Source organism: Sus scrofa, chromosome 3 (genome assembly GCF_000003025.6).
Source record: "Sus scrofa isolate TJ Tabasco breed Duroc chromosome 3, Sscrofa11.1, whole genome shotgun sequence".
Lineage (NCBI taxonomy): Eukaryota > Metazoa > Chordata > Mammalia > Artiodactyla > Suidae > Sus > Sus scrofa.
Genome location: NC_010445.4, coordinates 76,369,320 through 76,441,408, shown reverse-complemented (window position 1 = coordinate 76,441,408; position 72,089 = coordinate 76,369,320). Strand labels below are relative to the sequence as shown.

General features: G+C 43.9%; 1 long non-coding RNA gene across 1 annotated transcript; it reads right to left on the bottom strand.

The window, feature by feature from the left end:
- LOC110260139 lies at positions 20,991–24,616 on the bottom strand. Its single transcript, XR_002342990.1, has 3 exons — positions 24,530–24,616; positions 24,037–24,215; positions 20,991–21,718 (listed from the first exon to the last, which is right to left on the bottom strand). It is a non-coding gene; the product is annotated as an uncharacterized LOC110260139 (long non-coding RNA).

Genomic DNA, 72,089 nt, shown 5'->3' with positions numbered 1-72,089 from the left:
CTCCCCCAACAAAGAATTATCCAACCCCAAATGGCATTTCTGCTGAGATTGAGAAACCCTGCTTTATGTGAAGAGTGTTTTCAACTTTTCTGTAGTTTGAAAACTTTCAAAAGCAAATGAATGAAACAAAATAGACTAATGAAGGAGTTCCCTTTATGGCACATTGGAAATGAACCCAACTAGTATCCATGAGGCTGCAGGTTCGATCCCTGGCCCTGCACTCAGTGGGTTAAGGATCCAGCGTTGCTGAGAGCTGTGGCATAGGTTGTGGACACAGCTCAGATCCCATATTGCTGTGGCTGTGCTGTAGGCTGGCAGCTGCAGCTTTGATTTGACCCCTAGCCTGGGAACTTGCATATGCCGTGGGTGCGGCCATAAAAAGAAAAAAAAAAAGCGCAAAAAACAAAACAAAACAAAACCCAAACCCAAAATAGACTAATGAAGAACTGAAATTCTCAGAGCACATACCATGCTGTAAAGAGTAAAGGTAATTATTGTTTTTTAAAATGTGTTTCATTTTAGTCATGTATCCATTTGTGTTCTGAGTTGCAACAGATGAGTATTTCTTGTGGGGACTGTGCTCAAATGTTTGAAAAACATGCTTAATCCATACCCTTTTGGTGAACTTGAGGCTGGGGAGATGGAGAAGCTTGTCAAACTGCTCACTTTCAACTCATCTCCATTGATAGGGTAATCTTATTACACACTGTTTTATGTTTATAATGCATTAGGCACTGTGCTGAGACATCTCCTTGCGTGACTTTACTTAATCTTCACAAGAAGCTTGTGCAGGAGTATTTTTCCTGTCCTCATTTTACAGACAAATGGAGGCTCAGAGATTAAACTGATGGCCCAAGGGCACACAGGTGTTAAATGATAGGAAAGAGGCTTAGGTCTCTTAGACTCCAAAATCCAAACTCCACTGAACTCTGTTGTTCTGGCGCTAACCCTCCTGAACCTTCTAAGCTCACCACTGCTTGGTTTGGAAGTGAGAGGAGCCTTCTTGTGCAGGATGGAATGAGCGTGCCAGTGAGCAGCCTCACACTTTACTCTCTTGTGATCCATCTTCTGGAGACAGCATATGTGAGCCTGAGAGCTGCTTTCGGTCCTAAAGAAATGTAGTGCTCATCTTGACGTGGTGGAAATTTGACCTGAAAAGAATCTTCGGGGCTGAATGGCAAAAAGGCCACGAGTCATCATGAAAGTATTTGACTTAAATCCCAACGTAACGGAGTCAACCCAAAATACAGATTTCTAAGTCGAGGGTGCCGTATTTGAAAAATGAGGAGCTCGCACCCCTCCTTCCAGCAGGACAATTTCAGGAGCATAAATGACGCTTCAGAGAGCTGACTGTGGTCTTTAATTGTGGCCCCAACGCTGTGTGATTAGCACACAGATGCCGGCATGCCCCGCCAAAGTGTGGACACTCAAGTCATAGGGCAAGAGAGGACCAAGTCCAGGAGTTCCTGTCGTGGCGCAGTGGTTAACGAATCCGACTAGGAACCATGAGGTTGCAGGTTCGATCCCTGGCCTTGTTCAGTGGGTTAAGGATCTGGCGTTGCCATGAGCTGTGGTGTAGGTTGCAGATGCAGCTCGGATCCCAAGTTGCTGTGGCTCAGGCGTAGGCCGGCAGCTATAGCTCCAATTACACCCCTAGCCTGGGAACCTCCATGTGCCGAGGGAGCGAGCCAAGAAATGGCAAAAAGACAAAAAAAAAAAAAAAAAAAAAGAGAGAGAGAGAGAGAGAGGACCAAGTCCAGTCTCTGGAGGGAGAACACTGATTTCTGATTTCCGGTCAGGATGTGTTTTGGCTAAAGACCACACCCAGTTTCCAACCTTTGGCTGGAAACCTGCGGTCATCTAGAACTGCCTGGCTCTCACTTCCTACTTTTAACGGGCCACCTATTCCTGGCAATTGTAACAAGTGGCTCTCTTTGCATTGCGATTATCACTGCCTTGGCTTGGATCCCTATCACATTTCACCTGGAGTCTGGGTCCTGGACCATTGCAATAGTCTGCATGCAGCTTTGAGCATTGCCTGCATAGATCTTTTGAAAAATCTGTCTTAACTCATTACTGTCCTACCCCCAAATTTCTAATTCCCTTTTCATTACTGAATAAAGTCCTTATTTCATGGTATGGGATCTATTGCCTTTTAAAAAAAATTAATTGAATATTTAATTTAATTTATTGTTTTATTTTTTAAAATTTTTTGGGGGCACAGCTGATTTACAATATTGTATTAGCATCATGTTTACAGCAAAGTGGACCAGTTATATATATATATATCCATTCTTCCTTCTCCATAGGCTATTACAGGACATTGAGTAGATCTCCCTGCAATATGCAGTAGGTCTTTGTTAGTTATCTATTTTATATATAGTAGTATGTGTATGTTAATCTCGTCCTCTCAATTTATCCCTCCCTACCTCCACTGTCTTTTTTTTTTTTTTTTTTTGTCTTTTTAGGGCTACACCTGCGGCATATGGAAGTTCCCAGGCTAGGGGTCAAATCAGAGCTACAGCAACCAGCCTACACCATAGCCATAGCAATACCAGATCCAAGCCGCATCTGCGGCCTACACCACAGCTCACGGCAACCCAGATACTTAACCCACTGAATAAGGCCAGGGATCAAACCCACATCCTCATGGATCCTTGTTGGGTTCACTACTGCTGAGCCACAAGGGGAACTCCTCCACTGCCTTTTAAAATCTGGTTCTTTCTTATATTTCCATTCTAACCCTAGCCTTAAAACTTATTTACATTCAGTCTGCCTCTTCCTTATAACTTTTTCTTTTTTAAGCACTACAGTCAACATTTTTATTAGTGACTTGAAGAGGTGTGTTGATCAATTATCTGGATGACACAAAGATGGGAGGGATGGCTAATATACTAAATATTAAAAAATCAGGATGTGAAACCATCTTAATAAATGAGAACAATAAACCTAAACTGAGATAAAAATTTAATAAGAAAAAATATAAAATTTTAAGCAGTGACTATCCAGGATCTTTGTGTCAAAATCTCATATTTTGGGACATGAACCTCATACCAACTCTCTGAGAAGGGTGTGAAGGTTAGGACAGGCAAATTGACTGACCTGTCTACCTTAGACAAGCATCAAAAAATGAACAAAGTTGAGCCAGATTAGTTGACATGGAAAGTAAAAATTGTAATTGCCATCAACTAACATGTGAAGTGTAAATCTCAATATAAATATTTCATTGCTTCAAAAGAACTCAGGAGGCCCTGAGCTTGGTCCTCTATTCAAGTGATAGGACTTTCTGGAGCAATTTCCCTGAATAGATTTTCTTCCTTTTTTTTCTTTTCTGTCTTTTTAGGGCCATACCTGCAGTATATGGACATTCAGGGGTCAAATCAGAGCTGCAGCTGCCAGCCTACACCATAGCCACAGCAATGCTCCATCCCAGCCACAGCTGCAAAATACTCTGCAGCTTGTGGTACTGCAGATCCTTAACCCACTGAGCAAGGCCAGGGATGGAACCAGCATCCTCATGGACACCATGTCAGGTTCTTAACCTGCTGAGCCACAATGGGAACTCCTCCCTGGAAAGATTTTCTTTAGAGAAGTACTGGCTATTCAACCTGTCATTGATGCCTGGGAGGCTAAGCATTCACAGCCTATGGAGTGGAGAAGAACTGCTGTTTGGAGACCTGATCAGACTCTGGGGCCTGACAACAGTCCTTTCTATTGTTTAGCATGTTTTAAAACACTGAGTTATGTCCTCGGCTCTGACTTGACCCCTAGCCTAGGAACTTCCATATACTGCAGGTGTGGCCCTAAAAAGACAAAAAAAAAAAAAAGGAAAAAAAGAAAGAAAGAAATCAGGCTTAAAAAAATCTCTGGAGAGGATTTACTATGCACAGATCACTTTGAATGGATAGCTCTGATCTAATTATTAAAAAAAGCTTTTATTTGTAAGCATTTTGGGAAGCAAGTGATTTGGTCTCCTTGGTGAGGGTTGAGCTCTTGGTTTGGTAGAGAGTTCACAGTAGGTGAATATGTAAGCTGGACCAAGGGAACTCTGCTGTTTTAATCTGGGAAGGTATGGCCTGTCTCCACTTGGCTGTAAGGATGTTCCAGGGGAGGCCTCTGTGGACCCTTCAAAGAGGGAGTAGTGGGGAGTTGGTCCTCTGCTTCTGGAAGGAAGACCTGGGACCAGTCCTTTGCAAGTCAGCTCTTTGTCCCTGTCACACTCTGCTCAGTCCTCCTGGTCTTTAGGCTCTGGTGTATGGCCCATCGCTGTGGTCAATTCTGCTTGGGATAAGGTAGAAGGAGTCTTCTGAGGGCCAGAAGCTCTCTGCCTTCAGCACTGGCTGGGGGGTGCTCTACCAGGTGGGGGCGCTATTGGTCCATGCAACTGTGGTCAATTCAGAATTTCAGTTTTGCCACAACAGGTAGTGAGCATCCATCTCTACCTCTTCAGTTGCTATTTTTCAGAGGTTGTAATGATTATCTTATATTTTATTAATTTTACAACTTTAAGTCACCTGCAATGCAAAATCACCACCATCCCTCTCCTGAACATTTCCAACCTTCCAAAAACTTTTCTCCTCTTAAAACAATTGAGGTACGTTCCCCTGGTGGCACAGCAGGTTAAGGATCCGGCGTTGTCACTGCCGTGGCTTGGGTCATAGTTCAGTCCCTGGCCCCAGAACTTCTGCATGCCATGGGTGCAGCCAAAAAAAAAACCTTAGCTATAATTCATAGGCCGTAAAATTCACCCCTTTTCAACTGAACAATTCAGTGTTTTTTAGTTTACTCAGAAGGTTGTGCAACTGTCGACACTATCTTACTGCAGAATATTTTTATCTTTGATTACTTTTTTGACCACATCTGTGGCATATGGAAGTTCCCGGCCTAGGGGTTGAATCAGAGCTGCAGCTGCTGGCCAACGCTGCAGCCACAACCCTGGCAATACTGGATTCGAGCCAAATCTGTGACCTATACTACACTTTGTGGCAATGCTGGATCCTTAACACATTGAGCAAGGCCAGGGATTGAACCCACATCCTCACAGAGACAACAATGCGTCCTTAACCCGCGGAGCCACAACGGGAACTCCTCTGATGAGTTCCACATAGCATTATCCTCTGTGCCATCAGGTGCCTCCATGATGTCACACATCTTAAAAGGGCTCCACTATTACCTCTGGATTTTCTCCCAAGCGACTGACACCTCCCTATTCTGCAAGTTTTGATGGCAGCTCTTTCTTCATTGTGCCTGATGGCCTCAGGAAATCACAACTGTGATACCATGACCCACCTGCCTGGCCACGAGTGATAGTACGACACACACTGATTTTGAGATTTTAAAATGTGTGAAAATGCCATCTTAGAATCAATGAAAGCGATACTTATTCCTCCAGCTTCAACCCCAAAGCTACCCATCTCCTCTGACTCACTCCCTGACTCAATTCTCTGAGTGGTCTCATTTGCACAGTTCCGCATGCCAGGCTTTGGACAAAACCCCGCTATTCCTCCTATTGTATCTGCATTATTGACACTTACTTACATATTGTCTCCCTCCCTGGATTAGGAACCCCTGTTTATGAATCGTCACCTTGCTCCTTGGACTAGTAGAATTGCCATCCCAGGGAGCTTGCTAGAGAGACCGTCTTGGACCTCCTGCCAGACCTCTTGCATTTTAATACAAGGCACAAGTGATCCCGGTTCACACAGGACTTTGAGGAACCCCTGTCTAAAGCACTGTGGCACTAACAGTTGCTGCTATAGAATTTGTTAGGTACAGATGCTGAGATGTGCATCTATTGAGTACCTACTATGCACCAGTGCCTTTGTCACTTCCAAGCTACAGTGCTTGAGGGTAGGATCCTTACTTTGCTTAGAGGTCATTCATTTATTCAACTCTAACTTAGTGATCAGGATGTGTTGGGCACTCGAAAGACACATGGGCCCTGATCACAATTCCTATGAGGTTGTAATAGCCACACAGTGCTCTGCTCAGTGAATGCTATCAAGGTGGCTGATGCCAGTGTGTGGTGTGGGTCCCTTATCCAGGTAGCCTGGATGTGAGCCGTGGCTGGGGTGGAACCTCTTATGTGGACCCTGGGTTGAAGGTGGGTAACTCATTCTGTCAAAGGGCATGATAGGAGTTCCTGTTGTGGCTCAGCTGGTTAAGAACCCAACTAGTATCCATGAGGACATGGGTTCAATCCCTGGCCCCTGCTCAGTGGGTTAAGGATCCAGTGTTGCCATGACCTGAGGTGTAGTTCGAAGATGTAGCTTGAATCGCGCATTGCTGTGGCTGTGGTGTAGTCTGGCAGCTATAGCTCTGATTTGACCCCTAGCCTGGGAACTTCCATATGCTGTGGGTGTGCCCCCCTCCCCAAAATAGCATGATAATGCGTGTTATGAAACAGGAGGAAGTACTATACAGCAACCCAGAAACAATGGCATTGGAGCTGATGCTGATAAAGCCAAATAAGCTGTATTTTTTGGCCAGCATGCTCAGGAAGGTGGTATTTGTTGGTTTGTTTATCTGTTCACCTAAGTCCAGCGGTCTAAAGACTATTGCCCACGAGCCAAGTCTGGCCCTCTGCTTCTTTTTTTCTTTTCTTTTTAGGGCTGTACCAACGACATATGGAAGTTCCCAGGCTAGAGGTCTAATTAGAACTATACCTGCTGGCCTATGCCACACACACAGCAACACGGGATCCAAGCCATGTCTGCCACCTACACCATAGCTCATGGCCATACCAGATCCTTAACCCACTGAGCAAGGCCAGGGATTGAACCCACATCCTCATGGGTACCAGTTGGATTCGATTCCACTGCACCACAATGGCAACTCCTACCCAACACTTTACATGGTTGCATGTTATTGTATCCTACAGAGATATGTGATGATGTATTTTACCAATTTAATTCCCTATTGTTGGAAATTTGCGTTACTTCTAGGTTTTTACTCTTATAAACAGAGCTATCATGAGAACATTTTGTAGATCAATCTTTGCAGATATCCATTATGACTTTTATAGGGTAAGTTTGTATAAGTGGAATTGCTGGACTTTAGTGTGGGTTTCCACCCCCCCACATCAAGCAATTCTCCAACACTAGCTGCGTGTCCTACAATTCATCTCAATTCGGACACTATCTACTTGGAGACAGTGTCAGTTCACACAGGTTATAAGCTGTCCCCACGTCAGATGCCAATCACCAGTCCAACTTGCTAGAGTGATTCACAGAACTCAAGAGAAACACCTTACTTAGTAGATTACCAGTTCATTTTTTATTTTTAAAAAAATATTGGAGTTCCTATTGTGGCGCAGTGGTTAATGAATCCGACTAGGAACCATGAGGTTGCAGGTTCGATCCCTGGCCTTGCTCAGTGGGTTAAGGATCCAGTGTTGCCATGAGCTGTGGTGTTCGTCACAGATGTGGCTCAGATTCCACGTTGCTGTGGCTGTGGTGTAGGCCAGCGGCTACAGCTCCGATTGGACCCCTAGCCTGGGAACCTCCATATGCCGCAAGAAGTAGCCCTAGAAAAGGCCAAAAAAAAAAAAAATTTTTTTTTAAATTAAAAAAAAAATAAATAAAAAGATATAATTCAGAAACAGTCAAATGCAAGAGATGCCTGGGGCAAGGTTACAGAGCTTTCATACACTACTAGCACGTGATGACCAACCCAGAAGATCTGAACCCTGTCCTTTTGGGTTTTTATGGAGGACTCATTACATTGTCAAGATCATCGATTGGCCATTGATGACTGAACTCCATCTCCAGCCCCTCTCCCCTCCCTGAAGGTCAGAGGGTGGGACTGAAAGTTCCAACCCTCTAATCCCCAGGTTGGTTCCTCTGGTCACCACCCCTAGTCCTTAGATAACCTAGGGGTTTTCCAAAGGTCACCTCATTAACTAACAAAAGACGTCATTACCAGTCTCAACATTTAGGAAATTCCAAGGGTCAACTCTGTTCTAGGAACTGACCGAATATATATTTTATTATAAATTGCATTATCACACAAGCTTTCAAGTTTGTTGTTGTTGTTGTTGTTGTTACCTGTTCATAAGATTGTACCAATTTGAATGGTCATCAGCAGTGTTTGAGAATGCCTGCTTCGCGGAACTTCCAGCTACGTGTCATTTGGAAATTAACACTAACAATATCCATATCCGTGCCATGCTCACTCTTGGCTTCCTATTTTCTTAGTAGACAGGGCCCTTCTTCCCATTCATGGTTCAAGCTTCACCTCACATTTCAGGCCCACTTCTGTCCTTTCCTGATACTTGTTGATGCTAGCCATGAGCATCAACAGCAGCCCATTGGATACACACCCTGTTCTCCCACCTCCCTCAAATAGGTGTTAAACAGTGAGCCTGGTGTGGTCACGTGCCCTAGCATGTACTCAATCACACACCACAGAAAAGCAAAAGCTATATCTTGAGGGTGGGTGAATGTTCTCCTTCTGTCCTTGGCTGAACATCCTTTAGAGAATTGTATAAATTTTCTATCTCCACTCCCTCTCCCAAGAGGTTCTGCTGAAATGGCAGATTCAGTCAGGAATTTCCAACGGCCTGATCCAGGGATTTCCTTTCGGGTCTTGTCCTTCTCCTCTTTGCAGATTTCAGCACTTGACTTCCTTTCTTGTGTCTTCTTCACGCCCTGCAGTTAGCTGTTCATACTCAAGTCTCCTTTGCTGGCTCTTCTTTGCTGCAACTGCTTTTAAAAGTTAATATTCCTGGAGTTCCTGCTGTGGTGCAATGGGATCAGCGGTGTCTCTAGAGCATTGGGACAGAGGTTCAATCCCTGCTTGACACAGTGGGTTAAGGATCGGCATTGCCATGGCTGTGGCTTGGATTTGATTCCTGAATCAAGAACTCCATGTGTGGCAAGGCAGCCAAAAAAAAAAAAGAGAGGAGTTTCCATTGTGGTGTAGTGAAAACAGATCTGACTAGTATCCATGAGGATGTGGGTTCAATCCCTGGCCTTGCTCAGTGGGTTGGGGATCCAGCGTTGCTTCAGTGTAAGTTGTAGATAAGGCTTGGTTTCCATGTTGCTGGGGCTATGGCTGTGGCATAGGCTGGTTCTGATTTCACCCCTAGCCTGGGAATGTCCAAATGCCACACAAGAGTCCCTTAAAAGAAGAAGAAGAAAGTTAATATTCCTGAGGTTCTAGCTCTCCTTAGTCCTGGTCTCCTTGTTCATGCTTCATGCTTACAACCCTCTAAAGCTATGAGCTGCAGATGGTTTACCCACTCTAACCATTGGCCACTTCTAAACCAGCCTATCTAAAACACAGCTCACCCTCCCCGTCTCTTCACCAGAAACACTTCTTCCTCTCCTGTTTCCTTTCTCTCTGAACGGAACCACCATCTACCAATTCTTCAACTTAGAAACCTCAGAGGCATTTCCTTTTCTGTACGCTGCCTTGCCCATCAACGACGAACATGTCGTCAGACCCTGCTGGTTCCCTGTGTGACGGTTCATCTAGAACTGAAATGGATCCTCCTCATCCTTGACGGCAATGGTTACGGCAATTTTCTATCCCATTTGCAGTGTTCTGAGTCTCCTAGGCAGCTTCTGCCTTCCGTGTTGCTGCCACAGACATCTTCCTACAATGCATATGTGATTGAGTTCTTCCTCCACGGAAAGAATCTCTTGGTGGCTTCTCACAGATGACAAAAGCCTTCACGATCTGGCCCCTGCCTTCCTTCTCTGTCTGGCTTACATCCTGAAGGTCTTCCCACCTAGCAGCCAGCCCTTTGCTCCCTGTGGGTCACCCTCTGGGTCTCAGTTTGTACTGTGCCTCTGCCCATGACTTAGCTCCTTCTGAATCCTGAACACCTTCCCCAGCATCACTCCCTTCCTGCTCTCTGCCCCTTGGCCCTTGCGTCCTTCCACTGGTCAAGCCTTCGCCTCCCCTCCTCCCCTGCCTGCCAGATGAGGTATTCAGGGTGGACCAGACTTTGCCTTATTCATCTGCCTCTCTGGGCTTTGCACAGGGCCAGACAAATGAGAGTCACCCTTTCCTCAAATGATCTCACCAAACTCGCTTGGTAGCTGATATTTTAAAGCGCAGATGTGTGTGGGTGTGGGTGTGTATATATATACCACTTTGCTGTACACCTGAACTAACACAATATTGTAAATCAACTCTACTTCAATTTTAAAAGACCTATAGATATTAGATTCTAATTTTCTCAGTTTGATGTGACTATGGCCGAGGTACTATCCTATCCATGATCAGCTTCCATACTGATCTGAGTTTTTCTTGGTCATCAGACCCACATCTTATTTCTATCAGGAGATGGAGGTATGCTCCCTGAAGTTGGTCCATCATGAATTCAGACTGAGCTTCTGTGGGGGATGGAGGGAACAAAAAGTGCCCACGGAACTGAGAAGGCATTTTGAGATTGAGAAACAAGGCAGGGAGCTCCATGTGGTCAATGGATCACTTTACCATAGGGTGACTTCCTGCCGGGGGTCCGGGGGATAACAATCTGGAATCATTTGCAGCTGCATTTCTCACCGCAGAAGGGCCACGGGAACATTTTTAAAGTTAACCTAAGGTACGGGGTGGGGGTACGTGCTTGGAAGCAGGCTGTGTATTCCTAAGTCAAGATTTATGAATGGGTAACTCGTTTTGTGGGTGCCGGGAATAGGTCAGCAAAGGTTTTCATCATTGTTTGGAGACTAACAGAGCATAGAGGCCACCTGGACCTAATGATCATTAAAAAAAAATCTATTAACTCAAAGCCCTTGATGGCAGAGAAGAGATTTACTACACAGCACAGCCTAGTTAAGGTCAGAAGAGGGATGGGAGGAACCAGCTCACGATGGCATTAGTTAGGCTAATGGCCATAGACCTCCTGAAAGTTCCGTGCTTATTTTCCTTTCCCAACAGGAAGTAAAAAGGCACATGAAAACGGAGCAAAGAAAGGGAACCAACATTTGTAGTCAATCCCTCTCCAAGTGCTTTGGGAGTTTCGTCTGCTCCTACTAGTTTAGAGAAAGACGTGTGTGTCCTCAGGCAGACCGTGCCTGGAGCCATTGACGGGCGCTAAGGGTGTTGGCAGCCCTGCCTGGCAGCAGGTGGATGTTGCTGGAAAGGGTACCTGCCCTCTCTGAGCCTCGGCATCCTCACCTATAAAACGGAAACGATGACCCTGCATTATAGGGTTGTTGGGCAGGTCGAAGAATGAAATGCTTTGGAGCATTCCAGGGGCCTGGCCTGGGTAAACACTCAGCATGCAGCTGCTACAGGAGTAACCCACTGCAAGCACCTAGAAGTAAGGGAGCCAGAGAGGTCTGGCTCCGCACAGGCCTAACCCTTGGCCAACATTGTTTGCTTTATCCCAACTCCAGAGAGGGTTTAATTGAGGCTACCTGCAGGTGGGCAGGTGTGAGGCCTTTAGTTGTGAGCAGGAAAGGTCCCCTTACTTTAAAATTCAGGAACCACGGAGGAGGTTTTTAATGGTTCAGAGATGTGTTCCGGGGTTCTCTGAACCCCTTGAAACTGCATTGGTCAATTTTGTGCAAAAGTGTATTTTTCTGAAGAAAAGAGGCTTTGGGTTTTAGCAACTTCTCAGAGGTGTCTGTGACCTTAAAAAATGTTAAGAACCACTGGCTTGGAGTCCTACCAAGCTGGGACATACAGGAACATATGTGTTATTTGAATCATTCATCAGCCTCAGCCCAGCAATACCCCCACCCCCCATGAGCCGGCAGTGTAGCTCTGGACATCTAGATGGATGTCCTGTGAAGGGATGTGGCCTTGTGGTGGCAGATACCCTGGCTACAGGCCCTGTTCTGTCTGGGACAGTTAGTCCTTATGCTTGGACGGGGGCTGTACTGCCTGTAGGAGGCTGTGGCAGCCTCCAGGATGATGCTTATGGGTGTGTGTGTGTGGACAGATCTGCCTGGATCCTGGGGGGCAGATGTTGGCACCAGCTGCTGGGGGTGGGAGGTGCAGGCTGTAATCCAGGAACTTTATAAAAGAGAGACAGCCAGTGATTCACATGTAAATGGAAGACAAGTCTTATTAAGTCAGGCTCTACCCAGTTCCTGTTAAAGCAAGCTAGTAGCTACAAGAGGCTCATGACCTGTGGCAGCAAAGATGACCTGTCCTGGAGGAACATCTGGGGGGGGCGGTCAGAGGTGGAGGGCTTTCCCCCACATCTCAGGCTGGGAGAAGGTTGGCAGAGGGTTTCCTGGTTCCTGCCTCTGGCCTTGCCAGTGCATGCAGAATGCAGAGATACCCCAGCCCAAGGTTCTCCACAGAGACAGAAGGTGAACATCCACTGACAATTAGGGGTGTTCCGGTGGCTTTAACACCGTGGGTTTAGTGGGATGGGATGATATTTGGGGATGGTCCTTGGATGAACAAGGGTTCCCAAAGGAAATGTGTTTATTCAGAAGCAGATCGATGTTTCCATGGGCAGCTCCTTGTACTCAGAGACAAGTCTACGTCACTCCAGCTTTCCCTTCAGGTGAATGAAGTTCCTCACGGAAGGGGAAGACGGTCTCGCAGCGGGATTTCAGCTCAAGCTTGTCTTTCACGCTCATTACATTCAGGATTTTACAACGAATGTTTGATTTTCCCATGGAGGAATATTTATTTCCAAATCCACCCAATGCTTCTCAAGGCAGCCTCCACACAGATTTTAATTGCTAAACCCACTTATTCTGACTCAGTGTCTGTTTGGTGAAACGTCTAGAGATATGAAAAGTGGGGGAGACAAGTGAGCTGGACCCAGATGCTTCTTTATGACTAAGAGAACGTCCACCCCGAAGTTGGGAGATGAGCAGCCCACTGGCGTGTCGTAGGTGGGTGGGTTTCTCATAACTATTATTTAAAGCCTTGCCCTATTGTACTAAAATTATAGTTTGTGAATAAGCATTGAATTAGAGTCATTGGGCTGAGCTGACTCACAGGTGGTAACTGAGACAGGGTCTGAGGGATGTCTTCATGTCACAGTCAACTCCAGGGAGAGGAGAAACTGCCCTCGGCTTTCCCGGGTGTCATTTCTGCAGACCTGGTCCACCTGTTTTTCTCTCCATGCATTCCTCTGTCCCTTTAGATGAATTATAGGGCTATGCTGAAGAAAGCCTCACGGGATCATCATCCAGTGGATCTCAGGGGAAATGCTTGAAAAATCAGAGTTTGGTGCTTTGAGAGGACATACCCCACAGGTGCTGGCTAGCACAACCCTGGCACCAGGAGGTGAGGCGGGGGATACATGGAAATTTGGAAAGTGGTTGTGGGGCCAGATTTGGATGTAGCCTAAATTCTCTTAAGTCACGGCTTTGAGGTGGTGAGAGGAGTAGGTGACCTCTCCAAGGTAGCTCAGGCCATGGTGCTGGGCTCTGTGCTTCTGGCAGGTGGGAGCAGGCTGGGTGGGGGAGCTGAAGCTCCAGGGCTCAGGGGCTTATTGTAGTAGCTTTTTGACAGGGGCCCCTTGTTGGGGGCCCTTTTGTGCCACCTCAGGTATTTAGGGCATACGATGCTGAATACCTCGTATGACTGACTCCACGTGATCTCCATTAAGATTTTCACTAGCAAATGAAGGGTGGTGGGGGTGAGTGTGGGGCAGGGAGCCACTGATACCTGTCTCCATTAGCAATTTAATTTGACTTCATTCATATGGATAGATCGCATTTTGAAAAACAGAGCACAAATTTCCAAGGTGATAGATTTCAGGAAACTTAATTTTCATGGAAACAGGGTAGAGAAAATCCCAGACCACAGGGCCCTGGCAGGGCAATGGGTAGTGAGGTGATGTAAAGGCTTTAGCCCAGCGAATCCCCATGATTGTGACCTTGGGTAATGGCTGCAGAGACTTTTAGTTGTCACAGCTGAGAGGGGAGATTCTACCGGATCTAAGGACCCTCCAGTGTGTAGGACAGCCATAGTCAAGAGGGATCTGGGAGTTCCCACTGCGGTTCAGTGGGTTCGATCTCTGGCCTCACTCAGTGGGTTAAAGGATCTGGTGTTGTCGTGAGCTGTGGTGTCAGTCGCAGATGTGGCTGGGATCCTGTGTTGCTGTGGCTGTGGCATCGGCTGGCAGCTGCAGCTCGGATTTGACACCTAGCCTGGGAAGTTTCATATGCCATGGGTGCGGCCCTAAAAACGAAAAAGGAAAAAAAGAGTGCTCTGGCCCCACAGGTCAATAGCACCACTGATGGAAACCCTGTTGGAGATGGACCTCAAAGCAGGCAATGGCACACATGCATTTTCTCCCCACTATAGCTGCCTCTTGGATTTTATATGTAATAATGGCTGTATATTTGGGGCACATCATCAGTGTGCCAGACACAATGCTTGGCTAAGCGGGAGGCTGAAGGATGACGAAGAGTTAGGAAGAGACAACAGGGTCATTGAGCTCGTGTCTCTCCTCTTCTAGATGGAAAGCCCTGGCGGAGAGGGTGCCTCTCTTGGACGCTCACAGCACTACCTATGGTGCCTCATAGTCTTTGTTGTCAGTCATACCCACTTTGGGGGTGGGGGTGGGGGTGGCGAGGTCCATGTTCCCTGCGGGGCCCATGCTGTGATTTGTCCTGGTGACTTCTGTTGGCCTGTGGTGCTGTCGCAAAGGCCTCCTGGTTTCTCACTCATGCAGCTTCCCACACGCAGAGGCAGACTTGTGTTAGAAATTGAGATGGACTCAGATGCCACTGCATTTGGAGCTCACCCTCTCGCTCAATCGTGATTATTCACAGCTGACTGCAGGTTTCTGCAGAAAACCCCCCATCTGGCCTCAGGAAGCCCTGCTCAGGGGGCGGTTCTGATGTCAGTGTGTCCTGACACTGCAGCTTTGGAGAAAGAGGAAAGTCATCTAACCCCCCTTGATTGCATGTTGGGCCCTGAGAGCTCAGTGGACTGAGAAAGTCTGTTTCCCAGAAGGAATTTAGGCTGGAGGGAGAAGGACAAGACAGAAGATGGAAATTCCACCCAAGGCATAGGATTCAAAGGCTGCCTGGGCCAAACCCCACCCCACCTAGCTGGGGCTAGGTCCCCATTTCTGCTGCAGTGGAACGGGATTGTTGGGCAATTCCTTTGCTGATGGACTTAGAGCATAAGATGTCTCCTTACCATCACATAAAATATGCTGTGCCAAAGAGTCCAGGATAGGGCAGAGGATGCTGCAGAGTTACTGCAAGGGCTCTGTACCCTGAGCAGCAAGGCTTGCCCGTAGATCAAATACATAACATCTCACATGTGAATGTTCTACTATTTTTCAAAGGTATGTGATGCTGCTGTGATAAACTATGGGGATGCATCTCGGTGCTGGACTCAGAGTGAGTTGTTATTCCCCTGCTACTCTTGTCTCACACCACAGCCAGTTTTGAGTCTGTCTCCAAGCTTGCTCCCATCCCTTCCCATTTCCACCTCCTCAATCAGGAACTGGGTCTTGTCAATTCCCCCTTCATAAATCTCATCTATGTTTCCTTCCTTCCCCACTGTTGTCACCCAAGTCCAGCCATCCTCACGCCTGTCTTCATGGCCCTGTTCCAGGTCATCTATTTTTTTTAATGATTTTTATTTTTTCCATTATAGTTGGTTTACAGTGTTCTGTCAGTTTTCTATTGTACAGCAAAGTGACCCAGTCACGCATGTATACACATTCTTTTTCTCACATTATCCTCTATCATGTTCCATCACAAGTGACTAGATATAGTTCCCTGTGCTATACAGCAGGATCTCATTGCTTATCCACTCCAAATGCAATAGTTTGCATTTATTAACCTAGACTACCAGTCCATCCTACTCTCTCCCCAGATCATCTAAAATGTTGCCACCAAGTAAATCTTCCTACTGGTCCATACAATTCCTTGGAGCCTGAAAATACTTAGGAACTTCTGGTCTCCTTAACCTAGTATTCAAAATGCCTCACAGGGTAGCATTAAGAACCACCTCGTGAACACAAAATGAGTCATTTACATGCCCTACTATTAAAAAAAAATAATTCTGGAGTTCCCACTGTAGTGCGATGGTTAACAAATCCGACTAGGACCCATGAGGTTGCAGGTCCAATCCCTGGCCTTGCTCAGTGGGTTAAGGATCCGGCGTTGCTGTGAGCTGTGGTGTAGGTCGCAGACGCGGCTCAGATCCTATGTTACTGTGGCTGTAGCGTAGGCCAGTGGCTACAGCTCCGATTAGTCCCCTAGCCTGGGAACCTCCATGTGCCGTGGGAGCAGTCCTAGAAAAGGCAAAAAGACAAAACAAACAAACAAACAAACAAAAACAACCCAAACTTAAAAAACGGTCAAAGTGTCCCATTAAAATACCGTAATTTATAATTACCATTGTTTTATTATTTTAACTTTCCTTGAAAAAGACACATGGACCTGCATGCTCACTGCAGCACTATCCACAATAGACAAGACATGGAAACAACCTAAAGATCCATCGATAGATGAATGGATCAGGAAGATGTGGTATGTATGCACAATGGAATACTACTCAGCCATAAAAAAGAACAAAATAATGCCATTTGCAGCAACATGGATGGAACTAGAGACTCTCATACTAAGTGAAGTAAGAAAGAGAAAGAAAAATACCATATGATATCACTTATATCTGGAATCTAATTTATGGCACAGATGAACCTTTCCACAGAAAAGAAACTCATGGACATGGAGAGCAGACTTGTGGTTGCTAAGGGGGAGGCGGGAGGGAGTGGGATGGATTGGGAATTTGGGGTTAATAGATGCAAATTATTGCCTTTGTAATGGATAAGCAATGAGATCCTGCTGTATAGCACTGGAAACTATATCTAGTCACTTATGACAGAGCATGATAATGTGAGAAAAAATAATGTACACATGTACGTGTGATTGGGTCACCTTGCTGTACAGTAGAAAATTGACCAAACACTGTGTACCAGCTATAAAGGAAAAAATAAAAATCATTATAAAAAATATACCCTTCAGAATAAAAGTGTTCAATAGTCATACACGAATGCTGTACACCTGAAACTAACACAACACTGTAAATCAACAATACTTCAATTAAAAATAAATAAATAAAATAAAGTAAAAAAATTACATACATTCGGTAGGAATACGGACCTCAATGAATAAATAGAAAGCTATTTTCATTTTTTTCAAGTCCCGTTTTTCTCAACAACAGGTATTTTCCGGTATTCCCTTACACTAATTTACCCCAAATCCTAGCGTTCTACAGAGCGCTATGCGTGGGCTGGAAAGTTCAGAAACTGCCGCTTGGTTTACAGGCACCGGGTCTGTAATGTTTCACCTTTTTTCTGCTTGGATGCGGTTGTGACCAGAGAAGCTTGTTCAAACAGGACCCGCTGGCTCCCTCTGGTGGAGATCGGGGAGAAACCATGAGAGAAGAAAAGTCGCTCTATGTATTGGCAAATGCTATTGTATTAAAAGGGTCCCAAGAAATGTGATCTGTAAAATATGTTCTGAGACGGAGTCGTATTTTGCTGTGTATTGCAAAACAGATAGGAAAACATTGAGGGGTGGAGAATAACTGGAAAGTGTAGATAATTAAAACACCAACTTTTAGCAGATGGTTTCAGCATTTGTGTTTCCACCAGGGTGATTTATAAGGAGCAGACTGTCTGAGGACCTTTCCCTTCTCGTGGTGGAAGAGGAGCAGGATGATTCAGACTGGGGCGATGGCGAGGCTTCCTGCTTCTAGCAGGGAGTTGGACCTAGGTGGGTTCGGCCAGCCTCACAGTGTCCTCGGGCTAGCTGGGTGATGATACAGGACACCCTGTCTCTGGTGCCCTTCCTGTCAGTAGTTTCTCCTGACTGCCACTGACCAGCCCTGGGTCACCTGCTACTCATGCCTCCTTCTTCTTCCTACTAGAAATGAGGGTGCAGAGGACGGGGAAGGGATTCTTCTGTGGGAAAGGGGTGGGGACAAAATGGACATGATGACCGTGTCTAATACAGTCTGTTGTGCATGAGATGCCTCCAGAATTTGGCATGCCCTGCTTCTACAGTTGTGCCGTGTGGTCCTTGATTTAGATGATGCAGAGACAGCAACCTTTGAACATATCTGCCTGGTAGGTATACTGGGGAAGTCCCTGCTAGTGGCACCCATCTTTGTTTGGCCAAATCCGGCCTGCCTCCCTGGTCTTAGGAGTCATTTACTCCAGGAGGCTGTCTTTAAAGTCCCTGAGGCAGAAGGGGGTGATTCTCCCATATGCCCCCCAGCCCACTGGCCACACCCCAGTTATTGAGCTGATCACTCTGTACTCTGCCAGTTATGTTGCCACCATCAGACTCCCTGACTCTGGCAGCAACTAACTATGTCTTACTCCCCTTTGCATCCCCAGGGCCTAGTGCCCTGCCTGGTACACGGTGAGGGGTGTGACGGAAGGCTTCTCATACTGTATAAGTTCTGGGCTGTGTCATCAAGAATGAAAAGGGATCTTCCAAGGAGACAGAGCATTCTAAAAAGAAGTGGCGACATGAGCACAGAAAGTGCCATCAGATGAGGGAAAGATGGGCCCCTGAGCTATGCATGGCACCTTGGAGTATCCTCTGGCCTTCCCTCAGCCCTAAAGGGTGAGAAGACCTCAGGACAAGGGGATGTGCTTGTGCAAAGCCTGCACCTCCCAGAAGGTGCTTTGGGTTCTGCAAGCCCACAGTTAGGCCACAGTTCTGCTTAATGGCTCCGAGCCCATTTTCTGGGCCTGGGTTCCTCCTCCCAGACTCTGCTGCTGATGCACAAGCTTCAGGCCCAAGAGGCAGCTGTTTAGGGGTGTATGGATAGAGCTCAGATGCTGGTACTGGACTGTCCACACCCAAGCACAAGAGGCCTTTGGGGTGCAGGTCAAATCCAGGGTGGATGGTGAAGGGGAAGTTTGGAGACTGGGGGCCCAAGGCTGTCTTTCCCCACACACCACATTCTAGGGCTAAATCCCAAGATGTTTGATGATTCTAAATGCAAACTTTGTCTTCCTTGTCCTTATGAAGGCATTTGTCAAGGGAAAAAATATTTTGACCCAGTAGAATTGGTGGTAGTAAAAGAGATGGACAATATGAAATACTGGCCAGGATGTAGAGAAATTGGAATCCTTGAGACTGCTGGAAAAATGTAAAAGGGAGCAGCTTCTATGGAGAGTTAAACATGGAGTTACCATGTGACCCAGCAATTCCCCTCTTTGGACTATACCCAGGAGAACTGAAGACATAGGTCCACACGAAAAACTTGTACGTGAATGTTCACAGTAGCATTATTCCTAATAGTTAAAATGGAAATGTCCATCAACTAATGGAGAAGTAAAATGTACTATAGCCATAAATGGAATATTTGGCAGCTGTTTTAGGAAAGAGACGCTGATACATGCTATCATATTGATGAACCTTGAAACCATTCATGGTCAGAAGCTGGTCACAAAAAAGGCAATAGGTGTATGAGTCCATTCATATGAAGTGTCCAGAATGGGCAACTCCATGGAGGCAGTAAGATTAGTGGTTGCCCGGGTCTGTGGGGGAAGGGAGTGAGGAGTGACTGTCAGTGGGTATGGATTTCTTTGGGGGTGAGGAAAATGTTCCAGAAGTAGATAGTGGCCATGCCTGTACAACTCTGAGAATATACTAAAAGCCCACTGAATTGCACTTAAAAATGGTGGATTTTATAGTATGTGAATTATATCTCAATTTAAAAAGGAGGAAATGTTTATTGGCCAGCATGTTAGATTGACTTAGAAATTTCAACATTTAGACACACGGTACACTGACGGGCCTCTGTTGGTACTCTTACTCCAGGGCCGTTCAAATGCTACCTGGGAGCCTGAAGGTGGAGGTGTGAGACAGCCTGCAGATGCTTTGTCAATGTTAAGTTTTCCAGAGCACAACATTCCAGAGTGTAACATTTGTGGTGAGGAGTGGTAGGAAATGGGGCTGGAGCAGAGACAAGGCCAGGTGGTGAAGGGCTTATAAACCATGAGGGAGCTCAGACTTTAACGAGGGCGGTCTTGCTTGTAGGTAGGCATGGAGAATCTTAGGCTAGATTTTGCACTGAAAGTGCAAACCTCTGAAAGATAAACCCCTCGTAGCTGGTGGGAAAGACAGATTTGAGAATGACAGGACTGGCATCAGGGAGGGCAGTCAGCTATTACACTAGTCCAGGAGGGAGGTGAGGCAGGCATGAACTAAGGCAGCGACAGTAGAAATGTGGCAGAGGCAGAGGGTGGGTAAGAGGATTTAGCAGATCAACTCAGTGGGAGGAGGGTAGTAATTGGGTATGGAAATAAGAAGGTGGGAGGGGAGGGGAGTTCCTGTTGTGACGCAGTGAAAACGAATCCGACTAGGAACCATGAGGTTTTGGGTTTGATCCCTGGCCCCACTCAGTGAGTTAAGGATCTGGAGTTGCCATGAGCTGTGGTGTAGGTCACAGGTGAGGTTCGAATCTGGCATTGCTGTGGCTGTGGTGTAGGCAGGTGGCTCTAGTTCTGATTCAACCCCCTAGCCCGGGAACCTCCATATGCTGTGGGTGGGGCCCTAAAAAGCAAAAAAAAGAAGTGCGGGAAAGAGTCAATCAAGGGTGACTTGGTGTCAGGGACAGGTAGATTGGGGCATGCAGAGAAAGATGACCTGCTGAGTGTGAGGTGGGATTGAGGAAGTGACCAGTAGGTAAGGAGAGGTCAAGCCTGGAGGCTGACATGTGAGGGTCCTCAGTGTCTGATAGCTTAAGCCTCAAGGGTGGGTGAAATCTGGGTTTGAGGGGAAGGGTGAGGCTTGGTGCCTTGGAAGACACCAACATCATCTAGACTAAGAAAGGAGAAAGCCAGCAAGCCGCAGAAGCCAAGCAGGGTGAGCAGGGAGGACCAGCTCCTGGCACAGATTTAGCAGAAATGATGACGATAACCTTTGCCAGCAATGCCAGTGGGATGAGGAACAAGTGTGATGCCAGGAAGTGGAGGCAGGGAGCCAATGACAGTGAAGGATATGGGGGATGGATGGGGTCAGGGGAGGGCTTTTACTAAAGAAGAGGAGGTGGTTAAATCATTATCTGTTTATTGACTGATTTGCTAATTTTAATGAAAATATTCCATGTAAGTAGTAAAAAAAAAACCCCCAAAAACACAATACCAAATGTATAAAATGAAAAGAAAATTTCCATATGTCTCATTTCTGACCCCTCAGTCCCTCTCTCTAAAAGTATTTGATCAATTTTGTATATATCTTCTAGGAAAATTGTTGCCCACAAATGGAATTCTCCTCTTTAAAGGTGAGGGAGATTTGGCTGAGTTTAAATACTGACGGCAAAAGACCAGATAGAAAAAAAGGTGAAGACAGACAGAGAATTGATGAGAGGTACCTGGCGATCCCTCCAGGGGTGGGAACGCAATCCAGAGGCAGGGCCAGGCAGGCAGAGGCGCATGTGTTCTGCTGAGAGGGAGGGAGGGACGAGCAGAGAACAGGGCTGGTGGAAGGGAGGAAGAGAGAGAGGTCATGTTTTTGATGTTGGAAGTAGAACCACTGGGGAAGTAGCACAGGTCTGGGTGAGGCCATGAGCATGGGTTGGGGGAGTGGAGGTGATAGTCCAGAAGGCTGAGGAGCTTTGAGTGGGGGGCGTTGGATGGAATGAGGCTGTTAGGTGGATGCTGAGTCTCTTAAGATGATGGCAGGTGCCAGGGTTTCTCCGTGGAGGCAGGTGTGGCCTGGAACCAGGAACTGGCGGTGGTCGATGATATTAGAGGAGACGCTTGGCTGAGGCTGGAAGGCTGATGTCTTGGAAGCAGCACCTGCGAACAGGAAGCAGCTCTGTTCTGCCTTCTAGCCTTGGGCCTTGGGAGTGGGAGGAGGAGGAGGTGGACAGTGCGTTTAGCAGAAAGGCTGGGAAGCAGAGGATGGTGTCTACCTGGGGACAAGGGTTCCGGAGTGTTCCTGGTGGGGGAAGTGAATAGAGAAATGGGGTGGCTGTCAGTGGCCCAAGGAACCAGCTGGTGGGGGTACCGCAAAGAAAAGGGAAGACATATGGGGGCGGGATAGGATGGGAGAGGAATGTGGATAAAGCAACAGGCCTCGGTGTTCCCATCTTTGATGGTTTCAGCAGGGCTTCAATGGAGCAGCTGCTGAATTCTCTACCAGGTGGCCTGCTCACTGGCTTTGGGGCCCATTGGTGGGAGTTCGTTGCATCTGGGTTTGAACACCAACTGAGTTGTATCAGTTTGCCAGGGTTGCCCATAGACTGAGAGGCTTAAGCAACAGAAATGTGCTGTCTCAGTTCCGGGGGCTACAAGTCTGAGGTCAAGGTGCTAGCAATGTTCGTTTCTTCTGAGGACTGTGAGGGAAGGACCTGTTCCAGGCCCTTCTCCTTGGCTTGTCGAGGGTCATCCTCTCCCTATGTCTCTTCATGTGGCCTCGTTAAATGTCTGTTTCCAAACCTTCCCTTTCTATAGGGACAGCAGTCATGTTGGATTAGGGCCACCCCAAAGGACCTCATTTCCTCCTGATCGCCTCTGTAGAGATCCTGTCTCCAAATAAGAGCACATGCTGAGCTATTGGGGATTAGAACATCAACCAAGGAGTTTGGAGGAATTGGGGGGACACAACTCAACCCATGATGGTATCCTCAGGCCCGGCATAGAACCAGTTCTCCACTTCAGCTACTCTATTAATTGGTGGCCACAGCAGTACCGACTTGCCGTGCTGACTTGTTGTGGGGATGAAACGTGAGCTGTTATCTGACCCATTTTAAATGTTTGATACCAAATTTTGTCATCCCTATCTGTACCTCCATCATCACGACTGCTTAGCTCGGTTGGCAGGCTAGAAAACTGTAAAACCAGTGAGTTCTTTCTCATCCCTCCTCCTCCTGAACTTGGCTTCTCAGGCAGGGAGCTTGACAGAGACCCGTAGAGTGGACAAGGAATAGCCACAGGTCAAAGCTCATTTCCTCCATGGTTTGCATACATGCAATCAATTTTAAAATGCACCCTAGGTTCAGCTTTAGAATCACAAAAGGGCAACATCCTGCCTGATGCTGGGGGGGAAAATGGAGAGGGTAATTCTGGCACTTTGATTTGGGGGGGAAGGAAAATGGAGGGCCTGTTGGATTTGAGATGTGTACGTAAGGAGTTCCCATTGTGGTGCAGCGGAAACGAATCCAACTAGGAACCATAAGGTTGTGGGTTCGATCCCTGGCCTTGCTCAGTGGGTTAAGGATGGGGCATTGCCGTGAGCTGTGGTGCAGGTCACAGATAAGGTTTGGATCCTTCATTGCTGTGGCTGTTGAGTAGGCCAGCAGCTGTAACTCCAATTCGACCCCTAGCCTGGGAATCTTTATATGCCTCGGGTGTGGCCCTAAAAAGCAAAACAAACAAACAAAGATGTGTCTGTAAGTCACTGACTTTAGGTGCTACTGCAGGGGAAGGATCTTACTTCTCTCTCCTGTGGCTCTGAGCCCTTGCCCCACCTCTTGGGCCTCGAGGTGGGTGTCATGCATTTACCCCCAAACCTGAAGTCGGGAGAGACTTCACAATTTGTGAGAAAGGCAGGTTCTGTTGGAGGCGCCAGCGGTTGACTTGGGTTATGCTGTGAGAAGGGCTTTCCTAGACACCCAGAAATCCTCCTGCAGGTTGATAGGCATCCTTTCTCCTGGTAGCTCTCAAGTCAGTGGTCCTTGAATCAGCAACACCACGGTGGCCAAACTTTTCTATGAAGAGCCAGAGAGTCAATATCATAGGCTTTGGGGGCCAAGGGGCTACCAACTGTCTCTGCCACAGCTAATCAACTCTGTGGTGCGAATGCAGCCACGAGACAAGTCGTGAACGGAGGCGGCCAAGTTCCCAGGGGAGAGCAACCAGGAGGAGGTCTCATTTGGCCCATGGGCCATAGTTTGTCACCTTTGTCCCAGTGTAGTGACTGAGAGTGCCTGCTTTCTCTCTTAACAGGATCCTGGTTTCGACACTACATCCTGTGGTTTCCCCACCTGGGGGCCTGGGCCTGGCAGCTGTGATACTTGGTATTTGCCACACTCAGCCCACCTGCACATTGTATCACTTTAGAGGAGGAGAAAGATGAAAGTCACTGAGGAAAAGCTTCAAACTCCACTACTCACCTTTTCAAGCACTCTCTCCTCCCCTCCTCCTCCCCATTGTGAGTTCAGGACTTTGAAGAACATCTTCAAAGCAAGGACTGTGGCTTTGAGGCAGCTGACACTTCGATTCTCCAGCAGCTTCTCTTAGTTAGGCCTTCCCTTCCTGGGGGCAGGAGCCTGGGGGCCTCCCAGCACCTGAGCTGGACCACACCAGCGTAGCCGGATGAAAATAATAATATTCCAGGTGAATAAACCCAAGCAAGTTAAGAGAAGATATGTATCCCCCCTCCCTCTATAACAAACATTTGAAATTAGAGGAAAACACGTAAGAATTTGTCAATCTTTGAGCACTACACATTATTCCCAAGAGATTAAAAATAAGACGTCTCATCTTGAAATGGCAGTTTCCTCTGAAAAGCTCAAAGAACATTGAAAGCATCATCAACAAACCTTCCTTGAACACTCTAGGTCACTTTCAAGATCATTTGCTGAGAAGCGGCATGTAGGCTCTTACCCAAGTCAGTTAAGAATCTTCGGAGGGCACCCTTCACCTCAGAGGGCTCACCACTGGTTGGTTTCTGGCCTAGAGTCTGCTTTATAGTTTCCTAGCATGAAAATAAAAAGGGTTTTCTGGGTTACTATGGTGACTGTGGTCCTTACTCTTTTCTCACTGGCATCACTGGCTGATGCCTCTGAAAGTTGGGGACAAGAGGCCAAAGCAGGCTATTTTGCAAGGCTCCTGGTGACTATGGTTTGACTTTTTCTCAAAGCCTTGTATAGCCGGAATGTTCATGTCCTCCTAAAATTCATATGTTGAAACCTAATCCCCAGTGGGATGGTTTTGGAGATGAGGCTTTTAAAAGGCAGTTAGGTCACGAGGGTGAAGCCCTCATGAATGGGATTTGTGCCTGTATTAGGGTTCTCTAGAGAAACAGAACCAATAGGGTGTATAAAAAGATAAAGAGGACATGATAGGAATTGGCCCTTGTGGTTATGGGGACTAAGAAGTCTCACAACCTGCCATTCTGCAAGCTGGAGACCAAGGATAGCTGGTGGTGTAATTTGGTCTGTGTCCCCAGGCCTGAGAAGGCTGCTGTGGTGAGTCCCTTAGTCTGAAGGCCCAAGAACCAGGACCTGAGGTTCGAAGGCTGCAGTAGATGAACATCTCAGCTCCAGAAGATAGAGGGAGTTTGCCCTTTCTTGATCCATTTGTTCCATTTGGGCCCCCAAAGGATTGGGTGATGCTGCCCACATTGGTGAGAATGTATCTCTTTATTCCATCTGCTGAATCAAATGCTAATCTTTTAGAAGCTCCCTTCCAGACACACCCAGAAATAATGTTTTACCATTATTTGGGCATCCCTTAGCCCAGTCAAGCTGACGCATAAAATTAATCATCCCAGTGACATTTATAGGAAGAGACACGAGAGATGCTCTCTCTTTGTCAAGTGAGAATACAGCAAGAAGGCAGCCGTCTCTAAGCTAGGAAGAGGGCTCTCACTGGACCCCAGCCTCTTGGACAGTTAGCCTCCAAAACTTTAAGAAATAAGTGTGTATTGTTTAAGCCCCCAGTCTATGGACTATATCAGCCTGAGCTAACACAAAGCCTTCGTGAAGGACCAGGCAGGGTGTGTGTGCATCCCTCCTCTGAGACCAGCCTTGAGGGCTGCAGTAACCTGGATGTGGATAATATGAACACCCTTCGCAGAATGAGTAACTACATGGGGACAGGTGGTTCAAGGTGGTACCTCACTTATATCTAAGGTAGTACTACAGCTGAGTCATTTTCAAAAAGTACCAGGAGAGATGTTCTGTAACAATTATAGTTTCTCACACATTTCTGTGATAAAACTGTCATAGGCTAACAATTTACATCTTATGGTTCCAATAAGTCAACTATATACCATTTCTATAATGATTTTTTTTTTCTTTTTAGGGCTGTACCTGTAGCATATGGAGGTTCCCAGGCTAGGGGTCTAATCCAAGCTACAGATGCCGGCCAATGCCACAGCCACAGCAATGCGGGATCCGAGCCACATCTGTGACCTATGCCACAGTTCATAGCAACGACAGATCCTTAACCCACTGAACGAGGCCAGGGATTGAACCTGCGACCTTATGGTTCCTAGTCGGATTCATTTCCCCTGCACCATGACGGAAACTCCAATACCATTTCTATAATGATTTTGTACTCACTCCATCATCAGGGGGCCTCTGGTCTTTGTGGGCTCAACCAGGGTTGCCACATGACTGGTCTGGCCTGGTCCCTGGGTGGCCTCTGCTGAGGGCTGGGTCTTGTCTGGCTAGCGCTGGCAATGGCCGTATTTGCTGCTGCTGCTCATGGTCTTTTCTTGTTTGTACCATGAGGATCTCAGGTTCTGTGCCTATTGATTCTCTCAGCATTTCTGAGTCCTTGCTGTGACACGTGGGAACCAATGGCCCTGTCCATACAGTGTGGACAGCTAGCCTCTTGGCCATAGTCTCCCTCTGTCCTGAACCACAAATGCAGGTCTCTTTTTCTCTACCAACTTGGGACACTCAGGGCTTCCCCTCAAATTACATAGAGCATCTTTCAAACCCAGGATGGGGAGGGTTACTTTTTCTTAGAGACCCAGACCCTAGTCTTGCCCTCACCATTTTATCTTTTTTTTTTTTCCTTCACCTAAGACAGCAAGTAATTTATTGTGCATGTGTTACATTCAGCCACAGCTGAGATCAGAACTAGTCCAGAATGTCACAGGTCCAGGGCAAAAAACCTAAAGGGACTGTTTTGATATGAGCAAGGTGGATCTCAATGTGGTTGAGGCCATCAGAATGGCGAAAGTTGTTCTGGATCCATTGAGACAAGTTCTGGACAGAAGGCACGCAGCTCAAGAAATTGTACCAGCGTCCCTGGCCTCTGGGCTTTCCTTGTTTCTGCTCATGTGGCTTCCATGAGTGTACAAGTTGACTTGGACCTCTGCCTCATCTTTTTTTTTTTTTTTTTTTTTCCGTATTTTTGCCATTTCTTGGGCCACTCCTGTGGCATATGGAGGTTCCTAGGCTAGGGGTCGAATCGGAGCTGTAGCCACTGGCCCACGCCAGAGCCACAGCAACGCGGGATCCGAGCCGCGTTTGCAACCTACACCACAGCTCACGGCAACGCCGGCAACGCCGGGTCCTTAGCCCACTGAGCAAGGCCAGGGATTGGACCTGCAACCTCACGGTTCCTAGTTGGATTTGTTAACCACTGAGCCGGGACGGGAATGCCTGCCTCGTCTTTTTTCTTTTGTGCTTGAGCCTGCGTATTTGCTTTTTCCTCCACTTCCCTCTCTGTGGGGCGGAGCTTTCTCAGAAGATGGCGCTATGACTGAGAGCTTGTCCTTGCTATTATTTTTTTCTCCTAGCTAAACTTTTTTTGGTTCAGAAAAATCTATACTGCCATCAAATCCACCATTCTGTTTACATACGGTTTATAAAGTAAAATTCTGGGCTAAGATCTCAAGTTTTGCTCTTGATATTCAAAGAGAAGCTTTGGAAGTTAGACAAGTTTTCCTTTTTGAACAAAATCTGGCTTTCAAGACTATTGTCTCTTTATGGACCTTAAAATTTCTATACTATGGAAGTTCCCGTCGTGGTGCAGTGGTTAATGAATCCGACTAGGAACCATGAGGTTGCGGGTTTGGTCCCTGCCCTTGCTCAGTGGGTTAAAGATCCGGCGTTGCTGTGAGCTGTGGTGTAGGTTGCAGACGCGGCTTGGATCCCGTGTTGCTGTGGCTCTGGCATAGGCTGGAGGCTACAGCTCTGATTAGTCCCCTAGCCTGGGAACCTCCATATGCCGCGGGAGCAGCCCAAGAAATAGCAAAAAACAAACAAACAAACAAACAAAAAAAAACTACACTATGAAATTCCCTGGTGGCTGAGAGAGTTAAAGATTCAGCATTGACACTGTTGTGCTCACATCACTGCTGTGGCACAGGTTTGATCTCTGGCCCAGAGAACTTCTGCACATTGTAAGTGCCGCCAAAAAAAAAAAATTCTACACTGAAATGTCAGTGATGATTTCCCTGACCTGGGATGGTGGTGGTTCTTCCTTTTCCAGGAGGAACAGGGAATGAAATAAATTCAATAGGACTGAGCTGTGGCTTGGCTGGGAAGAAGACATCCTAGGACTTGAAAAATGTTGGGCTATCTCAATGATATTTTCCTACACATTCTTTCTTGGACCTGTTTTGCCTTTCTGATAGTAAATTCATACTTGTGAGTGTAATAAACTCAAATAGTCATACATTTAAATCCATGGATTAGCATCAGCCTACAAACAAACAAGGAATATAGATTTTGTCTGCCCTGACATCATCTTTAGGTCAATTTGCAGCATCCTGTACTAATTAGTCACTGATTGACATAGGTGAGCCCCAGCCCTTCAGAGCAACATTTGTTTGATACACATCACCTGCTTGCTCCTGGCCACGCCACCATGTATAGTTGGGCAGCCTGTGCACTACACAATTCCAGGTAGCTCTAGTTCCTAGACTCCAATGGGTGTGGTGCCCCCTGAAACCCCCCACCTAGTCCATCTGATCCCATTTTGACCTGACCTTTAATTTCTGCACTCCCCATCCCTTTCCTTGTCTGCCTCTATGCCTCTGGAGTTAAATCAAACTCCCTGGTGAAACTCTTGTCTCTCTCTCAAGAACTTGGCTTTGAGAACTAGTGTGTTGGGGCCCCAAACTTGAACTTGAGCTAGTAACTCTTAGTCATTGTGTTCAGAATCACAAAAATGTCAGAAAGTAACACCTCCAGCTTCCTCTTTTTTCCTCAGGCTTTCCTTCTAGTTCCTGCCAGTCCTCAAGCCTCCAACTTGTTTCCTATATCCTCATGGCAACTGGATGATGGCAGCTGATAAACCCAAAGACTTTGCCCTTTCCTGGCTATTCACTGTATACTAGAGGGTCCCTTAAGCACAAATCATTAAAGAAGTTTAGGGCTGAGGGTGCAGTTTTCTTTACGGAAAGGGTTCAGGGGCCTTCTGGACGCTGCTTCCCCCATTCACCCCATTTGGTCACAGTACTCTTAACCTACATCTAGCAAATATCCCGAAACTTGTAGGCTCTCTCACAGGCTTCTCAACCTCCCGAGATGGAGCCTCACCAGCGCCACCTTGAGTGGGGGAGGGCGGAGACAGCAGGGGCGGCTCAGAGATCTGCTTTAATTGCTCCTACCTTTTGGCACACTGGGGACTCTCATTCCCTTCCCTTGGTGGTCCAGATGGCTCCGGGATTATTCAGTGAATGAATCCTGAGCTTTCAAAGGTGTCCAAGCTGCCTTTGGTACAGTTCCCTTAGGTCAGTGCTGGGAGGGCGGTAGCCAGGGCAGGAAAGAGGGAAAATGGGAAAGCGGTGAAGGGAAAGCGGCATTGAGAGGATGGTCATGTCCCAGGTCTCTGATGAATCCCTGGGACTGGCCGGCAAGCGACGGTCCTTAGCTCCTTGTAGCAAAGAATTCAAGAGCGGTTTATTTAGGGGATACTTTATAGACACGGCGCCACAGCACCGGGTCCTCTCAGAAAGTGTGAGCGGCCCTTAAACACCGGACTGTTAGTTTATATTGGCTGCGTAATTTACATGCTAATGAGTGGGCGGGATATTATAACTATTTAGAAAAGGGGCGGGATTTTCAGGAATTGGGCACCGCCCATTTTTGACCTTTTACAGTCCGCGGGGGAACTGTCATGGCGCCCGTGGGCGGGTCTTTAGCTGGCGTATTTCAGTGAGCGGATCCTGAGGCCGAGACTAAGGTCCACTCTCCCGCCATGTTGGGCCGAGTAAGTTCTTTTCAGGTCTGTGGCCTGCGTCCCATTCTTGCTGTCTCAGAAGACGAGCAGAACATGGTAAAAATGTGCTTCTGCGACTCCTCAGCTTCTCTGAAACCTGCTTGGCTTGTGCTGAGACGCAGAAGAAAATTTCTCGGTAGACCTGTTTGCAAGTGTGGTTCATGTGCCGTGAGACGTCTCTGTGGAGTGTGTGCGTGTGTGAGAGCTGCTGGGCCGAGCGGCTTGAGTTTTGTGAACAGTATTGGATTTCGCCGCGTGCTCATGACAGCTTGTGGCAGCTTGAAGCTCAAGCGAGCTTCCTTTGTCGTTGGTGCTTCGGAACCAGTGCAGGGATCACTGCCTCAGCGGGAGTTTTGGACAGCAATTTAGACACATTCCTGCCAGGAGAAACTTGGGGAATTTCTCATTTGCTGGTATGAGCAGTGTCCTAAAGCTGTTTTTTGTTTGTTTTTGGGTGTGACGCCCTGTTCTGAGTGAATCCCTCACCCAAGGGTTCAGGGTGACTTTGCTGATGAAGCCGGTGTCTCTCCCAGGGCTGCTAGTGCCCAGGGTTTTTGGCGCCTGGGGAAGTTCCACTGACAGTGGGTGTGTTCATATGTATTCTTTTTCACATTCCTTTCCATGATAGCTTATTACAAGATGTTGAATATTGTTCCCTGTGCTATACAGTAGGTCCTTGTTTGACAACTGGAGTGGTTTTGGTTTTGATTTCTTGCTGTTATTGGTTGAATTATGTCCCCTCAAAATCTGTATTATTATTATTTTTTTTTTTTTCAGGGCCGCACCTGTGGCATAAGGAAATTCCCAGGCAAGAGGTGGAATTGGAGCTGCAGCTGCTGGTCTGCCCCACAGCCACACCAGATCTGAGCCACATCTGTGACCTCTACTGCAGATTGGGGCAATGCCTGATCCTTAACCCACTGAGTGGGTCAGGGATACTAGTTGGGTTTGTTACCACTGAGCCACAACAGGAACTCCAAAATCTGTATGTTGAAGCCCTAAGCCCTGGTACCTTAGAATGTGACTGTATGTGGAGATAGGGCCTTTAAAGAAGTAATTAAAGTGAAGTGGGGTCATATGGGTAGGCCCTAATTAAGTAACAACTGGTATCTTTCTAAGCAGAGGAATTAGGACCTAGCCAACACAGACAGAAGGATGACCATGTGAGGAAACAGTGAGAAGGTGGCCACTTGTCAGTCAGGGAGAAGGACCTCAGAAGAAACCAACCCTGCTGATACCTTGGTCTTGGACTTCCAGCTTCCAGAATTGTGAGGAAAAAAAAAAAAATTCTGTTATTTCAGGCACCCTTTCGGTGGTATTTATGACAGCCCTAGGAAGCTAATATACTTGGATTTTTGTGTGACTTGCTTCATTCAGGCCAAAGAGAAATTGAGGAATAATTTTTGCTGAGCTTTTCCTTGGGTCTCAAATATGGCGCATGTGCTCGCGCGCGCACACACACACACACACACACACAATCTCTTTATTAGTGTGGGAGTTTATAGTCATTGACTACTTGAGGGCCCTTTCTCTTCAAACGTTTGGGGACAGCGACATCTAGTGGTTATGTATTTTATATACCCCTTCCCGTGGAACCACAGCTTTCAGTGGATTCTGCAGCTGAGCGGTAAAAACATAGCTTAATGAAAATAATTCTGGGTAGTAAAAATATGAGCTCGTATTATGATGTAATTTCTCACATATTGAAATGTTTGTTAATTTAAGTGTTTCATGTTGTTCCTCTGCCTCCAAAGAAGGTAAACTACACGGGGACAGGGGGACCAGGGTCTGGTTCACCCATGGGTTCCATAAGCCTGCAGCAGTGCTGGGCAGAGTCTGAGCTCATAATAGCTTTTGTAAAATGAATGAACAAAAAAATATAGCCTGATCTCTGGCTATGTCCCTTATAAATATGATATTTATGTGATGGAAAACAGCAGTCTCACTTCACAGCTTAGAACATGTGTAGGGTTCAGTTCAAACTGACTCATGGAGTGTTACGGGAAGACACCACTTGGTCTGTCATATAACACAGAGATTGGTTTCTTGGAGTCTTTACCGCCTCTGATACTAAGAAAGGATTTTCTGAGGTTCAATTTTGTGGCAAGTTCTCAATGTCTACTAAGTGTTTTAGTTAAAAAGTACTGTTAGACCTATTATATTTTCCTTTGTGCCCCCACACCCTATTGCCTTTAGGCTTAGAAGACTCTGTTATTTCAAAATGGGTTAAATTTTTACCTAAAAGTTTTCTAGTTTTTAAATTGGTTTTTCATTGGCTTAACATAAATGGAATTAATTTTTTTTGCATATGATGCATAGTAAGTATATAATTGAAGATTTTTATGCAATCCAGGAGTTAATCTAGCCCACATGATTTGCGAATACACCATCCCTTTTCCTGGTTTGTGATGCTTCCTTTATCCTGAATGAAGTCCTTTTATATGCCAGTATGAAAGATGTTAGATTGAGGCTTTTCCTGGCAAAGTTAAGTTTGAATTTCAGATAGATAATTTTTTTCTAGTATAAATATGCCCTACGTATTACCCTGATGTGGCATCCTTGATTTGGAGTTGAAATTTCATTTGGGATTTATGCTGATTTAGGATTGTCTTTGATCTATGAGCACAAAAATCCTGGTGGCATTTTCATCTAAGAAAGGGGTTGATAGTTTCTAAGTAAAACTTAAAGGGATGGTGGGAGGCAACACAGTGCTGCTTTGATCACTGCAATCCAGGCATCTTGCTTATTCAGTATACTGATTGGATTAGGACTGATTTGAGCTTATCTTGATTGTTAGGGCTCCCTCTTAAGATGCTCCCTATTAAAATGCTATGTCTTAAAAATATTTAAAATAAATATTTTTGACTTAAAAAATGCTATGTCTTAATTAGGACCTTTTTGTTGGTTGCAGATAGCAGAACCCTCTTCAGCTTAAACAGAAAAGAGAATTTACTGTAAGGATATATAAGGTGGCTCTACATGTAGGCATTGAACATTTTTAAAATAAATGAATGACTTGATTCAGGGATAGATACATACTGTGAGCTCAAACCAGTCAGTGCAAGGCTTTCCCCTGAAAACAGTGATCGAGATAGGAAAGGGGACAGAATTTTAGCCTAATTAGAATAAAGTCAGGCCTTTGTCCAGTGGTTGGGGAAAAAAGCAGGGTTTTTTTGGTCAGTATATGTTGCTGTGAGGTCTGGGACTGCTGTGATATTTTGAACAAAGCCAGATTGGAGATGATGCAGACACAAGGGAGCAGGCAAATAATTAAAGAAATGCAGAGGAACAAAGTCAGAGCCTTGATCAAACTACTCCCAAAGCTCTCAGTGCTTTTAAACTTTTCAGGTACACTGCGGTTCTTTTTTTTTTTTTTTTTTTTTTTTAAATTTATTGAAGTATGTTTGATTTATAATATTAACATTAGTTTCAGGTGTACAACAAAGTGATTTTTTTTTTTTTTTTTTTTTTTTTTTGTATTTTAGGGCCGCACCTGTGGCATATGGTGGGTCCAATCGGAGCTACAGCTACTGGCCTATGCCAGAGCCACAGCACTGTGGGATCTGAGCTGTGTCTGCTACCTACACCACAGCTCACAGCGACACCAGATCCTTAACCCATTGAGGAAGGCCAGGGATCAAACCCGTAATCTCATGGTTCTGAGTCGGATTCATTTCCGCTGTGCCATGATGGGAACTCCTGATTTGATATTTTTATACTCAAAGTTATTATAAAATATTAACTACATTCCATGTACTATACATTATATCCCTGTCTTATTTATTTTATAATTGGAAGTTTGTACCTCTTAATTCCCTTCACCTATTCACTCTTTCCTCTTACCCCTCTCCTCTCTAACTACTTACTAGTTTGTTCTCTGTATCTGTGAGTCTGTTTTGTTATAATTGTTTTATTTTTTAGATTCCACATATGTGAGAAAACAGTATTTGTCTTTCTCTGTTTGACTTATGTCACTAAACATAATATCCTTCAGGTCCATCCATGTGGTTGCAAATGGCAAGATTTCACTCTTTTTTTCCTGGCCGAGTAACATTCCATTATATCTACAGCTATATATTCATTGTATATCTATATCTGTCTACCTACGTACCTATCTATCCACACATACGCACGTCTGCTTTATCCATTCTTCTGTCCGTGGGCACTTAGGTTACTTCCATATCTTGGCTATTGAAAACAATGCTGCTACAAATGTTGGTGTGCATATATCTTTTCAAATTAGTGTTTTCATTTTCTTCAGATAAATTCTCAGGAATGGATTGTATGGTAGTTCTATTTTTAATTTTTTTAAGAAACCTCCGTACTGTTTTCTATAGAGGCTGCACCAATTTACATTCCCACTAACAGTGTGCCAAAGTTCCCTTTTTTCTACATCCTCACAAACACTTGTTGTTTCTTGTCTTTTTTTTCTTTTTATGGCCACACCTGTGGTATATGGACGTTCCCAGGCTAGGAGTCAAATTGGAGCTGCAGTTGCCAGCAGCACGGCAACACTGGATCCTCAATCCAATGAGCGAGTCCAGGAATCATACCTGCCTCCTCATGAACTTTGTGCAATGGGATCTCCTGTTTCTTGTCTTTTTGATGACAGTTGTTCTGACAAATGTGAGATGATATCTCATTGTGGTTTTGATTTACATTTCCCTGATAATTAGTGATATCGAGTATCTTTTCAGGTGCCTGTTGTCCATCTGAATGTCTTCTTCAGAAAATTGTTTATACAGGTCCTTTGCCCATTTATTAACCTAGTTGTTTGTTTTTTTGATGTTAATAGTGGTTCTTAACTGGGGATGATTTTGCTCCTGAAAAGACATTCAGTGATATCTAGAGACATTTTGGTTGTCACAGCTGGGTGGGTGCTACTGGCATCTGGAGGGTAGAAGTCAAAGATGCTGCCTAATAGCCTACAATACACAGGACAGTGCCCTTCCCACCGGGACAAAGAATCATCTGGCTCCAGATATCTGTAGTGCTAAGGTTGAAAAACTCTGACCTATAGATTTGATTAGATTCAAGTTTTTTCCAAGGATAATGTGTACTGGGTACTTCCTTTTCCATCACATCAGGGGTGTTCTTTTGGTTCTCTGTACTTGCAGGTGCTCCCACTACATTGTTCACCCTGACTCACTGCCTAACAACCCTGCTGCCCCCTCCCCAGCCCAGCTCCCTCTCCTTGTGCACCCCCCACATCCAGTATCCTCTCTATGGCACTAAGCTGGGGCATCTGGGGCTCACTGGTGTGTGTTCATCCCTTACTGGGCTGGAAGCACCATAAAGGCAGGGGCCCAGGCTGTTTGGTCTCACACATCGAGTATCTTGGGGTGTGGGACATCTTGGTATATACTTGATATATATATAAACAAATAGATGAGCAAATAAAAGACCCAACTTAGATATTTGAGCCTGCCAGAGGCAGTGTCTCTCTCCTGGGCAGGAGCTGAATCAGTGCAGGTTTATTTTCATAAGTCCATTTCTTTTCACCATTCACCAATAAAGTGGTACAGCAAAACACCCATTATATATACAATGGATTATTATTCAGCCTTAAAAGGAAGGAAATCTTGTCACATACTACAACATAGATGGACCTTGAGGACATTATGTTAAATGAAAAAAATCAGTCATAAAAAGACAAACACTGTATATGATTCCATTGACATGAGGTATCTAAAATTAAACTTTTTACCTGCTGTATGGCACAGGGAATTCATCTGGTCACTTGTGATGGAATATGATGTAGGATAATGTGAGAAAAAGAATATATATATGTATGATTGGGTCACTTTGCCGTACGGTAGAAATTGACAGAACACTGTAAATCAACTATAATGGAAAAAATAAAATCATAAAAAAATTAAGTAGAAAATAAAGTGGTGAAGAACAACAACAACAACAAAAAAGAAATAGAAAGTAGAATGATGGTTACTAGGGGCTGAGAGGGGGAGGAGGCAGGTGCTGTTGTAGAATATCAGAGTTCCCTTGTGGCTCAGCAGGTTGAGTCAGGCGTTGTCACTGCTATGGCTCTGGTTGCTGCAGTGGCATGAGTTCGATCCCTGGCCCAGGAACTTCTGCATACCACGAGTATAGCCCCCCCCACCCCAAAGTGAGTAGAGTTTCATTTTTGCAAGACGGTGGTTCCAGATATCTGTTGTACAACAATGTGCATATAGCCAACACTAACATGTCATACACTTAAAATTGGCTAAAATGGTACATTTTATATTCTGTATTTTTAATGCAATAAAAAAAAGGTAATTAGTGAGAATTTAAAAAAATTTTCCGTGTGGGTCACACCTTGAGAGACTTAGCTGGATTTCAGAGGCAGGGCTCAGGTGGCTTCTCTCTTTCATTATTTTGTGCTAATTTGTGAGACTCATACTTACTTGTCTCAAGTAAGGTAACCTTGTTATCAAATTCTGGGGCACCTTGTTGGGTCCCCCACATTGTCTGAAGCTCCAGCCCAGCATGGCACTTGGCCGGGCCTGCCCTGCTTTTCCCAGGTTGACACGGGAGGTAGGGGAGGTGCCTGGAGCCTGGTCACAGCCTGGGATCCAGGGCTTTGGTCCTTAGGCAGCTGGCTGACCCTGAAACAGTGGGGCTGAGGTTCCCCTTGGTGATATAAACATGGAGGTGGGTTTTCCATGTTCGTTCGCAGAGCCTCCTGCTTTTTAATTATGAGATTCCTGAGGCATGTTCCTGCCCCTTTATTCAGAGCCATGTCACTCAGGCCTTCTCTTGGTGCCCATCTGAGCCACAGGCAAATGGCTGTCTCCAGCGCTGCGAGGGGCCTTCACACCTGCTTTGCCACCGCTCCTGCCTTGTCTGGCTCCCCTTTGAGGCCGCTTTTTCCTGGGCCTGCCAGCCAGTTAGCACCTTCACAGGACTGAAGGCCTGCAACAGGGAGGCCCTGCTCCTCCTTCCTGTCTTGGGAGCCACGATAGTTAGCAAAGGAGGCTGATGCCCTCCCTTCCCTGTCTCCCCTCCCCTCTCTCCACAGGATCCTCCTCTTTTCTGAGTAACCTGCCTGCAGAACATACCCTCTCTCCTGCTCTCTGCTCCGTGCTGACCCAATATTAGGGTGTTTTTTTTTGTTGTTGTTTTTTCTTTTCTGGCCATGTTTGATGTCACATCTCCACACTTTTTCCTCCTAATCTAATGTCATAGTACTTTGATAACCAAGGGAAATTAACCTTGAAGATGCGACTATAAGCTTTAGTGGGATGGGAATAAGAACTTAAAAAAATCATCAGAGTATAGGAAGTGTTTATTGTAACAATAATTAGGAGATAGAGATAAGGGAAAGGGAGGAAAATAAACACCAACCTTAAAAATGTGCCACCCAGAAATATTCTTGTTCTGCCTCAGAACAAGACCCTGAGAGGAAGCCAGAGCCAACAGAAGGATGTGTGTTGGCTCTGACCGCTGCTATGGGCACCTGGGAGCTTGAGCCACGCCAACCGCTGGAGAGGCCTGGGGTGTGTGAAGTCTGTGTTGGGACGTTTGGGAGGAGAGAGGGGAGGCACTTATCCACTGATGCTAATATCCCCACTGTTGGAACACTTGCTCTATAGGAGGTCACCCTGCCTGCATTGCTGGGTCACGCATGCATGGACTGAATGGGTGCATCACTGCAAAAACAGACAAAGAGAACCCACGGGGGCTGAGTTTGGTGCCTTAGGGATTGGTCCAAATGGACCAAGAGGTAGGTGAGGCGGAGAAAATCTGAAGTGGCATGCAAAAGGTGTCTGGTACATCTACCCTTTCCTTTTGGTGTCCAAAAAGAGCAGCATATCCAGCGGCTACTCCAAGCCACGTGCAGTGCAAAGTGTTTTACACAATCTCATTTCATCCTCCAATGACCTTTGGAGGAAGTACTGTTATTATCCCGATTTTAGAGATTAGAAAATTGAACTTCAGAAGGGCTAAGTTTGCCCAGATGACCCAGTTAAAAGGTGGCAGATCCAAGATTCAGGCCCACACTGTGCTGTATATATTTTTACCAGTAGCATGTGAGAAAGTCTTCACCCATTTTAAGTCTTATCTGATGGGAATAATTTATTGTTTTAATTTGCACTTCTTGGTTAACAAAGTTGATTATTATTTATGGGTTAATATATTTATCATTTGTTTTCCTGCTTTTATCTCTTACTTTTCTCATACTGTTGTTTTTTTTTTTTTTTTTTGAGTAAACTGGCCTTTATATGTTAAGGACATTAACCGACTGCTTGTCAAATATGTTGCAAGTATTTCCCCATTTGCGGTATATATTTTAATTTTTTTTAAAGCTCTTTGACCTAAAAAGGTAAAGAACTTGCATATGGCCTATCAGTTTTATCCTTTATTGTTCATATCTTTGATATTGTATATTTGGGGGTCCATAGGTTTTTTTTAAAAAGAGGATATCAAATCTCTATGAAGTTCTAAATATGGAGCAATATACTTTGTCTGAATACCTTATAAACCTTTGCCCACCAAATTTCTCTTCCAGAGCTTTCACACACAAACATTTTTGTTTTCCTTCGACTATGGAAAAGATTTATCCTTGAAATCCATAAGTTAGCACTGACTAGGTACACACTGTACAATTCTTCCTCTCAGTTCTCTGTATGCCTGATTGAAAGTTGACCATTAATTGAGGATGTGATAAGGAGTTTATTAATTTTATTAATTTTCCAATTGGGTAGTAAGTCAAACATCCCACACTCAGGCAGTGTATAAATTCATCTGTTCAACTGTGTAAAGCAATAGATTTTCTGATCCATGCTTAGGGGAGACTTATGTGGTCAAATGCTAAGCTAGAAATTGCCAGGATGATCATGAAGTTATTTTTTTCCTTTTCCTAACAATTACCAGCACAAGCCACACAGAGATCAGTGGAACCAGGCATGCAGTGGACACTTTGCTGAGGCTAATTGTTTCACAGAACTATTGCCATTAAGTGGTGATCCTATAAATTAGTTACTATATTGTCACTGAGGCCTTCAAACTGGGTCCTATGAAATATTCTTGGAATTTTGTTAGCTGTCCTTAAGTTTCTGTCTTCAGTTTTCAGAGACGGTTACTGTATCCAGGATATCCTGTGGGAATGTCTCTACTCTTCTTATTAAGTTCCAGAGCTGCCTCCAGACATAACTTCTAGTGCACTTGAAGTCTTCAAGTTTCCCAAAGGCAGGAGTGTGGTTTCAAAAGAGGCCAGGGATGCGTTATTTCTTTTGAGGGTCTCCAAATGGCCAGCTGTGGGTGGTCTACTTTATATATAAACCTTCCTTACAAGCTTCCCTGGAGGAAGTTCACATTTATTTGTACATTCGTTTTTAAGAGAGTTGTGCTGTTTTCAGGTTTTGATATAATGCACTTTACATCTTGCATAAAAGAGCCCTCTGTGGCATTTCCAGGCTTGGCTAGAAATCTGAGCTTTTTCTCTAAATTCCTTAATGAAAAGCACAGTTCCACTGATAAGTGAATCAGAGGCATAGAACTGACGACTGGAAGGTGATCATCAGGGATGTCTTGGGCAGCCCTGTGGGGAAACAGTGGAGTGGACACCTGCAAGGACCATGAGGCTCCAAGTCCAGGTAGAGGCTAGAGTAAACGTGGGGCTTGGGGAGGTGATGAGATGTATAATTTGTAATGGTGTGTGTATGTGTGTGTGTGTGTGTGTGTGTGTGTGTGTATTGGATGGGGATTAGAGTGGCAGGTGTCTAGAGTATTCAGGGTATTAAGTTCCTATTACTACTGGGACAAATGACTACAAACTTAGTGTCTTAGAACAACACAGATTTTTTTTCATTTTCTGTTTTTGCTTTTTAGGGCCACACATGAGGCATATAGATGTTTTCCAGCTAGGGGCCAAATCTGAGCTGCAGCTGCTGGTCTACCCCACAGCCACAGCAACACCAGATCCGAGCCGCATCAGAGACCTACACCACAGCTCATGACATCGCCAGATCCTTGACCCACTGAGTGAGGCCAGGGATCAAACCCACATCCTCATGGATGCTAGTTGGATTCATTACCCCTGAACCACAATGGGAACTCCCTTATTTTCATGTAGTTGTGGAGCTCAGAAGTCCTAAAATCAAGGTGTTGACAATTCTGGAGGTGAGAAGTTTAAAATCATGGTGTTGGTTGGGCTGTGTTTCTTCTGGAGGATCTAGGGAAGAAGCTGTTTGCTAGCCTTTTCAAGCTTATAGAAGCTGCCTGCATGAACTGGCTTGTAGCCCCTTCCATCCTCAAAGCTGGCAGAGTAGCAACTTCAAATTTCTGATTCTCTGACCTCTGCCTCTGTCATCACAGCTCCTCTGACTCTAATACTCCTGCTTTTCTCTTATGAAGATCCTTGCGACCTCACTGAGCCCACTGGGACAATCTAGACCCTTAATTACCTCTGCAGAGTTTCTTCTGCTATGTAAGATTACATAAGTACAGGTTTTCACATAATTACAAGGCTTAGGCTGTGGACATCTTTGGGGATCATTATGCTGTTTTCCACATTCAGTGTGACAGATTTGCCTGCCTTTGTTTCACTGCAAAGATCCTCAGGGAGAAATGAGGATGATAATGATTTGTAACACCTTCTATTAGATGGTGATACACCATTTACAAAACACTTATTTCAGTTTCACTAAAATGTAGTTGAAAGAGCACTGGGACTTTGAAGGAAGACCTCTGACTTCATCACTTCACATGTATATGACTTTCAGACAATTTATTTAAACTCTTGAGGCTCAGTGTTCCTGTCTGTAAATTGGGGGATGTTGTCGATTAATGGGAAAAATCAGCTAGATTCTGGGAAAGTTGAGAATCTTGGGGTGTTCTGTGTGAGAATTTCATTTGGGGAGGTACTTTCCAACTCGTCACAGTCTGGGATGAATATACAAACTTGTCCAGGATATTTTTGTTTTTCACTATTTGTTATTCAGATTGTCTGAAAAGCAGACACCAAGATGGGATTACATTTCATGAGATTTATGGGAGGAAATACCTGTGGGGGGAGATGGGGAGGGAGTGGAGGAGGCTGGAAGAGCTGTTGAGCACGATGCAGTTCTGACCCCTGTGCAGGAAAGAGCTAGGGTGGTTGGAGCTGGGTGTTGCTGGAGGAGGAGAGTGGTATAGGGTGAGATGAGTTGGAGTCTTATTGTGGAGGGCCTTGAATTGGGAGTACTCGGTGGGTATTGACAGAGGAGCAACTCAATCCCAGCTGCCTGTTAGAGGGTTGTCCTAGGATAAAGGACAGTGGGTTAGAATGGGAGAGGACATATCTGGGACACCAGCCAGAGGCTGCTGTGACCTTTCTCCAGTGGGTAGTGTTCAGGGTCTAGACCAGGCTAGTGGCAATGAGGAAAGAAGAGCCATGTGTAATTATTCCTCCCAAAGAAAAAAATTTCTTTCATTCCTCCCTGCCAAATAGAACCATTTGATGGTGTTAAATCAGTTTTGATTGTTGAGGGAACAGATGTTTAACATGTTGTTAAATGACTGCTGTGAAGGATGGTGTTCATTTTGCAAATATTGACCCTATCCCAATGTCAGCTGATCTGCACCAGCTCCAGTCTGTACCCCCTTCCTCTCCTATTTCTTTCCCATCAGACCCAAGAACTCAACGGAATTTTTGTCAGGAACAGGAATAGTCTGGGCTTTCTCCCATTCTTTGGTAGCAGATACTTATCAATGGTGAGTTATGACGACTTGCATCTTTTTGAATTTATCATAGCATCTGAAGTTCTTGGTGATTTACTAAAAGAAAAAGCTGAGAGGAGTGAAGGAAATGTAGGTTTAAAAGATGATCACTCTTGCCACCGATTTAACTTGAGGATGTTTGAGAAATATCATTAGGTAGCTATAGATTTTAAAGTGGTTAGAATGGAAACGAGGGAGATGGCTTGAGTGACCTTGCTGTTAGAGGGAAATCCAATTGAGCATGCAGCAGATGCTCCAAAACTGATGGCCTGATGGTGACATACAATAAATGGCATGGGGGTCTTGACAGGGGGATAAAATATAGCAGCAAAAGACATCTGGGAGTCTAGGCAGATGTCTATTTTATGTTGCTATCAGGTTTGGAGCCTGTTCTTCATGCTCCAGAATTTCTAGTTCCTGGGCTGTTTTACAATAGGACTATAATGATTTGGCTGGAAAAAGCTAGGCAAGGCCTCATTCTAGAGAGAATTCACATCACCAAGAGAGGGTGCAGGAGAAGTGAACAAGATATAGGTCAGGAGCTGAGGCTCAAGGTCAGAGCTATACTTAGAGTGCTGATGAGTGTCCACCATGTTGGCCTCTTGAGTTTCTTACATCTGAGTCTAAGCGTGGACTGGGATTCTGAGACAGGACAAACCCTGCTGGGAAGCGAGGGCAAGATCAAAGGCTCCACTGGGGAGGAAGACAATGGCAGCTAGTCAGGGTCAGGGTCACCACCCGGTGGGAGATTCTCATAACATTGCAAGAAACAGAGATGCCAATATCAAACTGAAGCAAGAATCAGAATTACCTGGAAGGCTTGTTAAAACACAAACTGCGGAGCCCTACCACCTGAGTTTTTGATTCAGTAGGGATGGCCTGGGGTCTAGGAATTTGAATTTGCATTTCTAATGTGAGCCCAGGTGATGCTAATGCTGCTGGTCCTGAGCCCACGCTTGAGGACAGAGTTTTCCCCTATTCACCATTCAGTTGAATCACCCCGGGGAATTTTTCAGACTATGAATTCCCGTGTCCTACCTTCAGAGATTCTGGTTTAATTGGCCTGTGGTCTCCAGACTTAAAATCACTGCTTTAGTCTCTGAGAGATAGATGCTGACACACTGTTTTTTAAACAAAATTTCCTCTAAAATTTACATGGAGTCAAATTCATTCTTTTTGCTATTCAGTTCAATGAGTTTTGACAAATGCATAGTCATGTAACCACCATCACAATCAAGATGTGGTCCTATCACTGTCCAAATTCCCTCGTGCTATCGCTTCAAAGTCAACTCCTATCTCACCCTTAACTCCTGGCAACCACTGACCTGGTCTTTGACCCTATAGTTCTGCCTTTTCCAGGATGTCTAAATCAAAATGGAATCGTACAGTAAATTGCCTTTTGAGTCTGGCTTCTTTCACTTAGCATAATGCATTTGAGAGTCATTAATATTTTTTGTTCCTTTTTTGTTGTATATGGATGTACCACCATTTGCTTGAATATATAAGGAAAATTATATTTAGATTGTTTATAGTTTTTGGTGATTATAAGTCAAGTTTCTACAAACATTGTTTTTGATGTTGTTAGGCAGGTTCCTGAGAATGCTTATTTTTTTTCCCAATCTTTTTTCCTCTCTGTTCCTCAGATGGGATAATTTCTAGTGATATATCTAAAAGTTCACAGACTCTTTCCAAAGTCATGTCCATTCTACTATTAAGCCCATCCAGTGAATTTTTTACTTTGGATATTGTATTTTTCAATATCCAAAGTAAATTTCCACTTAGTTCTTTTTTTTTAATCTGTTTCTCTGCTGAGAGGTCTACATTTTTATTCATTTAAATAACATTTATCTTTACAGTTTGGTTATGGAGCATGGTTATAGTAGCTATTTTAAAGTCATTATCTGATAATCCAACACCTGAGTGACCTTGGGGCTGGCGTCTATTGATTGCCTTTTCCCTTGAGAATTGGTCAGATTTTCCTCTTTTTATCATGTTGAGCAATTTTGGATTGTATCCTGGATATTTTGAATATTATGTTGCATGACTCTGAGTCCTGTTGAAATCCTCTGGAGAATGTTGATTACTTTTGTTTGTTTTAGCAGGCAATTAGCCCCATTATGTTCAGACTGAGAGTTCTGGCCCACATTCTGTGGGTAGTGAATCCAATATCAGTCCAATTTTCAGCACTTTTGTTAAGCTGTTTAGGTCTTCCCTGCACATGCACCACTTAGGGATTATTCTGGGGCTTGGCCAGGACCCAAAGTCTTTGGTATGCTTCTTTGGGTCTGTTCCACACACATGCGGCTCAGACTTGTGCTATTTCAGACACAGAATTAGGGGATCTATTTCTACATCTCTCCATTCTCTGTGACTGCCTGCACACTCTTCAGTTTCTATGCCTCCTCTTCCCTATTCTTCCGGCCAGATAAATGGGTTTCTGTCACCCAGTTAATCCATCCTCCATTCTCTCATGCAGCTCTGCTCCACAGGGTCCTTGTAGTGAGAGGAGAGAGAGAGAGAGAGATAAAAGGAACACGGATCTCTCCACACTCTTTGGACCATAGGGGTCTCTTGTTCTTTGGCCAGAGACATGTTTTCTCTTGGGATTCTAGGTGTCTGTGCAGTGCAGCTCAAGAACTGGGGCTGGCCTTAGGTAAGGCCTGGAAGAGGGGAAAAAAAGGTTATTTCTCTTATATTCTCAGGCTCACTGAGGTATGTTTTCTTATTCCTCTGGCTAGAAGATGAAGATTGCTCTTAGAATTTTGCTATTCATGCTTGCCTCACAGTTCCAAACTCATTGCCATACTGGATCTTCTTAAAGTTTTTTTTTTAATTTTATTTTTTATTGAAGTATAGTTGATTTACTTTGTTGTGTCAGTTCGTGGTGTACAGCAAAGTGATTCAGTTATACATCTATATATTATTTTTCATATTCTTTTCTATTGTGGTTTATTACAGAATATTGAATAGTTCCATGTGCTGTAGAGGACCTTGTTGTCTATTCATTTTATGTATAATAGTTTGTATCTGCTAACCCCAAATTCCCATTCCATCCCTCCCCACCACTAATCTCCTCCTTGGCAACCACAAGTCTGTTCTTTATGTATGTGGGTCTGTTTCTGTTTCATAAATGAGTTCATTTGTGCCATATTTTAGATTCCATATTTAAGTGATATCATATGGTATTTGTCTTTTTCTTTCTGACTTACTTCACTTAGTATGATAATCTCTAGGTTCACATTGCTGCAAATGGCAGTATTTCATTCTTTTTATGGCTGAGTAGTATTCCTGTGTGGGTGTGGGTGTGTGTGTATGCATGTGTGCCTGTGTGTGTGTGTGTGTGTGTATACACACCACATCTTTTTTATCCATTCATCTGTCAGTGGACATTTAGGTTGCTTCTGTGCTTTGGCTGTTATAAATGGTGCTGCAATGAACATTGGGGTGCACGTATCTTTTCAAATTAGAGTTTCGTCTGGATATAGGCCTAGGAGTGGGGTTGCTAGATCATATGGCAATTCTATTTTTAGTTTTTTGAGGAAACTCCAAATTGCTCTCCATAGTGGCTGCACCGGTGTACATTTCCACCAACAGTGTAGGAGGGTTCCTGGATCTTTGTTTTGTTTTGTTTCAGGGTCTCACCCACAGCGTGTGGAAGTTCCCAGGCTAGGTGTCAAATTGGAGATGTAGCTGCTGGCCTACACCACAGCAAGCCAGATCTGAGCCACGTCTGCGACCTACACCACAGCTCACAGCATGCTGGATTAGTTAACCCACTTAGTGAGCCCAGGGTTGAACCCGAATCTTCATGGATACCAGTTGGGTTCATTACTGCTGAGCCACAATGGGAACTCCCCAGATCATCTTAAAGTTTTGGCTTCCTTCTCTGATCTGTCTACTTTTTAGATTCTAAAGGTAGGTACTTTTCATGGTCTATGCTGAATTTTACATTACAGGTATTGGGAGAAATAGGCCATGATGTGTTTACTCCATCCTGACTGGCATTGGAAGTCACCACACTTTTGTTTTTGCTTTTTAGGGCCGCACCCGCAGCATATGTAAGTTCCCAGGCTAGGGGTCACATTGGAGCTGCAGCTGCTGGCCTACATCACAGCCGCAGGAATGCTGGATACTAGTCTGGCTAAGCCACAAAAGGAACTCATCACCACACTTTTTGATCCAATGACCTACTTAATCTGTTTTTTTTTTTTTTTTTCCCTCTTTAATCCAAGTGGAAAGAGGTTTCTCCTTCAAAGGTGACAGCTATTTTCCCCCAGCTTTATTTAGATCTAATGGACATGTATGTGGTTGCATAAGTTTAACATGATGATTTGATGCACTTAGACTTTGTGAAATGATTACCACAGTAGGGGTAGTTAACACCTCCATCACTTTGCATAATTATATTCCTTTTTGTTTTTGTGGTGAGAACTTTTAAGATTTACTCTCTTAAAATTTTCTTTTTTTCTTTTCTTTTTTTTTTTTTTAAGGCTGTACCTGCAGCATATAGAAGTTCCTGGGCTGGGGGTTGAATCGGAGCTGCAGCTGCCAGCCACAGCAACAGCAATGCCATATCTGAGCCACAATTTCGACCTACACTGAGGCTTGCAGCAATGCTGGATCCTTAACGCACTGAGCGAGGCCTGGGATGGAACCCATATCCTCGTGGATACTAGTTGGGTTCTTAACCCACTGAGCCACAATGGGAACTCCTTAACAACTTTTAAATATATAATATAGTATCATTACCTATAATCACTATGCTATACATTAGATCCTTGAAACCTATTCATCTTATTAAGTGGAGATTTGTTCCCTTGGACTTAGTGTTCTTTCCTCATTTTCCCTACCTCCCAGCCCCTGGGAGCCACCATTCTGCTCTCTGTTTCTACAAGTTTAGCTTTTAAAATACCACATATGAGTGATATCATATAGTATTTGTCTTTCTCTGTCTTACTTATTTTACTTAGCATAATGTCTTCAAGTTTCATCCATGTTGTCACAAATGGCAATATTTCCTTCTTTCTCATGAGTGAAAAATATTTCATTGTATATGTGTATTGCATCTTCTTTATTCATCAATCGGCGGACACTAGGATTGTTTCCATATCTTGGTGATCATGAATAATGCTGCAGTGAACATGGGAGTGTAGATATCGCTTTGAGATCCTCCAGAAAGCTTTGTTTGAGTCCTCTTAGGGCTGGGCAGTAAATTTTTTGCAAATCTAATTATCTGCTCCGTTTCCCTCACAGAATCTGTGACTCAAAGCTGGACATAGATCCTAGGTTCTCTTCTCCTTGAGGTAAATTCCAGCTCTTTCTAAGGCAGTCATTATCACCATGTGTGTATGTGTGTGCGTGTAGTGTCTTGATTTCAGTGTCTAGCCATCTAATAATAAACCTTCAGTGAGATATAAGGGGACTCAGAGGCCTTTATATAAATAGGATACCCCAATAGTTCCTGAGGTGGGAGTGCAGGAATGGCCCGAGTATGGCCTTGTGATACATAATATATGGATTGCATCATATAGAGTTTTATCTTCTGTTTTCCCAGTATCATTGCTTGTAAATGGTCCTGTTTGGACTGGTTTGCTTACCTTTCTTTGCATGGGTCATAATCTTCCAAGAGGATGTGGGATTTTTATTACTCTGATGTTTTAGAATCCATGTGGGTAAGGGTGCTGTGAGTCTGTCTCACTGTGAAAGTGAAAAGAATTGAATAGATCCCCATTAGCATTCTCTTTCAGTCCAGGAGCCCGGGGACTGTTACAGGCTCACAGAGGAGCCCTTTTAACTCCCTTTTTGACTGGACTTTGTGGCAGCCCTGCCATTGGTTGTTCCCCAAAAGGGGAAAGTTTCTGTTCAGGAAGGAGGAAGCAGGTATGGAAGAATTTCCTTTTTACTGGTCCTGAGCCTCTTAACTCAAAGAGGGGAGGATTTGTATGCTGGTCACAGGCCCAGGCAGATGGCAGCTTTCTGAGGCACATGTTTTCCAGCTGTTTGCACCCTCTATGGGGGCCAGAATGGATATGAGTATATATAAAACACTCCACGAACTCTGTTTAGGATGTTAGTAAGTAGCCAAGTAGAATACTTGTTTAAACAAAGTCAATGCCCAGGGATAGTTTTATATATGTCATATTTTGCCCAGTGTGCAATTATTAATCTTGTAGTTGAAAGAGTGAATTGGTATTAGCCTGATATAATGCTGTTCTCCGAGTTCCCCAGGTCCATTTTCCATTTGGAGTGAAATCAAGAAGATTAGGACATGAGCCCTGATCCTTTTTTTGGTTTTGTATCTTGTAAAAGATGAACCCCTGTATTTGGGGGTGATGTCATTTTCTTTTTGGTAGGAGAGTATGAGATTAGTATTTGTCCCTCACCTTTAAGTCTGGATTTTAATGTAATTATCCTGTAGAAGTAATCTTTTAGTAAGATGTTCTATCATAGCTTTAATGCCATTTCTGATTTTGCCTATGTGGACAGGGCCTGAGTCTCCTCCAAGTGTTCAATTAGAATGACTTACGAGAACAAAGTGGGGGAAATGGCATTGGCTATCATACCAAAGCCATTTGTGCTATCAAATAATGACGTCTCTTTTCTAGAAACACATAATTATATTTGGAATTCATGATAACATTCTCCTGTATTTCAAAATCCAGACCACAAACAGATAAAATATCAGAGGAAAGAAAATGCTTTTGATGTGTCAGAATTCATTTATATTCCAACTTGTAATACTTTGTCTTACGTATGTGAATGAATACTTATCAAAACATAAGAATGTTATTATTCAAATATTCCATTCTGAACATTTGTCCAAATGCAGTTTAATATGCCCTGTTAACATGAAGAATGTTGAAAGGGGATACCAAATAGACTTCAGGAGGCAATTAGAAAACTAAATTAGGCTTTGTTCCTAAATATTTAAAAAATATTTAAGTTATAAAACTAATACATGAACAGATACTAAATGTAAAAAAGCAAACAGTATATTTTTAATACTTAATAGCTTTGGTTCAAAAATCCCTCTTCCATAAGAAATTTTGGAATCTGTCTTTTCATGGCTAGTACCTTAATTTAGCATTTTTTATAATTAAATAATTTTTCAGTTGTCCATTAAAATATATACTTCATTATTTAGGATTCTCTTGAAAATATGTTACATTTTAGTGTGCTCTCTTTAGTATGAGGGAGATTTATAATGCAGTCTTCTAAAGTGTAGCACTTATTTTATGCCCATTAAGTTGTCTGTTTTTATGCTTTGCCTTGTTCAATCAATCATTATGGTGCTTTATTGCTATTTTCCCGTGTCTTATCTTCTCAGATAAAATGTAAGCTCCTTGAGTAGTCTAAGTCTGCATCCTGTATTTTCTGTGTTCTGTATTTTTTTGAAGGGTATCATAATAGTAGGTACTCAAATACTTTTCTTTATTAGAAGTACAGGTTAGCATTGGATTAGTTCAAATCTGCTATATAGGGGCATAGCCCCAAATGTTGCTTTTGGGCAGAGATGGTGGTGGTAGAAATCTTTGCTATCTCCTGGTTCATTTGTGATTTGCTGATTTCTTCAGGAAGAATTAAAAAATTCTGGTTAATTGAAAGTGCTTAACTTGCATTTTCAATTCAAGATCTCATTTTACAGGGATTTTATTTGGAGAAGGAGAGACTAAATCAGGGCATTTAGATTTGAATAAAGGTGTGAAAATTTAAGTTGCTGTTTCTTTTATATAGCTCTCACTTCTCCCATCTTCTTTTATATGAATATGGCCGTTTATGCAGGATGGTTTCACCATTTTCCCCTCTTCTGACAACAGGCACTGATTACTAGGGCCACATGGATGGCAGATTGGCTGAACACACCGTCAGGGTAGTTTATTGGTAGCCTGGACACTCATTTATTCTCAGGCATTCATCTATTCATTCTGCCAACAAGTCTGCATTGATCACCTATTATATGGCAGGAGTATGCAGGCTTAGAATTACAGTGGGCACAAGACCAACATAGCCTGGCCCTCAGGGACTTTCTTGTACTGTTGGACTCTGTCAAGATCTTAAATAAACTCTTTTGTAGAGAGGATGTGAACTGCTTAGAGCCTGGTGGTGTCAGAGGAAAAATGAGACATCTGCAGACTAATTCACAGTAATTTTTCTGTTCTTCCCTTGACATACATAGGTTTGATTCAGGTTCTGTAAAGAAATATAAAGTCAAGTTGGCTTTTCCATTCTAAGGAGTGAAATATTAGAATATATAGCCTTAATATTAGAAAGAAATATAAGTTATAACACCACATGAGAGTTTCTTGAGAAAGATTATGGTCCCCTTCAACTACTAAGTAACCTGCCAAAACACTATTTACATTTTTTCCCCTTTTCAGTAGATGACACTGTATTGAGGGTGTCCTATGGAATAAGGGAGTACAACAGGAAATCTGACTGTTAGAAGAAAATGTGGCCAGGATTTCAAGGATGATCCAGTACAGCTTGGCAGCAGCCCTTGATAGCTCTCCTGCTGAGTTTTTTTGGGTAACACAAATGGAGAAAACAATGAAGATGAAATTTCCAGGAAATAACCCAATCAGGTGTTGCTTAATGGAGTCTACTGTCATTAAAATCCAATTCGATTCATTTGGAGAGTGAAATATCACAATTGCAACTACACCATAATGGCTTTTGGAAGATGGAATTTGTATAAGCTGGGTTAATCCCTTGATCACCAATTCAAATAAAAATAGATAAAACATGAGGAGGTTGGCAGGGGTAAAGCACTGGGAATAGCAATGATGATGCCAGAAGGTGTCTTTCCTGCCAAAGGGAATTGGCATAGGGACAGTCTCTGAGCCCAAATGCTGGAAATCACAAGCTGGTATAGACTGAAGACAGATTGTCCACATCTAGCTGGGGAGCAAGAGCTGTGCTGGCCCATCCAGACCACAGGTGAATTCCCTCTCTGACCTGCACACCTGGTCTCATGCAGAAATTTGTGCTTCTTTCCATTTGAGTCTTGCTTTCTTTTAGCCTTCAGGAAGTTTAATGACTCTCATGAACAAGTCATATATATGGGAAACACAGTAGAGACAGTCCCTCCGAGGGGTGGCTATTCCCTGTTTGTAGAGGAGGCTCTTTCCATGGAGTATTTAGGGAATCGTTCAGTGAATTCTGACTTTATACCATAAATGGCACCCTGGAGGTCTGAAAGAGATGAGAGCTACCACAAGGTCCTAGTAGTCTTCCAGGGCATAACTCCCATCCAGAGACTTGATTAGCAGTATTGTACTAGGCAATTATAATTGTGAGGCTGTTACCTTTCTTGAAATACTTTGACAACCCATAATAATTAGCAGGAATTGGGTAGAAATTGGCAAGTTCTTCTAAGATACTACAAGCAAAGGCATTTTTACATTACTTTTGATGGCAAACTTTGTTACCTCACATACCAAAAAATTGGCATGGTGTTTACAATTTCTTTAGGTATTCAATAAAAAACAAAAAAACAAAAAAACAAACAAACAAAAAAAAAACCAAAAAACCCTGCAAGAATCTCTACTAGGCTTTCCTTAATCACCTATACATTTGGGTAGGATGCATTTGACTGCAGGTCACAGAAAGCCCAGGTCAGAATTGTTTAAATGATATGGATAATTTGTCATCTCACATAACAAGAAGACCTGACAGAGGGTTCTAAAATCAGCACCTCCAAGACATCACTCAGGTCTCACATTCTTTCCATTTTGCTCTTCTCAATGAATTTGATACTTTTCTTCTCATACCAACATGGCTGCGAGAGTTGTGGCATCAAATTGAACACAACTGTGGCATCTGTCCAGCTCCATCTAGTAGAAGAAAATTATTATTGAGATTCTTCTAGAGACCTCTCAGCAGACATCCTGTCCCAACTCATTGGCCAGGAGTGGATCATACTCTTCCTAAATTGGTCAGTAGTGAGGTGAGTGGGCTCATGAACCATCTTCTTAGAGCTGCAGACTAATCAGGATTTACCTCCAGGTCAAGTTGGGGAGAGGTGGCTCTCTGAACAAAAATCTCACACGCATGTACAGGTGTGTATGGCTATCCAGTAATAGCCAACTGTTGAAATGTGTGCTCTCCAGAAGCAGATGCTGAGACAAAGTTTGGGGTGTAAGATGTTATTAAGGTTCAGTTTCTGTGAAAGGAATGGGGAGGAAGCAGGGCTAGGCAGAGGAAGAAGCTAAACTGTGATGCAGGTCTGAAGAAGCTTTGGCTGAGTGAGTGGAGTTTTGTAGCAAATATTGCCCAGGAGTATCTTGCATTGGGTTGGAACAGCCAGGCCTTTATGTCCATCTGTTCACTCCCCAGATGTGGGCTGCTGGGCAGGGCCGCTCTGCAGCTGAGGCTGACCTGGAAAAGCGTCCTCCCCATTCCTGGCAGAAGGTTCTTCCCTGCAGGGGGATGTGGGTGGTACACCCCATGTGTACCACACCCACCAGTGTCTGTTACAGCCCAGCGTGCATAACTGCATAAACATGAAAAATAATCTATAGCCACATTTCTTTAAAAGGATTCTGTAGACTCTTCTGGCCACTAGTCAACACAGTTCCTCTTTCTCTGTTCCCAGCTTCAGTTATTCCAGAGCTGTAGGTTTTTACCTTATCTGGTCGCCATGTGTGGATCCTAGATGTTTAGAGCTTGAACAGCTCAAACCTGTTCACTTAGTTCAATGAATTGGGTTAAATAAAGAAGCTGAGGTGAAAATGCGTTCTGGGACTGAACTTGAAAACTTGCCTGTAATAGGCATTCAATGAATATTCATTGAATTGAAGTACTGAGGATTAGAATATTTTCTCCCAATTCCAGTCCAAGAGTTTTTTCTTTGTGAATGCATACTTTGGTGTGTGTGTGTGTGTGTGTGTAGGCTGGGGGCTGGGGAGAGAAACAGAGATGGAGAGGTAGTTCTAAATGTTTTAATCAGGTAGTCTTGGATTTTAGGTTTTACTTCTAGGAGAAGTCAGGCAAATCCGAATGATTTCATTTGAAAAATTGGAGACAGCTTTATCTGGCATTCAAATAGGTTTTGTTTTATGGACTGTATTAAGGTCACAAACTCAAACTTGGGTGGGGTAGAGCTACTAAACAGCCAATTATTGCCACAGGGCAATGCCTGCCAAGATGTCCTGCTTTCTCAAGAGAAGTTGGAAATCTGGAATTTTTTTTTTTACAGCCACATCTGTGGCATATGGAAGTTGGGGCTAGGGATCAAATTGGACCTGCAGCTTCTGTCATGTGCCACAGCCACAGCAACACCAGATCTGAGCCACATCTGTGACCTACACTGAAGCTTGTGGCAACACCAGATCTTAACCTACTGAGCAGGCCAGCGATTGAACCCACATTCTCATAGACACTATGTTCTGAACTCACTAAGCCACAATGGGAACTCTGGGAATCTGGATTTTTAGGTAGTATCTCCAAAGTTTCTAATATTGATTCAAAAATTTAGAATTATGTTTGCCAATTTTAAACAAGCTAGTTTCAAATTCAAATCCAGTGGTTTTCTGCCAGGGACAGTTTTACACTCTCTCACCTCCACCAGTCCAGAGATATTTGGCAAATGTCTGGGTTCATTTTGGGTTGTCACAAGTGGAGTAAGAAATGCTACTGGCATCCAGAGGCTAAGAATGCTGCTCAACATCCTACAATGCACAGAACAGTTCCCACAGCAAAGAATTGTCTAGTCCAAAATATCAATAGCGCTGAGGTTGTGGAGTTCCCATCGTGGCTCAGTGGTTAACGAATCCGACTAGGAACCATGAGGTTTCGAGTTCGATCCCTGGCCTTGATCAGTGGGTTAAGGATCCAGCATTGCCATGAGCTGTGGTGTAGGTCACAGATGCGGCTCAGATCCCACATTGCTGTGGCTTTGGCATAGGCCAGCAGGTACAGCTCTGATTCGACCCCTAGCCTGGGAACCTCCATATGCTGTGGGAGCAGCCCTAGAAAAGGAAAAAAAAAAAAAAATAGTGCTGAGGTTGAGAAATTCTGCTTTAGTCATATGTTAAAGAAAAAAGACAGAAACTGCCCCCCTTTCTCACTGGGACATCCTGCTTGTAAGATGGCAGCTAGAACCTGTCCAAGAACAAGGGAGAAAAACTTTTAGGGCTTCAAAAATCAATGCCTTTTAGGTTCTATTGTATAGCACAGGGAGTATATCCGATCTCCCAGGATAGACCATGAGGAAAATAATATTAAAAAAAGAATGTATGTATGACTGAGTTACTTTGCTGTACAGTATAAGTTGAAACAACACTGTAAATCAACTATATTTTAATAAAAAAATTAAAACAATCAATGCCTTTTAAAATGGTTACTGATCAGCAAAGGACCAAAAAGCATATGAAATGATGCTCAACATTACTAATCACCAGATAATTGCAAATCAAAACCATAATAGATAGCTCCTCACACCCATTAGGATGTCTACTATAAAAGTAAAACCCCAGGATTTCCTGTTGTGGCTCAGCAATAATGAACCTGGCTAGTATCCATGAGGATGTGGGTTCGAACTCTGGCCTCACTCAGGTTAAACAATCTGGCATTGCCATGAGCTGTGGTGTAGGTCACAGACATGGCTTGGATCCCACATTGTAGTAGCTGTGGCATAGGCCGGCGACTACAGTTCCAATTCGACCCCTAGCCTGGGAACCTCCATGTGCCATGGGTGCAGCCCTAAAAAAACCAACAAAAAAACCCCCCAAACCCAGAAAAATAACAAGTTGCAGGTATGTGGAGAAGTTGGAATCCTGTTGATGGGACTGTGAAATAGTGCAACTGCTGTGGAAAATATTGTGGCAGTTCCTTAAAAATTAAAAATATAACTCCCATATGATCTAGCAATTCTACATTTAGGAATATATCCAAAAATTTTTTAGATCTTCCAGAGAAATAGTTGTACACCTATGTTCATAGTATTATTCACAATAGCAAGAAGTAGAAGTAACCCAGGTATCCATTGATACAGAAAGTGTGGTTTATACCTACAGTGGAGTACTATGCAGCCTTGAAAATGAAGTCCTGTCACATGCTACACCACAGGGAAACCTTGAGGACATTACTCTAAGTAAAACCAATGACAGAAAGACAAATACAGTATGATTCTACTTTTATGAAGTTATCTAAAGTAGTCAAATTCATAGATATAGAAAGCACTATGGTGATTACCAGGGGATGAGGGGAGGGGGCAAAGGAGAGTCATTGTTTAATGGATGAAGAGTTTCAGTTTTGCAAGGTGAAAAATTTTGGAGAAGTTCCCATGGTGGCTCAGTGGTTAGCGAACCCGACTAGCATCCATGAGGTCAAGGGTTCGATCCCTGGCCTCGCTCAGTGGGTTAAGGATCCATTGTTGCCATGAGCTGTGGTGTAGGTTGCAGATGTGGCTCAGATCTGGCATTGCTATGGCTGTGGTGTAGACCAGTGGCTAAGGCTCCGATTGGACCCTTAGCCTGGGAACCTCCATGTGCTATGGGTGTGGCCCTAAAAAGAAAAACTAAAAAATTTGGAGACCTATTTTACAACAATGTAAATGTACTTAACACTACTGAACTATACACTTAAAAATGGCTAAGACGGTAAACTTTATGACATGTTTTTTTTTTTTTTAACCACAATAAAAAAGATGGCAGCTGAAAAATATTCCATCAATAAATTCTAATCTTACTGTATTTGAAATCCATTATGACAAGGCATTTTTGAACAGCAAACACAGAAACAATAAAAAACGAAACGCATCATTGTAGAGACCCAAATCGTTTTCTGCATTTGGGGAGAAAAATAGCTAAAAAGTCAGTCTTGTACCTGAGTGACAGGTGGTCAGAGCTGTAAAGGTTGGGCCTTAGACCTCCTATCCCTCCAGACCCCCCAGGGCCCACTGTTCTGATGAATGACTGTGATCAGATCACCGAGGAATCTTTCTCTTGCTCTGAACAGCTGGAGGGATGAGTCCTTTAGATGGACAGGAAGACTGTCCTGTTGTGCCTTCTTTCCCACTCTCTGGTGAATGACACTGACTCTGTGCTCTATAATTTCCAGAAGTCAGCCTTTGATATGAAAACCAAGGTTTTAGAGTTCTAAGGTTTCTTTCTCTCTCTCTCAAAAAAAAATCTTGCTATGTGTTTAAAATGTCTGTTCTGAAATCAATTGCATGTTTCATTCTGGGCTGTAAACAATGAGTTAGAGGACCATCCCTGTTGCCCAGAGTGAGGGGAGAGGTGGATGGGGCATCTCAAAACACCATCCCTGTATTCGTGTTGCCTTCTTTGTCTGGCTTTGATCTCGAGGGCAGGGTCTGTGCCTTCGTCTTGTGCCACCAGGCTTGGTTGGCACAGCAGGAGCTACTAAGAATGCATTTGAATCTAGGAACGAATGATTAAGTGGGTGATTTGACCTCTTCTTTTCTTCTCACCTGTAAAACAAGGCAAACAATCTTGTGGGTGACCTAAGCTGTTTTCCTCCATTCCTGCTGGGTGACTCATTCCCTTCCCCTATTAAAAATTGCTGTCAGGAAAGGGCCACCTGTGGTTTTGCCCCATATTACATACTGGTCGATGGGTTATCGTTCCAAAGTCTATTTGCTTCTTAAGCCTCACCTACACTGGGAAATGGAGGGGCTGTCTTTGTGAAAAGGATTTTCAGGTGCAGTTTGTTGGGAAGGGCTTTCTGAGGCTTTTTGCTGGGCCCTTCCTGGGCCCCCAGATCCACTGAGTGCATGATCTGCTCTGCTTACACTAAAGGCTGGCCCTGAAAATCCCTGCTCCACCTGCATCACCAGGCTGTCAGGAGGATAAAGCAGGGTGATGGATGGAGGAGTACTTTGAAAAGTTAAAAGCTCCTCACAAATGTGAGTTGTTATTATTATTAATCCATAGCGTCAGAGAGACAATCCTCCCTGAAAAGAGTCTGAGGGGACCGGGGGCACTTTGGAAGGAGGTATCACTTCTCGGTTTCTTGTTCTTAGAGCAACAAAATCGCCCCCAGTGCACACTGAATAGGATGAAAAGTTGTTCTTAAAATCAGCCTGGATAAGGGGCTTCCTCCCAGCCCCCTATTCAAAGCCTCTGGAGTTGTAAACTTTGTTTTGGCAGGTTCCTTGCCAAATGACAGGAAGCCAATAGCCTTACTCTTCCTCTCTGTTCCCACATCTCTTTCTCTAACCTCTCACCCCTCCTCAATTATTTTAGAACAAGTCTCAGCGTGGAGCCGATCATCAGCTTCTGGAAAGCTGGAACTGGTGCCTAAGTATTTGGCTTGGCTGAGCAAGGGGAGAAGGGCTTGCTTCTATAGGAAGAGGACAGGGTACAGGCCTGGGAAAAGCTGGGGAAGTGGGAGGGGACAGGGGGCTTAGTCCAAGTCTGTGCACTTGCTCTCCACTCCCCTGCTTCTGTATTCTGCTCAGAAGGTCATTAGCTGGGTCTGGAGGTGGGGCTGGGAGAGGGTGGGGGCTAGGGGGAGGCAGGAGGGGGGGTCTGAGGCAGTCAGGTCCTGGGTCTGATTAGGAGTCTGGCTATTGATCAGATTTCTTTAAATATGGGGCCAACTGCTGGAAAATAAATCACGAAGTGGGTGAGAGGTGGTCAGTGGGTGTCTGTGGCAATGATTTATTGTTGTATAGGAGGGTAGCTGCTTCCACTATTCTTTTCAGCTGGGAATGGGAAAGCCCTGCTGCCTTTCCTTCATTTCAGGCTATTTTCATCCATTGTTATCTGGGAAAGGCTGGACTTTTGGCAAGAGGCCACATGTTGGCTGGAGTTCCTGGGGCCGGGTTGGGCAGCACAGGAGGACCCTGAGCTGGTGGTGTAGATGCCATCCTCTGCCTGCACTGACGGTGGGCACACTGAGCCCTGCTGCTATTCCTTGAGAGCAGCCCGGAGGATGAAGGGTCTCCCCTGGCAATGGCTTGGAGTGTGGGCAGGCCAGGAAGCATGGCTTTGTTTCCATGTGGGGTGTAGGAGAATTGTCTTCTGTAATCTAAAACCCTCAAGGGCTTGGCTGAGCATGCCCAGAATATGGCTTCTTTTCTCTCATTTTTCCCACTGAGTGAAAAATACCGTCCTTTGCTCCTCTGTCCAAATTCAACTCTCCCCCCAGCCCCAGGGCTCTGTTCAAATTCTATCTCTTCCTATATTTTTAGAACAGTGTTCTCTTTACTTCCTGGAACCCAGAACCCTGCTTATACCCATCAGTGGGCTCCTTGATAACCTCAAGTTCCATATACATAGGCACTTGTGAACTTATTTGTATCTATTGTGTATATCTTAAGAATTTCTCTGTATGATATTTTTCTTGAGACAGTACGTTTCTTTAGGACAAATGATACACCCCACTTCTTTTATATACTTGTTAATTCCAAACTTTAGCCTGAACGTAATAAGCATTCTAAAACCCATTACTTTCCTTTTTGTATATGCGGTTACAATTTGTATCAAGATGTTCCCTCAAGAGCAGATGAGGTTTTTGCATGGCTATGTTCCACAAATAAGCCTTTACTTATCCTGTGCCAGTGTCAGGCATCACTGATCGACCATCATACTCTTTTCAGTCTGACAACCTTTTCAGATACTATAAATCAATCAGAGCTGGGTCAATGCTCTGAAGTATTTGTGGGGAGCATGTGGGCTTTTTTGCAATGACTACCCTCCATTTCTTTGTCTTCCCTGAGATGGCCAAAGTAGGTAAGATGTGGTACAGCAGGCTGGGTAGTCCAAAGGCAAGAGGATGTCTTGGGCATGGAAGGAAGCCCCGTAAAATTTTGCCATGCTGGGGGGAATTGCGTAATCATATTTGGATGGTGGTCATGCAGGAGGGTGAATAGAATGTGACCAAGTTTCCATAGGTGCTTTAAAATATAGCATTTTAGGAGTTCCCATTGTGGCACAGCGGAAACGAATCCGACTAGGAACCATGAGGTTGTGGGTTCGATCCCTGGCCTTGCTCTGTGGGTTAAGGATCGGGTGTTGCCATGAGCTGTGGTGTAGGTCACAGAGGCGGCTCGGATCCTGCGTTGCTGTGGCTGTGGTGTAGGCCGGCAGCTGTAGCTCCAATTTGACCCCTCGCCTGGGAACCTCCATATGCCGTGGCTGCAGCCCTAGAAAAAAAGACAAAAAGACAAAAAAATATATATATACATATATATATATATATAGCATTTTAATTAATTTTTGGCAACACCCATGGCACGTGGGTCAGGGGTCAAACCTGTATTGTCACTACCACAGCACCTAGCCATGGTAGTGACAATACCAGATCTTTAACCCACTGTGCCACAGAGAACTCAAAAAACATAGCATTTTAATGCACAGGGTATCCAGGTCCCATGTTCTTACTTCTTGGTCCAGGTGTGACATCATATAAATAGATGTTACATTTTGGTGTTTTCCTGTATAGTAGGTAAAACCAGGGATGTGATTTTCTCTCTACCAGTTCATACCTAATTCTCTAAGATTTTCACATCAAGAAGTGCTTTAAAACATTAATGTTAATGGAGTTCCCTCTATGGAACAGTTGGTTAAGAATCCAACTGCAGTGGCATAGGTCACTGTGGAGGTGCAGGTTCAATCCCTGGCCTGGCTTACTGGGTTAAAGGATCCGGTGTTGCCACAGTTGTGGCATAGGTTGCTTCTGTGGATTCAGTCTTTGGCCTGGGAGCTTTCAAATGCCACGGGTGTAGTCATTAAAAAAAATAATGTTAAAATGCTACCAGTATTCACTTCCCTGGAGGCATAATAGATGCTTTCTGAGATCCTTTACCAGTTCTGAGAGCCCATCACCTTGACCCACTTTACTTTGCTTCCAGTTTGTTACCAAAGTCCTTCTTCACAAGATGCCCTCGGGCCACTGGAGTTGCTTGGATCATAGGACGAGAGCCAGACAAGCTTGGGGGTTCTCAGCTGTCCTGAGGTGGCCGGCAGCAAATGACTGACCAACCATGCAGGAGTGAGAAGGGCCAGCTCCCTTGCCTCCATGTGAGACAGTGTGTGCTCCAGAATGCCCTGTGCAATTGCACCCATACTCGGCTCTCTCCCTGTTCTTGTCCTGCTCCCTCCTGCCCCCTTCTTGATTTCTCCTGGGAACACTGCATTGATATTTTACTGGCAAGTGAATCACAGACTCAAGGTCTGATTCTGGGAAACTGACTGAAGACCAGGGCAGCAGAGGGGGGATGGTGGCAGTGATGTGAAGGGTGAATGTCATGGATAATCCCAAACATGGTTAAAATTAAGCTCCCCTGAGTCTTGATCTGGGGGCATATGACCTATGCCTAAAGCACAGAGGTGGCCGAGGGAGGATGCTTGTAGTATCTGTTTGCCCAGCAAGGCTTGATAATTTGTAGTGTCCACTGGGTGAAGAGAGGAGGACTTCACATTAGGGCTGGGAACCAAGGTAGGCAACAGTCAATTTCTGTCACTCATGTTAAATCACTCCCGGAAGCCAGAGGGTTGGTTGTTGTTGGTTTTCTCAGTGTCTGAGGTTGGAAATTGGCATCAGCTGTGGAGCAGTCATGATGGCTTCACAGGCGGAGGGGAGTTTGTGGGGCCTGATTCTAGATGTCCTGCTATCAGGGCATCAAGGTGAAGGGACATTTGAGGGTAAACATTTCCTTTATTTTAAATTCAACTTATTTCATCTTAAATTTGCTGATTTTCACTGTGGTCACAAGGTTGTCATACCTCTGTGTGAGTTAAAGCAAACAAAGGCATACCTTCTTTTCTGGAAATTCAGATTTGAGATGGAAAACTTATCTCTCTTGGCTAAACAGTGTTTTCTTTCTCTCCTCCACCTAGCACCCTTCTTGGATTTCATTTTTTAAATGCCATCATATGAATCAGAATGGGTGTATCACTTTTAATTATTGTTGATTACCATTCATGTTGGAACAGCTACCCTAATACCATCTCCTATCGGAAATAAATGCTGACTTAGTGACCTGCCTGAGATAGCTGGTGACCCATCCCACTGGGGAGATGGCAGGCAGCCGCCTGGCGCTTGTTGAATTAAGAAGTGTGACTACAGTAATTAGCAGTGAGTTTCCAGCACAGGATAGAGTAGATTCAGGGCAGAGCCCAGTTGTCACACAGGTTGACCTCCATGCAGGAGAAATGAAGGATTTGGGGTTGGGGCTTGGAGGGTTGGGGAAGGGGTCACGGGAAAGAAGGTCAGTAGCAGAAACCAATTTGACATCCCTGAGCTTGTAATAGGATTTACCCCAGGCTCACAGACCTTGGTGGTGTTGCTGGTTGACAATTCTGCAGCCCTGGAGTGTGTGATTGGGACCAGAAGAGTTAAGTCTTGACTGCTTCACCTCTAGTATGTGCTTCATGGATCACAAACACAAAGGAAGAGACACAGTGTTAAAATAGAACTGGGGCACAGATTGAAATGATACATAATTACCAGCAGTTGTAGGATTCATGGGAAAAAATGTGCACACAGGTCTTTTAGGAAGTGTAAATAAAACAGATGGATTAATGGGGGGGAGGTATGCTTTACACACCCAGCTCCTATATCAACAAATGCTGCCCTCAAGGTAAATTCTTGAAAAAGTGTTCTAAGCTTGTATTAGTCACACCCATTTATTTTTGGCATAATTTGTGCACTATTTGGAAGTTGGCAAGAACTGGAATGTTAGGGCCAACATTTGGTCTTGCTTCAGGAGTTTCTATGAATATGAATGCGTGAAGTTTACATAAGCTTATGCCGTCTCTATAGCAACGCATGTTTTTTGTGAAAATCTTGCCTTTTAAAGTCAAGAATTTGTATGTTAACCTTAAATTCAACATGCTCTCTAATTCTGATGTTTTAAAACACATTTAGGGCTGTAGCATGTTCAGTATTGGATTGGATTAGATTAGAGGGTGAGTTGATGAGTGTTTTTGGAAAATATACCCCGCCCACCCCGAAGGGAGGCCCTTGCTTTTGGCAGTTAACCATAACATGCCTCCAGGTGAGTGGAACTTCAGCCCATGGAGCAACCCTGGCAGATCTGAGAATCTAATTTGAAGCATCAAAGTAGACAAGGATTGTTGATTATGATTTTTCTACCGAGTGTTTGAAACTTGGAAAGGCCTTAGGAAGTACTGGTTAGGCTGGCTCTGGTCCTTCAGAGCCTGGAGAACAGAAAAGGGCTGCATGGGCTTCCGCTCGAATAAGGGAGAACAGCCCCCATCCTTTCGTCACCCAGGGGCTCACCTGTGCAGTTCCATCCCTGATGGGCTTTTGTGTGTTGGGGGCTGTTCTTGCCCTTCATGGGATTCTTGATGACGTTCTAGATACCAGTTGTAGTTGGGAACTTGAGTGTATTCACTGGTTCTGGAGTGTTAAGAGCTGGCTTTTGGCAAAATTATGGGCATGTCCACAGCCCCTGGGGTCTGATATCCTGCTGTTTTTGGTGATGTCATTTCCTATCCTCATTGCTTCCCAGGTGCCTCAAACACTCCTCTCCTCTGACTTCAGAAGAGGATAAGGTAACTCCTTTATGTTGCTGTGCAAGAGAGGAGTGCTTTCAGAAAGAGCAGTGGGCTTGGAACAAGGACTGGGTTCCATGTGAATCTGGGACCTGCTTCTTAATAGCAGCATGTCCATGAACTGTTTGCAGAAATTCATTATGGCATAAAGGAAAAGAAAACACCATCTCCTTGATTGAGATAATGGCCTGTGACAGAACCTTGCAAAATTCTCAGCTCTTATTCAAATGCAAATCTATTGTTATCACTTTAATAGGAAAAGGCAAATAAATAGCTTTCCACTCATATTCCGACTTTGTTCAGTTGGTGGAAGCTGCTTGGAGTGTTGTGCTAAGAAGGATTCTGAGATGATCTCACAGGGGAAAAGTGCTGAGATTGATTGGTGATGTCTATCATTGGCACAGGGGTGCTGGAAGTGTACCCCCATGTGTAAAGTTGTTGGCATTCCTCAGTCCATTTGCTTTTCAGGAGGGATAGAGACCATAAAATAAGGGGATAAACATTTTACTGGTAAGATTTCAGGTATTGGTGTGTGCAGAAGGCATTATTTTGTGGAATTGAACCTAGCAATGCCCAGAATCAAGCATTTTTATAGTTCTGACTCTGTGTACAGAAGAGATTCTCATATTATTTCCCAAGGCTGTTGTCCCAGTTGCCTGATTAGAAAGGTGTTTCTAATTTGGACTAGCATTGCATCTTCCCTTTCTGTTGTTCAGATGGTCTCTTTCATACTTTTTTTTTTTTTTCCTTTGCTTTTTAGGGCCAAACCTGTGGCATATGGAAGTTCCCAGGGTTGAATCAGAGCTGCAGCTGTAGGCCTGTGCCACAGTCACAGAAACGTGGGATCCAAGCCACGTCTGTGACATACATCACAGCTCATGGCAATGCCTGATCCTTAATCCAGTGAGCAAGGCCAGGGATCAAACCTGCATCTTCATGGATCCTGGTTGGGTTTGTAACCCACTGAGCCACAACAGGAACTCTTCTTCCATACATTTTGATATTTGGCAAGATTCAGTTTAGCACTTGGGTCTTTGTTGTTCTATCTTGATCTCTAATGGTCTATTTTATTTTATTATTTTTTAATTGAGGTATAATTGATATATAACATTATATTAAGTTTCAGGTATGTAACCTAATGATTTGATATTTGTATACATTGCAAAATAATCACCACAGTAAGTCTAGTTAACATCTGTGTTCATATATAGTTACAAAACTTTTTTTTCTTGTGATGAAAACTTTTAAGATATAGTACTCTTTTAGCAACTTTCAAATATACAATATTATTAACTATCACCATGCTGTACATTACATGTAATTACATGTAAAGACTATTTTTTTTTCTCATCTTTTTAGGCTGCACCTGTGGCATATGGAAGTTCCCAGGCTAGGGGTTGAATTGGACCCCAGCCTATGCCACAGCCCGGCCCCTACCCCACAGCTCATGGGAATGCTGGATCCTTAACCCACTGAGCAAGGCCAGGGGTTGAACCTGCATCCTCATGGATGCTAGTTGGGTCCATTACCACTGAGCTACGACAGGAAAGTTTAAAGGCTAATGGTTTTTAACTATAAGTACACATTCATCTGTGAAACTGTAATTGTTTGAAAGAAGGGATTATGTGCTATATTTTCTCTCTTGATTCCTGGTGTAGAATAGGGCAGGTCATTATTTGCTTAGCCAACTCTGAACCGATCATTAATTTTTTTCTTATTATACATATAACACTAATTTTGGAAAATCTGAAAAATAAAAAAGCTAAAGAATCAAGTAAAAATAGGTTATAACATTATAACTAGAGGTAGTTACCCTTACCATTGGGTATGTTTCTCACTAGCATTTTTACATATTTAGATGTAATTTTTAAAAGAGGTGAGAACATACTCTCTGTATAATTATGTGATCTGTTTTTTCCTTTTATGCTACATTATAATTACTTCTCTGAATCTTTGAGTCTTAATATACAATAAAATGCTTAAATTTGAATTTTAAAAACTGCAACCATTTATTAGTTTGTGACTTAAATAGTAATATCCATTCATTATTAAAAAAAAACCCTTGAAAAATAATGATATGGGATGAAAAGTAAACAGCCTTCCTCCCCTCATCTACCTCATTCCCTTACTTCCTGTATCCTCTTCCTTCCTTTTAAAACAACTTTTAATGTTTCCTCCCAGACATTAGTTTTACATTTGTTGACATGTGAAATGTGTCATATTAGAGTTTTCCAACATGACTTTTGCACTTAATTATATGATGGACATCTTTTGTGTTACTGCATTCAGATCCATCTCATTCTTTTAATCTGCTACAAAGTATTCCATTCTATGGAAACCTCATTTTTAACCAAACTCTTATTGGTGGGTATTTGTTGGTGTCAATTATTTTTGCTATTATAAGCAACACAGCATTGAACATCTTTACACATATGGTTACATGCACACATGTGTTTATGTAGGATTAATTCCTGGAGTGAAAGTTCTTTTTTATTATTATTATTATTTTTTCAGGGCCACACCTGCCACATATGGAGGTTCCCAGGCTAGGGGTCCAATTGGAGCTGTGGCTGCCGGCCTATGCCAGAGCCACAGCAACTTGGAATCCGAGCCATGTCTGCGATCTACACCACAGCTTATGGCAATGTCAGATCCTTAACCCAATGAGCCAGGCCAGGGATCAAACATGCATCCTCATGGATACTAGTTGGGTTCGTTAACCCCTGAGCCGTGATAGGAATTCTCTGGAGTGGAAATTCTGAGCTAAAAGGAGGGTTCACATTAAAATATTGAAGGATAAGGAAAAACTGCCCTGCAAAAATGTTTATCCATTGCATTCTTACCAGCTACACATGAACTTTCTGATTTCTGACACCATTATCAATAATATTTTCATACTGAGGAGGTCTAGAGTACCCTGGCTACTGTTACTTTAAAAATAATGTTTCTTGGCTATTTTCACATGAATTATTTTTCCAGATGAGTATCAAGTCATTTTGTCAAACTTCTACCCTCCCAACACAATGGACAAAGTCCATTTTTGTGACGTGAACTGAGATGACATTTAATTTATAGAATAAGATGGAGAGAATTGACACCTTTACTGACATTCTTATCGAAGAATACAGTTTTCATTTCCTTTGATTTAAATCTTATGCCGTGTCTTTTTCAACAGAAATAAACATCATTCTCAAAAGCATTATAATACTTTGTCTATGGATTAAGCAGAATTTTTGTGTTATTCCCTTCTTGCTGAACTATCAAATTCTTTCCCCTCTCTGTCTAGATTTGGCAGTGCCGTGATGAGCACCAGCGTGCTTTACTCTTTGGCCACATCTTGCCGATTTCCTTAGAACACATACCCAGAAGTGGATCAAAGAATCTGGGCAATTTAAAGCTCTTGGTAGCTTTGGGAGATTGTGAATTTGTACAGAGGCTCAAACAGTCTGGCTCTCCTACAGATGCATGAGTACCTGTCTGGCTGGGCCTTCACCAGCATTTTAAGTTCACCTTAATAGAAACTTGGCTTTGATGGGAATGAGGTGTGTGGAGGAGCACAGCAGTGAGTGGCCAGCTCTGCCCATCTATGAATAGATTTTTTCGTCTTTTCTCCTTTACTGTGTGTTTTCCTCCAGTAGAGTCAGGGGACACCATTCATTCTTTGCTAAGACTTTGGAGACATTTGATTTAGTAAATTCTTAGGTCTTTTGGAAATTCCTATTGTCCATGGACATCTAGGAGTGGAGAGTACATTTTGAGAAGTGTCTTTCAGTTTTGCTATGATAAAATTGCCTAATAGCAAAAAAGACAGATGAAGACACTCTACCTCCTGCAACACACACATATACACACATATGCACCCATGCAAATGACTGAGACCTTGCAAACTGCACAGAATAACTTGGGCTTGAGATGGGTCAAGGGTCAGAAGAGGTTGCCAAATTCCATACCCCAAATGGGTCTCTGGAACAGAAGGGTTCCTCCTACTTTTCAGTAGAAAATGTCATTTCTGATTCCCCAAGTTTAGAACCCAGACATGTTCATTTTAACAAGCAAATGCCAAATTTACTAGGAAAGCCTGGAGTGGACACCCAGACAACCTTCCTCGTTAATGCTTCTTTGCTTTGGAGTTATTTTTCACTCCTGTGTACTTTGGCAGGCACTGAGCATGGGAACTAGACACTTAAAATGCTCTCCTTCCATTTGAAAACCCCTTTTGCGGCCACCACCTTGCCATAGAACCCCCTCCATCAGGAATTTTTTGCAGGGTGGGTCATGCTTTTTCAGGGCGGTGTCTTTCAGGGCAAGTCTATTAGGCTTGTAGGATGGTTTAATTGGGGCAGCATAATTGTAGGGTGCTACAAGGGCCCTGGCAAGGGATACTTTATAAATCAGGTTATTATGCTTAGTTGTATTAATAGACATTTATATATACCCTAAATCCTTCATACAGCAATGGGATAATAGCCCTTAAGGCCATAGTTACTATTTTGGGTTGGGCCCACTTGTAAAACTGGATCTTTTTATTGTGAAGCTGTTTTTAGTTAGAGGAGTGCATAAAACCCTTTGAAAGACAGAATTTCAATTTTGTGGTTGCTGTATTTATATAGTTTAAATGGTAGAATCAGTGTGTGTGTGTGTATGTGTGTGTGTGTGTAAATATGTAAATACATATAAGGAAAAATTTTATACTTCAAAACCTTAGACCCAAACAGTTAAACTGTGCTCCTGAGGCAGGACTTCTTAATAAAAGAGAACTGTAAAATTTTAGTGGAATTTGGCCAAATGTATATCTTCTCCTGACCAGTATTGATTTTTAACTTTTGGAAGACAGATTCTCTTTGGTTTTGCTCCTGAGAGGTTCTAGTCCCCCTGGAAGACTGCAGCCTAGTGATGCGCAGGGGTGTGGAGGACACAGGCTCTGTGGGCCACCTTAGGGAAGTGAATACATTGGTGTGTCTTGACAAGGTTTCACATACCTGTCCCAGGCTTGAGGAGGACAGAGTGCTTGGCTGATCCAGCAGGATGTCCTGGGCTTCCTAGGAGCCCGGCTACCTGGTCTGGTGGTGCACATTAAGCCAACTGATCAGACTGTGGGCAGCTGGCCTTGTTAGTTATGTGGTATAGATGTAGTTGGAACTGGCTGAGACTGAACACTGCATGATGAGCAGGGATGGGTCACTTCCCCAACAGAGAGGATCCGGGACAAGGATGGCAAACACCCGTGTCCACCTCTGCCACTGATTCACTTTTTTCCTAATCCTTTTTTCCTTTACTTACAGGGAGAGGGCTCTTCCTCCCTTTCAGGAGCACACATCTGCCCACACCCACTCCATTCTGAGGGAGGTGACTGGGATGTTCCAAAGAAGGTACTCTGGGGATGGAAACTTTGTCCTCAGTCCCTGAGGACTGGGGATCGGAGGATGGGATAAGCCTCCCCTGTCTTACTATGTACTTACAAAATTAACTTTGGTGACTATGGACCCGTTTCTTCTTTCTCTGCTCTTCCTGGCCACCTGTCCTCTTTCTGGGGCTGAATTTGTTAGTCTGAATGACCAGCCGCCAGTGTGATTTCCACAGCCTGGCTCAGGCTGCTTTAGCCTCTCCCTTCCCTACATAAGCCTCATGGGCCCCGCTCCCACACTCACTCCCCACATTTCTCCTCTATGTGCCCCAGGCCCCTTGTCCTTTTCTTTCCCGTAGAGCCACATCAGACTATCTCTTCTTTAAAGCTTTCTCTCATTACTCTGCGTATTTGGTGTTTATAACTGCCTCCCCCCACTCGAGGCCTCCCTCCTGCCTGTGGGTATTTATAAAGCAAAGAGGCAGTGTTTATAGTGTAAAGAGTTTGACCTCTGAAGTCAGACAGACCCGATCTGAGTCCTGCTTCTGTCCCCTGCTGTAATCCTGGATATGACAGTTCTCCCATCTGAGCCTGAGTTTCTCATGGAAGACCTGAGCCCACCTTGTTAATCATGAAGATTGAACACGCTTTAAAGCCATTAAAAGCTCTTCTCATGGTGGCAGTGGATAGTAAGCACTCAAGAAGTGTTAGCTGCCATCGTTTTTGTTATTTTGATAGACACATCCATGTCCCAACATCATTGTAAGGTCCTTGAGAGCTTCCTTGTGGCCACCTGAGCACAGCACATGGACCTGTGCCTACAGGTGATAATCTTCAGGGGAGGCTGCAGACTGCACAGGCCTCATCTCCTCCTAGTGCTGACCCTTTGGTTTCTAGAACAAGATGGTTGGCAACACAGAGGCCCTGCTGAGATTCTTGGCAAATGAACAGTAGCATGTTCTTTAGGAAGAAAATAAGGTGACTTTCTATTGATCTGAAGTTTCGTGTGTGTGTGTGTGTGTTTGTGTGTGTGTGTGTGAAGGGGAGGTGAGTGTGGCAGAGAGATGAGGGCTCACAGAGCTGTGGTGAACAATGAGAAGCCAGTTTCCCTTTGTCCTTTGTCCTTTAACTTGCTGTTTTTGGAGGCCACACGGTTTAGGGGAAAGAGGACGATGTTAGAATGTTGGGTCCCAGATTTGTCACTTCCCAGCTGTGTAAGACTAGGAAATTCACAGTTTTGGGACTGAATTCTCCACATTTATAAAGCTTAATCTCACACTTCTCAGGGCTGTGGGGGAATCGGTGAGTTAGTCCCTTGTAAGTGCTTTGTGAAAAGTGACACAAATATTAGATCTCATAGTTAGACACATCCTAACTACATTAGTGTAGCTCAGCGATTCCCTTTCTCCTTGCCCTTATGCCATGTTCTTCCCTGCCTCTTTATTTACCCTCTTTTTGCTTCTTCCTCTTCCGGCTGGGGAAGATCTTTCATCTAGGAGGAAACAGCAGGGCGAGTAGAGGTTCAGATTTCTGGCCGGCATCTCTGTACTGCTGTCTCCTGCGACATTTCCCTCACACCTTTCAGGCTGCTCAGGGCTGAAGCTGGGATACTCCAAATCCATGTTCAAAGTTCCTTCTCCCCTCACGTGCCCTCTCAGTGCTACTCTCATCTCCCGAATAGGGTACATATTTATTTGGGGCAAAAATTATGGTTTGTATGGCTTTGCACAAAGGCAGGCACGTGGTAGGTAGTAATTGTTTCCTCCATGGTGCTGCTTGCTGGGGGATGAGAAATGAGGCAAATTCCCATATAGCCCGTGGATCAGTAGCCCCTGGAGGGCACACTCGTGGGTTCATCAGACTCCTCACCTTCCCATTGCATCAAAGAGTATAGGCTTGAGAGGTGGTCTCCAGGTGAGAGAGGTGGGTAAGATCTGGAGAAGACCCAACAGGTACAACTCTCTTTTTCTTTTTGGAAATATAAATAGCAGAAACGATCCTATTACTATTTAGTAATCAATGATGATAAGGCATTTAATAAATCTCAGTACTTATTTGTAATTAAAAAAACTTATAGCACAAATCACACTTGGTGGAGTTTATAAAGACTGATCAGGAGAAAATATTTAATAAAAATATATTTTCTTTTCTTTCTTTCTTTCTTTCTTTCTTTCTTTCTTTCTTTCTTTCTTTCTTTCTTTCTTTCTTTCTCTGTCTCTCTTTCTCTCTTTCCTCCCTTCTTTCTTTCTTTCTTTCTTTCTTTCTTTCTTTCATCTTTTTAGGGCTGTACCCATGGCATATGGAAGTTTCCAGGCTAGGGGTCAAATCGGAGCTGCAGCTGCCTGCCTACACCACAGCCACAGCAACTCAGGATCCGAGCCTCATCTATGACTTACACAACAGCTCATGGCAGTGCTGGATCCCCAGCTCATTGAGCAAGGCCAGGGATTAAATCCACATCCTCATGGATACTAGTTGGATTCGTTTCCACTGCATCACAATAGGAACTCCAGAAATAAAAATAAGAGAATTAAGTTATGAAAAACTTTATCCTACTAATTTTGGAAACCCTGAAAACATTTAGAGAACACTATTAAATGCCTGTATTTGTAAAAGAAGACACAGAAAACTTGAATAAACAGGTAAGCACCAAAAAATTGAAATAGTGGAATTACCACTGTGGCGCAAGGGGATTGGCAGTATCTCTGGAGCGCTGGACCCAGGATTGCTCCCTGGCCCAGCACCGTGGGCATGCAGCTTAGATCTGATCCCTGCCTTGAGGTGGCCAAAAAAATTGAAATATCAATCAAAGACCTCTTCTCCAAAAAGGCATCTGGTTCGGACAGTTTTACAGTTCATGTCTAGCAATCCTAAAATAGAAAAGAGACAAACAACAAAAGCTGTCCCACTCATTTTTGACATGAATATAGTCTTTATTTAAAATTGGATAACAAAAATACAGGAAGAGAAAATTACTGACCGCTTTTGCTTATGAATGGAGATATAAAAATCCTAAATAAAATGTTGTAGTAGCTTATCAACTGTTAGTTGTTAAAAACATTAATATATTGTCATTTGGGAGATTTTTTTCAGAAATAAAAGTGATTCAACATGGTATTATAGTTCAACATATTAAGAGAATAAAGGGAAAAAAATCACATAATAAATCTTAGTAGATTCAGAAAGGCATTTAATAAATTTTTTTATTACTTATTTGTAATAAAAAAACTTATAGCACAAATCACACTTGGTGAAGAAAGATGCATTCCATCTAAGCAGGGATAAGGAAAGGATCTCCATTATCACTCACTAGTGTTAGCACAAAACTGGACTTCCTACCTATAAAGACAAAAAAAAAAAAAAAAAGCATGATTTAGAGGAGAAGGAATGAAACTGTCATTTGTAGATAATGTGATTATTATATAGCAAAAGCAACAGATTCAACAATTAGAATTAAGCAAGGTTGTCAGATGCAAGGTCAGCTTAATGAATATCAATAGGATTTCTCAACATGAGTAAAAACAGATTAGAAAGTACAATTGGGAGTTCCCATCGTAGTACAGGGAAAATGAATTGACTAGGAAGCATGAGGTTGCTGGTTCGATCCCTGGACTTGCTCAGTGGGTCAGGGATCTGGCGTTGCCGTGAGCTGTGGTGTAGGTTGCAAACACAGTTCAGATCCCGCCTTGCTGTGGCTGTGGTGTAGGCAGGCAGCTGCAGCTCCAGTTCGACCCCTAGCCTGGGAACCTCCATATGCCGTGGGTGTGGCCCTCGAAAGATAGAAAGACAAAAAAAAAAAAAAAAAAAAAAAATTTAAAAAAGAACCAAAACTATGAAAAATTTAGGATTAACTAAAAATAGATAAGATCTCTATGGAAGAAACATTAAAATTCTTAAAAGCCATAAAAGGAAACCAGCACAACATCATAAATTAACTATACTTGAATAAAAATGAAAAGGAAGCCAGATGAAATGATCAGAGCAATTTCTCTGTATTTGAATGGGATGACCTATTATGTTTATTCTCCCCAGATTAACTTATAAAGTCAAGGCAATCCAAAGAAAATTCCAGGATTATTTTTAGGAGTTTGATAGATGTATTTTAAAAGTTGTGCAGAAAAATAAAGGTTCATGAATAACTCACAAATTTGCAGAAGGAGAAAAAAGAGAGGGCACTTAACCTATCAGATATGGACACATTACCAGCTTTATTGTGTCAAAAAATAGTCAAATAGACCAATATAACCGAGTAGAGATTTCTGGTGACAGACCATGTGTGTAAAGGAACTTAAGAAATGATAAAGATGAACGGCTAATAAGATTGGATCCTGTAGCTGATTTTTTTCCCAAAGATGATTGCAACATTCTCCCCTTCCATGTGTGCTCTTTTCCCATCAAGAAGTAGCTTATATGTTTCCTCCCCTTGATTCTGGACAGGTTTTGATGACAGTGGAGGTAATGCTAAGTGATTTCTGAAGCTGGTGATATAAAATGGTATAGCTTCTGTTTTTTTTTCCTCCCCCGCCCCCACTTGGAATTCAGCCACGTAGTGTGAGGAAGCCCAAACAGCCTATGATAATCAAGGTGCAAGTGGGAAGTAACTGTGACCCCCAGGCCTTCATTTTTGGCCAACCTGCCAGCCGTAAGTGAACCATCTTGAAAACACATCCTTCAGCCCCAGGCGAGTCATCTCAGCTGCCACTCTGTGGCACAAAGATGACCCATC